The sequence below is a fragment of the Lytechinus pictus genome, chromosome 4 (genome assembly GCF_037042905.1).
Source record: "Lytechinus pictus isolate F3 Inbred chromosome 4, Lp3.0, whole genome shotgun sequence".
Taxonomy (NCBI): Eukaryota; Metazoa; Echinodermata; class Echinoidea; order Temnopleuroida; family Toxopneustidae; genus Lytechinus; species Lytechinus pictus.
The window spans coordinates 18,540,397-18,612,485 of NC_087248.1; the positions used below are offsets into that span (position 1 = coordinate 18,540,397).

General features: G+C 36.8%; 2 protein-coding genes across 3 annotated transcripts; both read right to left on the minus strand.

The window, feature by feature from the left end:
- Positions 1-24,624: 24,624 nt before the first annotated feature.
- Positions 24,625-30,703, minus strand: LOC129258355 (bis(5'-adenosyl)-triphosphatase enpp4-like). The gene is made up of 3 exons (XM_054896639.2): positions 29,666-30,703; positions 28,743-28,922; positions 24,625-27,367 (listed from the first exon to the last, which is right to left on the minus strand). Exons 1-3 carry the CDS (start codon positions 30,501-30,503, stop codon positions 27,042-27,044), a joined length of 1,344 nt encoding a protein of 447 aa, XP_054752614.2. The 5' UTR covers positions 30,504-30,703; the 3' UTR covers positions 24,625-27,041.
- A 5,329-nt stretch (positions 30,704-36,032) lies between these two features.
- On the minus strand, positions 36,033-59,094 carry LOC129258354 (organic cation transporter protein-like). 2 transcript variants are annotated; one of them, XR_010293391.1, is made up of 12 exons: positions 58,787-59,081; positions 50,055-50,324; positions 48,374-48,477; positions 47,203-47,357; positions 45,691-45,859; positions 44,719-44,857; positions 43,849-43,940; positions 42,662-42,870; positions 40,928-41,036; positions 39,784-39,993; positions 38,537-38,832; positions 36,033-36,795 (listed from the first exon to the last, which is right to left on the minus strand). XR_010293391.1 is itself a non-coding variant. In XM_064098546.1 (11 exons), exons 1-11 carry the CDS (start codon positions 58,934-58,936, stop codon positions 38,685-38,687), a joined length of 1,755 nt encoding a protein of 584 aa, XP_063954616.1. In that variant the 5' UTR covers positions 58,937-59,094; the 3' UTR covers positions 37,750-38,684. The 2 variants fall into 2 exon arrangements, 1 of the variants encoding a protein (XP_063954616.1); XM_064098546.1 differs by lacking the exon at positions 36,033-36,795 and having other exon boundaries at positions 37,750-38,832; positions 58,787-59,094.
- Positions 59,095-72,089: the final 12,995 nt, after the last annotated feature.

Consider the following 72,089-nt stretch of genomic DNA (forward strand, 5'->3'; position numbering starts at 1 on the left):
TCCTTTATCTTGTTTTGTTTACACTTTTGATGGTTGAATAAATAAATTAAATTGAAATTGAATTGAATTAAAGACACACACACACTCAACGCAAAGTTAAAGTCTACACGAAAAGTTGAAAAACCAACGCGCGAATGTAGAAAACAAATTTTAATATGAAAATGTGTGAACTTATGGGAATATGAACTCAATGCAATTGAACATCTATTAAAATATATGACGTAACAATGATATTTATACACAAACACAAATCCTCTGTCACACTCCATTACCTGTCCACCAATGACAAACATTACGCTACAACGAGCACACCCAGGGACGGCAGGGTATTTTGATATAGGGGTAGGACAGGGGGCGGCCATTTCTTTTCAATTGAAGTACAGGGGTAATAAAGAATTGCACGACCTAAAGTTATCTATTTTGGGTTCTTTCTTCCTTTCTCTCCCTCTCCCTTTTCCTTAATTATCCTTTTCCCCCATTTTGCTACTTGAAAAACATATAAAGGGGCGGTCACTCCCCCCCCCCCCCCCCATCCTGTAGCGCCGCCCCTGTGCATACCATGCACAATAATACTTCTTAATATACGCAAATTGAAATGCATGTGAAAAACAACATCAGAAACAACCATAATCCCTCACAGATGAGATTGCTATACACTTCGTTCGAGTCACGAAGCTACTGATATCCCAGCCACACGCTCACCGAGCGAGCACTGATCATTACCGTTTGGGATTTTCATTATGAACGTCTTCAAAGAAGTAAATCGTTCATAATGCTTGCGGATTTATGAAAAATCCATACCCTCACGGATGTTGGCTGTTTGAGTGACGGCTAAATTATATTTCAAGCCAACGAACCGTGCTCGCCAGTAGCTATAACACCTCCAGGCAACGGCATACCCGCAACATTACTCAACACAAAAATGAGCGTGGTACAATGTGCCCCAGAAAACAGGAACACCATCAGATATCAAATTATTTCGAGATTCGTTTAGAATTTAGAGTTTGAGACCAAACATGAATTATTGAATCGTTTATTATGATTATGGGTCGCAGATTCATGCACTTTAAGAAACTACTATTATGCAGAAATCAAATTTTTATATTTGAATTTGTATAGGCCTATTCATTTTTATTCAGAGATTGAGAAGAAACGAAACAAATAATATCAGATTAATGCGGATAAGCCGTTGATTTATCATAATTTTTCGTACTTCTTAAGTTTCTTTAACTTAGTCCTTTTTTTCTACCTTGTTGGGCTTTAGATGTTTCAATCTTGACCATCTATGCGTCAAATTTATAATTTCAACACAAATCAAATAAAAAAATATATCTTCATAATAATGTGAACACAACAGAAAACGTTAGTCTTTGCGGAAAAAGTTAGTTGAGAATCCCAGTATCTATTCATTTTTTTCTGGAACACACTGTATTTAATAGAATAGAATAAGTGAGAAAACAGGTGATCCATCAATGTATACCTCTCAAAGAGGCGATACCAATCACGTTTTAGCAGAAACCATATTGCAGAACCTGTAATTATGAAATTTTCATCATGTAAAATGGGAAAAACGTTGATCAAATTTTCTCGTCATGTTCCCTTGTCCATGAAACACCAGCGTTTAAAGCTCAGAAAAAAAAACTGTTTGCATTCCATCTGATAGTGGCCTATAGGCGTGCCGTTGTTTGTTTGTTCATCGAGCTGTAATAGCTCCATGGTTTTTTGTTTCTTTCTTTTTCTGGGACGCACTAACCAGTATAAAATAATATCTGACAAATTAACAGACAGACTATAACGCACACATTATTTTTTTGTAAAATGTGAAAACAAAAACTATATAATAAGGGCGTTTTTGCATCATTGATCCTATACTTAAAACATGGTTTCATATAAGAGTTACTCGTTTGGTCACTTTTTGGTAATAGGCACGTGGAGACCGTGGCTCTGATTGGCTGCTAATGCCTGTTACCATAGTTATCGACATGGTAAATCTTTATGAAAAGATATGATGTCCTACGAGAGATTGCACATAGAATATTGGAAACGACAGTCATAGAAATAACGATGAAAATGACATTATGCGGCTGACAAAGGAAACACAACAACCGCTAATGATTGACCGCTTCCCACAAGTGATTATAATGCGTTATTGTGGTTGTATGGATAGTAGAGTGGGGACAATGTAGATTTCGAAAAATATCCCAACTATACCGGAGCCCGTCATACATTGAGCTGTGATATCATTTTTGTTCATTATGCCATTCCTTATAGAGGGACTGTTATTCCAGGGTTCTGTATTACAAACAGTTGTGTAGATTGAAATAAAATTCAAACTGAGATTGATTGTATAGCATGGATATCTCAATTAATTTTTAGTTTGATTTCTCTCTCTCGCAAAATCTTTGGGAGACAAGGGCCCCGGAGAGACTAGGGAGTTATAGGCCTTTTACGAGGCAAAATGAGTAAAAATGTACAAAATTTTAAGATGCCAGCATGCATGAAATTTACGACCAAGCTGGAAAACATAACACCCCACCCACACACACACTCACCCACGCTCACACACACACACACACACACACACACACTCCCTCATACGCACACCCTCAATCTTGTACACACACTCGTAATAACACGGTATACAAAAACATCATCATTGAATAGAAAATGATCCATTATTTTTTTTATTGATCGGTGCCCCATAACACCAAGCCTAGCGACTGATCTTAGGTTTGTTGTTTTTTATGATTGATCATAAAACGCAAAAATCATTGCAATCGATCGTAGAAACCAGCCTCATGTCAATCACTAAACTCTATGTTACAGGCTCCTGTTTCCGATCAAGTCCGAAACAACGTTATTTTCGAATGTGAACAGGGTATCCAATACAATATTAATGAAGCGCGTCAAGCAGCCGGCATCCCCTGCCGTCGCTCGGAGGCGTTCATAAAATTGATTTTGTCCTTTTGTCCTTACCGGTTTAGCCTTTACCTGTATTAAGAGATCGACTTCTTTTACAATGTCTTTCGCTGTCTCTCTTTTTCGGCCTATGTTCACGTAGCATTTGGTTTAAACTTTAGTTGCATTTGCTTGTACAAAGAGATTTACTACTTTTAGTGTATTCCGTTGTCCCCCCCTCCCCTCTCCCTCTCTTCCCCTCTTTCTCCCCCCCCCCCCCCCACTCTCCATCTCTCTCTTCCCCTCCATGTTCACGTAGAATTCGATACAAAAGCAGACTGAGGATGTTTAATTATTAACCTTTCGGAAGTGTTTTGAGGATCGTTAAAATAAAGTCTGATGATTTAATTCCTTCGTCGTATTATTCATCATTCCCTGGACTCCAACATGTCGAAACAAAACATTGATGGTTGCTTAGTTTTTTTGCAGTGAGGTTTTGGCTTTGCGAATGTGACACATGAAAGCCAGTAGCGTGATGAGCAAAAACCCCTTGAGGGGCCAGACATGTCGTATGGGGGAGTATTTCTAGAAAGTTGCGAGCGAGCAAGAAAATGTTATACCTTTTGGGTGTTTTTTACCGTAATACAAAAAAAATGATATCGTTTTTCACCCTTTTACTTTCCCTTTCTTTCATTTCTCTTTTTTTTTCTTGGAGGTAAAATTTGGGTGACCATGGCCCCACCAAAAGCTCCCCATCTATACGCTAACGGGGGGGGGGGGGGGGTAATCAAGATAATTCAAAGATGACGTCATTTTTTATGATAATAGGGAAATATTTTACAGATACTCAGACCTCTCTTTTTTATAGTCATATTTCAATTTTCTTCACTTTCTCCTTCCTCTTTGCTTATTACCACTACTCGTGTGAATGTGGGGTACCATGCCTTTTTACTATCAATAAATTCCCTTTTTGCACTGATTTTTCACCTTAGATGTAATTTTTTTGCTACCATTTTTTTATTTTGCCTAATATATATAATAATCATGACAATTTATTAATCAATCTGTAGATACTATAGGAACTCCACTGCACTGAAATTCATTAGCCTATTTTACAAATATCTTCTGATTCAAAGGGTTTGTATATCATTGGCCTTACTTCGTTAAGCGGAGTAATGGTATATAGTTCAGTGGGACAGACCCGACTCGGACATGTTTGGGTCAGTCCGTCACGAGAGCAATCATTGATCCTTCCGCGCCAAATTTATCTTCATTTATTTCAGCATTTACTTCTCCGGTACGAGGTCATGTTGATATTCAAAATTGCAGGATATAGTCCATCAATTGCAGGGTATATAATCACATATCATGACAGATGAAGGTTTTTAGAAATATAAAATTGGGGGCACTTTTTAAAGGAGAATTTCGGACACTCTCCCCCCCCCCCCCTCCCTCCCTCCCTCCGAAAAAAAAGTTATAAATTATGTTTTGTCCAGTCTGTCTAAATTGTAACGATTATAAAAAAATTACGCGGGGAAGGCATGACACCCCCAGATTTCGATTTAATTTTTTTTTTTTTTTTAAATCTATTTATTTATTTATTTATTTTTTTTTTTTTGGGGGGGGGGGGCAAAAGTTTATGTGAAAGGGTGGTCTCGCCCCATCCTCTAAGTGGCAAATAATCTCAATATGTTGCACATTTTTGGTGACTTGTCTTTTTTAAGTTTCAATTTTAGATTATTTTTATTGGAGAAAAAAACAAAATTTCTTCACTAAACATTGCCTAGAATGTGTCCTCTGCCTTGTGGGAGTAGTCAGCAGTAGATCATTTCATGTAATTGTATTCTAAATAATTAATTCGGCCTTAGCGATGTCAACAATTAATATGGCGCCGAATAATTTAAGATGTATTTCATGGACAGCGTCAAACCTGGTTTTTCGTTAGGCGGGATTGGTGCCTCGATGCAATGTCTGCGCGCGCTTCTCTTGCTCGTCAAAATTGATATGTGAGCTCCACATACTTGTGCAGGTGACACGACATTTTCTCCTGCGACATTTGCTCTGGTCTTAATATCTCAGAAGGCATAGGGTTAGAGTTAGGATCATAATGGAGTTTTTGGTTCAGAATGATGTAAAGATAAGGATTAGGGTTTATTTAGTTTTGGAAGTTATGTTTTATGTTTGGCCTAACGTGCAGTTTTTCCATCGGAGCAATTGTTATGGAACTTGTCTAAAATCCCTAAACTCGTACTTCTACGTCATCGTAGTCACGGGAAATATGTAGTTTTTGCTTTTACTACGCGGAAACTCTCTACAACGCATCGAATCTTTTGAAAATGCATTTGAAATCACAATCATGCTATGTCGAAAGTTGGTGGACTGGGACAGCGGATAAACCGAAGATTTGCCGCGGAAGAACAATTGCAAATATGTCGTTTCGACAAAAGCCTCTCAGCTCTCCATTGTGATTTGATTTGCATTTTCAATGGAATTGGTGCGTTGTAGAGAGTTTCCTCCTAGAAAGGTCTGGAGTAGCAGATCCAGGGACACCGACCCTGTAATAATGATAATTTTATTGGCGTTTTACTGCATGATGTGCCCTTTAAATCAATTATTGTGGATTATTCTTTTTATGTTATATTTTAACCCCCCCAAAAAAAAAAAAAAAAAAAAAAAGACAGAAAATGAATAAATGAATGAATAAAAAAAATAAAAATAAATAAATACATAAATGAATAAATAAACAAATAAATAAAAAAAATGAAAAAAAATCTAGGTATACTTCTCAGAGATGCAATGCATGGGACAGGAAGACACTCTTAGTGTTCAAAAGAAAGACTGAAATTTAGGAAGATTCTGTCCTACGATTTATTAAACAACGTTCGAATCTACAAAGGTCAACATGTCAAGAAGTGTTGGGTTCATGAAATGTCATGAAAGGTCAGAAGTAATAATAATGATATTATGTTCGTATCTACTAAAGATATGAAAAAGAGGGATTTATAAAATGCTCTCCGAAAAGATAGACCAGCGAGTAGTCGAATTTAACTGCTCCCTTTAAGAATGAAAAGAGACACCCTAGCATCACCCATTCCCATGTTGCAATGTCAGGAAACGGTTTAATGGCCCTTAAGATGTGAGATATCACTCTCCACTTATCACTTAATCAAGTACTTGCGTAGCCACATAATGAGTAGGGATATAATGTGTTTGAGAGTTCGATATGGGTCCGGGTGGGATATAGTGGTTAGCATATATAGGACTCGTAATCGCAAGGTTGTGAAATCGAATCCCCGCTCTGCCATTGTCTCCACATTGATAAAAAGACCCGAGAATAATATTTCCTATGTAGTAAGTTATACACCAGCTTGACGTTTAACCAGCAAAAGCCTTTTCAACGTAGTTCCTACAATGCCTATGGGAGTTGCATAACCAGAAACAGAACAGGCCTATTAAATCAAGGGGGTGGGGGAGAATGGAAGGAGAGAAAGAGAAGGAAAGAGCGCACGAACTACATGAAGTAAATTGATTTAGTACATTTTCCTTCAGCTTTCACGAAAAGTATACATACAACTTTAATTTGTTAATATAACCATATTTATTTATTGATCCTATATTGTGCAAAACAAATTTCCAATGAAACATTTAGAGAGAAAGAGAGGGAAGGAAAAGAACATGAACTAGATGAAGTAAATAAACTTAGTACATTTTCATTCATCTTTCACAAAAAGCATACAATTTTAATTTGTCAATATATCCAGTTATATTTTTTATACATGGTCATAAGTGCACAAAAACAAAATAACGATGAAACATTTTGAAACAAAATAAAAATGACAAAAGGTCATATCCGCTTTGTTGTTGTTGTTTCTTCTTTCTTTTTTCAAGACGCGTTAAAGGCCATGAACCCTGCGTTGCCAAAGACACAAAGGGGATATTTTTAATGCTCTTTGCCCCGGAGCCTCTTGGGGAGAAAAGCAGCGGCAATTTATCTGTCAGATTTCATCAAGAGTCGCGGGACGGGGTAGAGTCCTCCAGGCGACACATCAGCTCAAGTCGACTCAGCGCAATGATGATAGGGGATGAAATGTTTTAAACGCCAATGATCGATCCATACCTGCTCTTATCCTGCCTAGTGCACGTATTGCGATGGATGGAAAGTGATGGGATGCTTTTTAGTCGAAAGGAATGGAAAGTAGGGGTAACAAAAACGCGTCAAGGGATATTTACCAAGAGGATTTTGGAGACTGCCCATTTAAAAGGGTCTCTTCGGCCCGGTGCACTTTTCCACTTCATTTTTCATTTTGGTTTTAACTTATTGTTTAACAAGTCCACGCCTGTAGTGATCCCACAAGTGCAGGGGAAAATGAGACAGAAGGTCTATTTTGTTTCTTGTTTATAGGGGGTAGAAAGCACAGTTAAGATGAGATAACAAAGAAGTGCTAAACGGAACTTGCATGGTTAATTCGGTTAGCTGATGCAAAGATGAATATTATTTGCATGGAATAACGAGGCAATAATTTGTAGTGTTTCAATGTGCAAAATAAAGAGATGGAAGAGGAGAGGAAAAGGAGATAAGATGAGGAAAGGGCAAAAGAAGAAGCAAGATGAAGATGTAGAAGAATAAAAAGGAGGAAGAGGTCATGAAGGAGGAGGAGAAAGAAGAAGAAGGAGTTATGGAAAGGGAGAGGAGGGGAAGAAGAAAGAAAAAGAAGAAGAAAAAGAAATAGAAAAAGAAGAAGAAGAAAGAAAAAAGTGAGGAAAAAACAGAAAAAGAAGAAGAGGAAGAAGAAGAAAGAATAAAGAAAAAAAAATGAAAAAAGAAGAAGAGGGAAAAAGATGAAGAAGAGGGTGGTGAAGGTATATAAGGAGAAGAGAGAGGAAGAGGAAAATGAGGGCGAGAAGATGGATAAGAGCACAAAAAACCCAAATAATAATCATCCCCTACTTCAACACCTCACCGCGCCAGCCCTCATCCAGTTGCAGATGACGCATTGCCGAGAATTCCCATTAATTAAATCAAATTGAAAATAGGTAGAAGAAAGTGAAAATGGAGGAAAAACTTGACAGAAATAAAATGAGGTATATCTGTAATGTATTTGCATGCAAGGATGTGTATTGAACGTGTACACAACTACTTTTACTGTAACCTTGTGGTTGCTATTTCTTATTTCTCCTCTTTCTCTCTCCTCCAAAGTCCAAATAGTGGACATTCCATTATTAAAATTCATTCAATATTCTTCTGAATTTCTGCTCTCTCCTCTCTGACTCATCGTTATTGTATAGTTGCTTGTAAAAGAGAAAGTACTCTGATTTTGTGGAATAAACACTTCTAGTTTAGACATCAACTAGTGAAGTCGCACCTCTTCTCTGTGTAGTCTGAAATTCTTCCAATATACAACCCCAACACTTAGCAATCACCATGACAACGGTAAACATCTTCGCTCTCAAATTCTCAAACATCAATTTACACTGAATAAAACAAGCAAGCACACACAAATATTCTTTTTCAAACGATTTTATTAATAAAACTTGTGCACAAGAGTTAAAACTGTGAACAAAATGAAACAATTCACGTTCTGTGTACACTCTTTCACAACTGGAAAGCACAAATTGACATAATATTGAAATAATTTAGAAATTTGATAAAAATGTGAAATAGTTTTCTAATACATGTAAAAACTCACAACATGATTCTACATTACGATTCTTGGAACACCGCTCGAGTTTCCACCCGTATAGCATTTTAAACTTTAGTTCCTCTCTAAAAACACAATCAATGTTTTCAAAACATATCGAGAATTCAAATTCGGATAGTCATTTTCCTTCTTTCTTTTTTTCTCCCAGACAGACACTAACATTCTGTATTGGCGCTCATATACGTACCCACTGACAAACACGAATGTATGTACAAATCACGCTAATTTTATACACGATCCTCTATCAACGAGAAAAATCTATAATTATTTCATTTATCTGATTCATTTGCGTACAGCGTGCATCGGGTTGGCAGATTAGACAACAAAACAATGCTAAATTAGGATAAAATTGTTTTGAATAACATTCGGTTACACACATTGCTTCACTTCAGAGTTTGCCATTCATTTTTGAATCACAAAGACAACAGCTATAAAGAACGCTTTATTTTGCCTTAATACGAGAGATAATTGCGTTTATTATGTGCCTAAAAAAACAATTTTATAGGTGAGTAAATGACTTGGCTTTTTCAGTGGAAGCATATCATGTGACCCCACAGTGCACTTTTCAGTGTAAGTACAGCTGAGAAAATATGAAAAATATTTATCATTGTACATTTATGGCAATATTCAAGATAATAGGTATGGGCCGGGGCTGCAATTGGGCGGGAGATAAGGGAGGAAGGGGGTAATATAGCAAAAAGCAAGAGTGAACAGTGAAGAGAAAGGGGATGGGTTCGAGCGTTGGGGTAAAAAAAAAACTGTCGAAAGATGAACACAAGATGCAAACTGTTATGTAATGAGGATTATACACCATATTATTCAAATATTATCTGTACATATCTATATATGGTTACATTTGATTAAATCATTTGTATTTAATATTTTTTTCAAACCTTGTTGTACCTTCTGTCACTTCCCTTGAAATATTCATCAAACTACCGGTATGTTTTTATTTCATGTAGCAAACTATTATGAGAGTTGTACACCTTATTTTTCAAATACCAGTATTATGATTTGTATATATCTATATTATGGTTACAATATTTTGATTAAATCACTTGTATTTAATATTTTTTCAAACCTTGTTGTTCCTTCTGTCATTTCCCACAAAAAGTTCCTCATATATTTTTGTGTTGCTTCACTCTGTGTTTTTGTTTTGAACAGAGTATTAGCAGAAGCCAACGATGTTCCAATAAATTCAATTCAATTCACCATTGAGAACAGGATACATGTTAATATAAATTGATGTTTTAAACTTGATATAATTGATTCTCATCTTAGGTACCTGGAAGAGATGTCAGACTAATTAATTCATCTCATTACTTCCCACAAAAGAGAATATTCCTGATTAAAACAGAGGTCTTGAAATGCCATCACGAATCTACCATCCTTTCTTTCAATTAGAATTGATCCGGCAAGCAGGTATTGCCAATTTGAAGATTAAAATGGATCTTTCCTGCGTCCTCATTAGCCTTCCCATCATGCTAATCATGATGACTTCCTGTTTTATGCCGATTAGTTGGGCTAATGAACGACGACATGTTCCAAGGATGGTGGTGTTTTCTTTTTTTTTCATCATGAATAGAATATGAGAATATACCCCTTGGGATATGTGCCATAATGGAACATACGTGCAACATCACATGGATGTTGTATTCTTAAACATTGCTATAATGCATATCCATGGAGATCATCATTATACTCTGGGTTGGCTGGAGACCCCTAGATTTAATAAAAAATACAGTATTCCATGAAAACATCGAACAACATAACACTGTTGCAATGCAAAGCCAGTTGGCTCAATGACTGTAGCTCACAATCCTTTTATAGAAAGTATTAAATGGGGACATTCAACATTACACAGGGGTGTGAGTGGTCACAAATAAAAAGATCTGAAAAAAGCTAAAAGTGTTGAAAAATTCTGAAATAGAAAGAGCTCCCATACTTTTTGTACAGAGGAAGGCCAAAAATAAGCTGAAATTAAGCTGAAAATCAAAACGAAAAAATCTGAACTCTCACACCCCTGATAACAACAACATCCAAAGTAAATTCTTTTAAACAACTGGCAAATTTTGGGGGGTGGCTTGAGCCCACTAAAATTGTTAGAAATATGGAATTTAATGAGAAACAATTGTCAGAGTAGTTTTATAAATATCTAAGTTTTGTCTTATTGTCACACTGAAAATTAAACTCAAAACCTAATTTTTCAATTCAAAATACCTACACTCTGGACAATATCTTTTTTTTTGTTTCGTAATATTCTGAAATCTTGTAAGAGAAGAATAATACAAACATTCAAATAGAAAATTATATAGATATTTAATAAAAAATATTTACACAATCCAATTCAGAGCTGAATTTGGTAAAAACAAAACTTTTAGGGCCTATTATACATAGCCATTGGTATTTAAGCACAATAACTACTGACACATAATTACAATCCAATTTTAGTTCCATATTTATTTTCTATTCAAACTCATAAACCACATCATATAAAAGAGAATGCAGCATAATTTCAATCAATCAAATTTTCATCAATTTTCAGTTGAAAGGTGAAGAATTGAGCCTCGTTCCGATTTGATGGACAAAGCCCGGCAACATTTCATGGTGTTATTACATCTACTGACATGTATATAGGCTAATAAAGGGGCATTCTATGCCTCAAATCTCTAAACTGTTCCATTTACTGAGCGGACAACACATGGCATTATGATTTTTTATGGCATTTTTATGTCATGAATTATTCTAATGATGATATACACTAGATTTTATGAGGAACCGATTATTAAGTTGCCTATTCAAAGGCACACTTTATATTTCCCAGGCAATAGCTCCAGCTGCAAATGGCGCTTGGTGCATTCAAGGAATTAACTTAACTTACGAACAGCGACTTTAAGAATGACTGGTGATCCTTTCTTACGCGCTTAACCATCGCCAATGAATATACCATTTGCCTAAGAAAGGATCACCAGTCGTTCTTAAAGTTGCTCTTAACTTATGAACAGCTTTATGAAACACCCACCTGGTACCCTCACCTGGGTTGAGCGCAGCACAATGTGGATCAATTTCTCGCTGATGATGTCATAATGATTTCATTTAAATACATGTAAGACTTGTGGAATATTGTGAGTTTACCAAGAAAAAAAAATTACCACAAAGACTATTTGTACCAACTTCTAAAAGAATTTGATTGTGCAGATATTTGTCACCTTGCAAGTAAAAGTTGCTCGCCACTGTAAAGTATTTTGTGATGTCTCATATCCCCATTGACACTGTACACAAAAATGTTGCCGGCTTTGTCGTGCCATATCTGAACAAGAGTTCAAAAGTATAGTGCAGAGAGCATAAATATATATGTATCTATATAGACAGATACACATAGTTATCAAGACAATTATTAGTACTAGTATTGTAAATAAATGAGTGGAAATTTCCATTTGTGTCACTACAGCCACTGGTAATTTGATAATAACAAGTGAGCTACATGTACTAATGAACTTCAATTGAAATGGCCCAATATTGGTAGTCTTTACAGAATAAGTGGGCCCATTTATTCCCATTTATACATAAGCCACAGATGTCAACTCTAAACCTTGACATTACCACTGTGTTGTAAAATAACACCACACTGTAACATAGTCTAATTTGGAATTTCTGCCACTATGCCGAACAGCTATGTTTACATACGTCTCTGCATGCATGCACCTCTTGTATAACATTGATATTTGAAAAAGAGTGTACAGTATCCTATTATCGCTTGCCTATGCATGTTGAGGGACAGCTGTGCAAATATTGCGAGACGTACCGTGCTGCATTTTTTTTCTTCACAGAAAGAATGGATGTTGGTATATTTCAGGCCTTTCTCCGTGAATTTCAGCTGATAAATATTTTTGAGGGATGAAATACGATGGTGCAATCTGGTGCATGCTCTGAATTACAATTATGGATGGATCGCGGCACACCACTAAATTGACAATATGGTGAATTAATTATTCATGAATTTCAATTATGATGAACCTTAATGCACCACTCTGGTTTTAGAATATGATGGAAGGGTCATACTTACACAACAAATTCGATCGGAGGGCTTACTTTGGTTTATACATTTACATTATCTCATTGAAAAATCTTCGAGAGATCAGCGTCCAACAAGCCAAGCTTCTCAGCTGGTCTCTCTTTTCATTTCACCCTTCTTTTTTTTTTTAACATACACAAGAATACTCATACTTTCAAGAATGTTTAGTTTTATAAAATGATGATATAAGTATCGTATTTTGTTAGTATAATTTTCATTACCCAATTTTTGCAAATGTAAGGTCCTTACTTTTGTTCATTTTTGTTTGTAATTGTATTTATGTATTTTTATTTATATGTGAAAAATGGAAAGAAAAGAAATGAAATAAATAAATAAATCTTAAATTTTGATAGTTTGTGCTGCAGTGTAAAGTTTTTTTACAACAAACATTGAAAGAAGTCACCAAATTTACCGTAAAATACAGATATATATATATAGACTCGTTTAGTTTGGTAGAAATAATGTAGTGAAAAAATACACTCTTTCAAAGAAAAAGGAAGAAAATGAAAGTGGTTTTATTAAAAGTTAAAATGTTACTGTTTTAAATAAATAACGGGATAAAGACTACAATAATGCCTTTTGGGGAGGAAACTATATACACTCAACAATTTACAACATTTCGTTTCACAAAGTTCCACCATATTCAGACACAAAAACATTCTTCTCTGTTGTGATACAAACCTCTTTTTTTTTTCAAAGTTAATGGGAATAAACTTGAAAAGCATCTTTATCAGATTTTTTTTGATGAACTGTAGTATCTACAAAGTTTCATGTTTACAGTTAAAAGGGTGATCTTAACTACATGAAATAAGCATGAATGTACATCCACAAATGTCTAAGAATTCTATTCAGTTCAAAATTTCAAAATGCAATCCTTGTCATGCACAAACTTAAAGGGTAATAGTCATAGAAAATAAAGTCTAATAGAGCAAGTTAATCGGACGGAGAAAGATAAGATAAATTTTTGATAAATAGATTTCATATACAAGACAGTCCACAATATGAGGAATTGATGTGATTTACAAATATATACAAGACAGATATGGAGAAAAGAAGGAAAATGAAGAAAAAACAAGTTTTCAGATATACATGTAGATCAACAATTCTATTGGACTAAAAAAATCATCAGTTTTACTTTAATATATAGACTCTTCAGAGATGTGTATAATACAGTGTTTTTTTAGTTGTTAAATTTAACACGATTATTTTCTCTTCAGAACTCATGAGACCGTATTCTGAATCTTGGTTTGATATAAAATGTGGCCTTGATTGATGTTTTAACTATGGAAAGCCAAATGTGACACAATCTTTAAGAGAAGATTGTCAATGTATCAATTTAAAATTATGAGAAGCCAAAAGATATAGAAACTTGGTTCTCATTGTATTTTTTCCTGTTTAATTTCTCATGTTAAACTAGCTCTTTTCCACAAGCTTTCATATTGGAGAAAATTTCACAATCACTATTTAAACTACCTGGAAATAAGAACCACATATACACAAATTTTCTTCAACATGAAAGCTTGAGGGACAGAGCTAGCTTAACATGAGAAATTAAACAGGAGAAAAAAATACAATAAGAACCAAGTTTCTGTATCTTTTGGCTTCTCATAATTTTAGCCAAGACTTGGACCATGGTGAAAGTCAAACCAGGATTCAAAATATTGGCCATTTTGCTGCAGTCAAAAAAGGCGAAACCGACTCCAGGGTTCTGTAACACAAAGGTTAATAGCGATAAATCGTACGCTTGATTTTCACGACTAACTGTACATTGTTGTCAATGCAATCAATCACAGAAAAATGTCTGATGATTGCTATAAAGCTGATGGTGCAATCTGATGTATGTTCTTAATTACAATTATGAATGACAAACACTATTAAGATGATCGGTCAGTTTGAGTACTGTATGGCCTGTACACGCACTCAATTACAATGGTTTTAAACTACAATTACATTTTTTTCATGAACACCATTATAAAAAGGAATGATCAGTCTAAGAATCAGTAGCCTACTTCTAAAAAGTTCCTTTTTAAATCGGTCCAAAATATAACATACTTGTGGTACTGCATGATTTCAAGTTCAGTGTTGATAAATGACCTTGGTATTGGTGCTAGGCAGATTTCTATACTAGCAACAGCAATGTCAAAGTACTGGTTTGAACAAACATACATATAGATGTACTGTACATATATGCAATGAAAATACAAGGTTCTTTTTTAAGGATCCACACTCCCTGTGGAGCATTTCACATAAAACAAACAAGACATTTTCACTGACTATTGCGATGTAAAAACTACTGAAATCCTTGCATCTGATTGGCTCATAGCATATTTGTCAATGAAAATCACCAACAAGTCACTTCATGAAAGACTCAACGATGAATAGAATCTGATTTCAATCAGGCTCTCTGTCCATCGTAAAAGCAAAAATGCATGAGCCTGCCTTCAGTCATTTCCTTGTTTACTGAAATCTTGAATAATTGAGCGCAAATCTACAAGGAAATCTATCACTTTCCTCCCTCGTTCTGACGTTTGAAGCATCAGAAGCCCTGATTACATCATCAAATATTTACGAACGGCGGCCAGAAAAATCAACAGATGGATCAGGTAGGGAAGCGAGTGCGATCAGTCAATGCAAATGATGGAGGGATCTGAGGACTTTGCGTTTGACGATGCCAGGTAGTTTGAACGATGGCCCGTTCAACACTTTCGATTAAAATATAGAAATAATAATCTGGGCCCCGTCTTACAAAGAGTTACGATTGATCCAATCAATCATATTTCGAAGGAAACCCATCAGCATCAAAAAATTTTCTACAGGAAATTTGCACAATGTCCTTTGTAAACAAAGGAGAACACACCAAATTGTCAAGAAAACGATGAATGCATGAATATACATCATAATTAGAAAATATTTTGAACAAACATGCATAATAGATGTTGACATTGCTGGCCGTCCATAGTTGCGATTGATCGGATCAATCGCAACTCTTTGTAAGATGGGGCCCTGGTTACTCAAAAGATGCTTGGCCTTATCATTTCAGCAAGTATATATTGTTATCAATGCTGTATTTTGAGGAATCAGTCACTCGGTAGGAATTTCAGTAGCTTTAAACTTTTGTCAGTAAAAATCACTAACTGCGTATTTCATGAAATATTCCCATCTCACCAGATTCCCTGGTTCGTAGCAGGAGCAGTTTGGGTCTTCAATGTAGACCTAGAAAAGCACTAACTCTTTCCCTCCAAACCCAAATGTACATTAAAGATTAGACCACTTGCCAGTAAATCTCTGCAGAAGCATTGTTGTCAAGAGTTTGGTAAGAATGGCTCTAATGTGTCCTTTTGCAGCAAATGCTCTATGGGGTGGTAGGGGCACCATTTCTTGCAGGAGGTTCGTTTTTCATGATCAGAATCGAGATTCTGGGAAAAAGGCTTGTCCTTTTCCAGCGAAGGTCCTAGCTATTGGGAGAGCAATAGGGGTAGAGCAATCAGGAATTCTCAAAATAGTCTCTTGCTTGTGACCAGAGTAAGAGTTTTGGAGGAATGGTTCTTGCATGTCCTTTTCCAGGGTAGTATCGGCTGTGGGGTGGTAGGTTATGTTTTTTTTTTATGAAGGACATGTACATGTACTTCTGACACCCATGATCAGAGTCGGGAGTTTGGTAGGAACGGCTCCTGCTGCGTGTCCTTTTCCAGTGAGGTATCGGCTATGGGGTGGTAGGCCACAAGTTCCTCTGATGCCTATTATCAGAGTCGGGAGTTTGGTAGGAACTGCTCCTGCTGCGTGTCCTTTTCCAGAGAGGTATCGGCTATGGGGTAGTTGGCTACAAGTTCCTCTGATGCCTATTATCAGAGTCGGGAGTTTGGTAGGAACGGCTCCTGCTGATTGTCCTTTTCCAGTGAGGTATCGGCGATGGGTTGGTAGGACATGGGTTTCTCGCAGTAGGTGCGTTGCTTGAGGCACATGGCTGACAGGAGAGTGACTACCAGGATTACCAACCCTGCGGCAAGACAGATGCCTAAAAGATAGGAGCAGGAAAGAGCAGAAAAGAGAGGGAAAGGAATTAAAAAAACTACACTGAGATTATAATTAAGCATAATCATTTTGCAAAAATTGTGTTCAAATGCGCTACCCGTGTGTAAGACATTGATTTCTTTCGATTCTTGAAAAATGTGGCAATAACAGATTCCTATGAGTGTACACCGACCCCATAAAAGAGAGTTAACAAAAGGACCAACAGCCAATTCAACAAATCCACCCAAATATTTAACAAGAGGAACTGTGGCTCGCATGAGGGACTGCACACAATTATAAAATCCTTGCCAATGGAATAATGTCCATAAAACAGTACATACAATTACTGTACTGGACTATTGACAAAGATAGTGAGTTATGTACATGTACATGTATATATGGACCCCATGGAAGAACAGTATTGTCATGTCGACTAAACTGTACATGAGCTATCCATCCGTTTTGCTTTTTTTCAGTTACACGGAAAATGAATACTATACTTTACTATATTATATGTGTTTGAAGAGCCAAGAAAGCATGACGGCTTTTGAAGAGGCAAATACTATGGTGGGAGCCCCAGGGTGATTTTACACATGATTTTAAACTCGTTCTCATGACATACTTTAAAGTTCCCTCAACTTAATAGAATAATCTGTCAACTTATAAGCTACAACTCATTCCCCCGACTTAACAATTTGCTCTGATTTGTTGCCCAAATTAAAAGTCAATAGAGCTACTAACATACATGTAATGGAAGCTGAGGGAACAAAATTATGAGAACAATTCATGTACATGTTAAAAGTATATGGGAATGATTAACAAATCGAGGTGATGAGCTGAAGTCTTGGGAATGACCGATTTATTTAAAAAAAAGTAATATGCTTTTCACACTACACTTTTTTTCCTTAGCCCCCGAAATAGGTGGGATCAAGGGGGGGTCTGAGCCCCACCAATTTCCCGGGGTTAAGCATAGCCCACTTCGGTTTCGCACTACATTTTAGCAGATAAATAGCCGGCTTATTGCCGTGCTAAGAGATGCAGTGTGAAACAAACCGGGCTAAGGAAAAGTGGGGCTAAGCATTAGCTTATCACAGAGTAAGAAATTGTATGTTAATCACGTGCTGTGTGGCAAATTCATCAATATTCATGAGCTGTGCGATAGTCCAGGACTCCAGGTTTAAGGCATTAACCCCAGTTAAGAAAATAGTATGGGATAAAGAAAATCAGTGTGAAACCAAAAAAAAAACAGATAGTACCGCTATTGGGTAAGGATAGTCCAGGGTTAAGGATAGTCCAGGGTTAAGGATAGTATGGGGTTACGGATATGCAGTTCGAAAAGCATATTAGAGAACCATTTAGTTGTGGGAACGACTAAAACAGGGGGGCTCCATAAGAAAAATTCAATAAAAATCTGTCAAATGGAAAACTGGCGAAACAAAACTGAACTGTTCCATTCTATATTTCTAATGAGTGGGTTTAATAATGTATTACTTTATGAAACAAAGAATAAGTTTGGACAAAATTATGATGAATAAAAGTGGTCATGACTCTTTGAGTCTTCCCAGAACACTTTCAACATTAAAATGGACAGATTCAAAGTAGCTTTACGAAGCCCCTGGAATCTAGAAATTGATATCTTGCTTGACCTTTTAAACACTACAATAGTCCCCTTCTGGCAATGGTCAATAACTCTACGGCACTTTGATATGGATATCGAAGGCAAATGTTTTATTTCCTTCAGATAAACAAAACAGATATGAGGTAATATTTTTTCTGGTGGATGCAGAATGTCAATGTCTGCATATACATGAACGTTCGAATAAAGTTTATTGCTGTTCAAACTTTAAATTTCCAAATTTGTAGGACGTGTTGAAGCTTTATCTCTTCCTGGAAGAAGTATCCCGTTGTGAATTTTAACCAGGTGGTCCCTATTCAAGAGCGACATGTATGGCATACCTGCCAAATTTTAAAAACAAAAAATCTTTTATACTGAAACATTTGAAGAAAATATCTTCTTCTCAGGCAATTATACATTTCCTTTTGCTATTATTTCAGTTCTGAATAAAACACAGAAATATTATTAAATCTGATGAATCTTAATGGATGTGAGATACGCTATGGAAACTACAAAATTAGGTAGTTCAACAGGTTGAAAGTCTATACTTAAACGGTTTAGAATTTATACAGGGCAGGGCAGGTGGGGGCACAGTTGATTTTATCTGTTGGATGTTGAGGCAAAGAGTCAATTAATGTGTCATCTAAATCTCCTATCTCAAAAAACGTGTAAGTGGTCTTTGAACCTTTTTTTTTCATCCATTGATTCTCTCTGAAAATTTCAATTTTTTTTTTTTGGGGGGGGGCATGTGCATAAGCATGCATCTTGTGGCCCTCTCTCGGTAATGTTTTCACTTTTTTGTTACAATGTGTCCCTTTGTGTAATTATCTTCAGAGTGATTGAATATCAGAAAGATAAAGATATATCTTGTATGAAATATTTATTTGCAAAGTGGTAATAACTATTAATGTACAGGCACTGTGTAAATGGTTCCATGACATTTGCTCCGCTCTAAATTCCACAAACAATCGAATGGCCAACTTCAACCCTGGGTTTAACACTATACCCTACCCTAAACCTACATGTAACTCTAATGCAACCCTAACCCTCTTCTTAGACGAAATTAAGCCCGGAGCAATTGTCGCAGGAGCAAATGTCGTGTCACAAAAAAAAATACCAAGATGTCATATATATTTTGATTAGGTGCAGTCCAATCAAAATGGATTTTCAAAATTTATCCAATAAAACACATTTTTATTTTATATCTATTAGTATCATATCATTAGTAATTCACTATCATAATGTGGATAGGCAAGTACAATTTGATATTGAAGAGGTACCAGTATGCTTTGATAACGTAAGCAGTTCGCTTTGATAACATAAGCAGTTCAAGTGCATCGGATTGTATCACGCAATGAACAAGCTTTATCCTCCATTTCTTAGACTAAACTGCATGTACATGTACGACCAATTAGCCAGCTGCCTGCGATGAAATACTGGTTACCAAGGCAACCGATTTTAACTGCCATCTTAGAACCAAGGCTCCGTCAGACTCACATAGAGTTCACTGCAGAATGCACGTACAGCCATACTCTACTTATTACATGTTTGTATAAATTTTCAACAACACTATACTGAGAAAAAAATTGTTAAACACGGATGTGCAATGATGCTCCAAAAGCATCATTCTTTCTATACATCCAGGCCTGATACAAAATTCAAATGAAAGTAAACATTTTAGAATGCACAAACATGACAAAGGTCTGCCTGTAAATTCATTTTCATCAACAACCATTAATACTGAGAATTGAAATTTATGTTAATGAAGAGTTGCATTGATACATCACTCTACTTCCTGAATCAATTTTCATATAGAAATATAAAACAGAGGCTATATAGTGAAAATTGAGATATATTGTATTGATACTGTACATGTACATGTAAGCATCATTCTTTCAATATATCCATGTAGGCCTGATTTAAAAATCAAATAAAAGTTCATATTTTAGAATGCACATACACAGTGTACATACGGTACATGTACATGTGAATGTATTGTAATGTCTGCTTGTGAATTCATGTTGATCAATAATACTGAGAATTGAGATTAATTGGATTGATACTGTGGGTATTATCAGCCTTTTCATATATCAAATAAAAGTGAAGTTCTCAATTTTCATCAGTAGGAATAGGAATAGGTACAAATGTAGGCCCACATGTTAAAAATAAGTACCAGTTGTGGTAACGATCTCAAAATGAGTTCGAAGTTTCTTTGAACAAAATCCAATGAAATTACCACCAGTGTTTGTATGTAAAATAAAAAAAAATATGTGCCAAATAGCACTGAAAGAAAATGTGTAATTGCTGAGAAATTAGCAAAATAAGCACGGAATTCCCTCAAATGGCGGGTATTTTTCGAAGCAATATTATTCACTGTCCCATATATGCTTTTGTGTGTTTGTGATCATCAGAATTATTGATTTAGTTAAGTTTACATTAATGTACCAGATCTAGATGTAAGATAATTAACCTTGATTTAAAAGGACTTTCTCAAGTAATAATTGGTTGCTGCAACTTCTGTCTTTCAGTACCTTTAATATCAATTGGCTCTTAAATTTGAATCTGTTTCAGTTTCAGTTTGGTTTATTTTCATATCTCATAAAATATCAAATACATTGTACAATTTAACGTCCATCGAAAGACAGTAAATCATTGATAATAACATAATACAATACATCACCATAATTCATAATAAATCAGACAAATGTTATACAATTGAACGTTTGGATTGGAGACAGATATATCAATAAGATGAGAATATGAAGGGCAAACTATTTTAAAAGCAGAGCTTGTAATTTATAGTTTCCCTAATAATTAAATATAAGTAATTGTCAACTTGTTTTAATATCAATATGTGAAAAAAAAATAATAATAAAAAAAAAAATCTCACATGACAACATAATACTGTTCGACTTCAGTGAAAAATCTTCTTTTTTTAAAGAAAGATAACCATGATGTATGCTTTTTCAATTTAATTCAAAAAATGTTTTATGCGGAGTAAACTGTGAATTGTATATACCGGTATATACACTTTGCAACCATTGCAGTTTGGTAATCTTAAAAGTGAATTGTGTGAATATTATGTTTCACACTTTCATTCTTGATTGATACCATGAACACAGCTCTCAATTACATGCCATTGAAAGAATCAACCTCTTGTTTTAAAGTGCTTCTTCTTGTCCTTTGGGTTGGTATAATTGAAACTAATTAGGGCTATTCTCTAGTATAATCACAAGACTATATCTTTATTCTTATCAAACCATCAGGTCATCAACATACATGTACATGTATGTATAGCTGTACTTAAACATGCAATGCAAGTCTCTAAAAGAAATCGCATATGTATGTCTACAGTATTAATGTACAGGCATGATACTATGATGATAGGTTGCAGAAAATGTTGCAGATTTGGGGTGATTTTGAAAAGAAAAATTGTGACCCCACAATGAAGTTTTGAGGAAAAGCAGGAAAAATTGTGATGATAATTTCCCACTGTGGACACCTCTATGAGTGTTGTACAGTGTGTTCACAGAGTGTGGACACCTTTATGAGTGTTCATATGTACAGAGTGTTCACAGAGTGTGGACACCTCTATGAGTGTTGTACAGTGTGTTCACAGAGTGTGGACACCTTTATGAGTGTTCATATATACAGAGTGTTCACAGAGTGTGGACACATCTATGAGTGATGTACAGTGTGTTCAGAGTGTGGACACCTCTATGAGTGTTGTACAGTGTGTTCACAGAGTGTGGACACCTTTATGAGTGTTCATATGTACAGAGTGTTCACAGAGTGTGGACACATCTATGAGTGATGTACAGTGTGTTCAGAGTGTGGACACCTGAGTGTTGTACAGGGTGTTAACAGAGTGTGGACACCTTTTATGAGTGTTTATATTCAGTGTGGACACCTCTACAAGTGTTGTACAGTGTGCTCACAGAGTGTGGACACCTTTATGAGTGTTTATATGAACAGAGTGTGGACACCTCTAAGAAAGTTTATGTGTGTTCACAATGTGAACTATGTGAATATGTGATTAACACTGTCAAAAAGCTTAAATTCAACAATCTGAAGATTATTTCACACTGTATTCTTACAAGGATAAAATAAGCCAAATGCCCCCTCCCCCATCATCTATGAAAATCAAATTCAATTATACTTTTTTTGATAGAGGTAAACATAATCATATTTTCTATCTTTCTGGTATGTACATTTCTCAGTGTAAATTTTCACTCCATATGAGCAATCAGATCAAATTCAAGTAAAATTATCAACAAGTTTTCAAAGGCATAATTTACATGTACATAATCAAGCCACGCATGTACGGACAAAGCAATTTAATTTTTTTTTTCCAAGGCCCTTTTAGAGCAAATTACTAACTAGTAATCTTGTACAGTATCTGGTGGGAATATATCAAATATCATATTAAAATTCAATTATGAAATCATTACATTCATCAAGAAAATCATATAACGTTGCCTTTCTGAATATATGCATATTTTTCAGTAGTAATAAGCAAGCAAGGTCTTGCAATGTAATGATCTATTTGATGATCCATCGCGCCGCCACCACGCTCTCTGTCAGCGAAACAGGGCCGCATTTTGTCCTTGCCAGCATGTTATCAATAAATGAAATCAATTCTACAGCCAAAGACAGCTCTGAAAAATAGTGATGAAATTAATATCCAGGCGCAGGCATCCAATTCCGATCCTTTTCTCTGATATTGCATTTTGGGTGGGGGTTTCACGCACAGGAAATGAGATAAAAGTGGCGTTGTTTTGGGGTTATGGTGCATGTTTATTGGATTTGAGAGTGGCAACCGGCAAGGGTGCCGGTGGCAGGATTCAAGATTTTAAAAAAAGTAATATAGCAATGTTCCTTCATGGGGACAACCAAATGAAATTATTGAAGTTAACATCAAGAAAGGTGGAGTACACGACTTAAATATCAAACCGTTTTTTACCAACCAAGGATAGTTATGGTTGATCATAGTCCCGACTCCCTTTTCATGAGATACAAGCACTTTGAGCTCCTGGTCAGCATTATGCAGTGCCAGTAGTAGCATGTAAATGTAGTAAATTAATATATTAGTCGTAGTAGCAGTTGTAGTAGACTAGTAGTATATGTAGTATCATCGGAAGAAGTAGTAGTAGTAGTAGTAGTACTTGTAGTAGTAGTAGTGTACTTAGTAGTAGTAGTAGAAGTAGTAGTAGTAGTAGTAGAAGTAGTAGTAATAGTAGTACATGCAGTAGTAGTAGTAGTAGTAGTAGTAGTAGTAGTAGTAGTACTTGTAGTAGTAGTAGTGTACTTAGTAGTAGTAGTAGAAGTAGTAGTAGTAGTAGTAGAAGTAGTAGTAATAGTAGTACATGCAGTAGTAGTAGTAGTAGTAGTAGTAGTAGTAGTAGTAGTACTTGTAGTAGTAGTAGTGTACTTAGTAGTAGTAGTAGAAGTAGTAGTAGTAGTAGTAGAAGTAGTAGTAATAGTAGTACATGCAGTAGTAGTAGTAGTAGTAGTAGTAGCAGTTGTAGTAGACTAGTAGTATATGTAGTATCATCGGAAGAAGTAGTAGTAGTAGTAGTAGTACTTGTAGTAGTAGTAGTGTACTTAGTAGTAGAAGTAGAAGTAGTAGTAGTAGTAGTAGTAGAAGTAGTAGTAATAGTAGTACATGCAGTAGTAGTAGTAGTAGTAGTAGTAGTAGTAGTACTAGTAGTAGTAGTAGTAAAGCTGTGCGCACCAAAATTGGTAGACTAGCTTTAATAGCCGGGGTAATATACACTTAGGAGCGCCTTGAGCACCTAGTAAGGTGGATACGAGCGCTATACAAATCCTATATTATTATTATTATAGTAGTAGTAGTAGCAGTAGTAGTACTTAGTAGAAGTACATGTAGTAGTAGTAGTAGTACATGTAGTAATAATAGTAGTACATGTAGTAGTAGTAGTAGTAGTAGTAGTAGTAGTAGCAGTGAGTACAGGCCTGCATACATGTATGCAGTCTAGATACTGATTGCTTGTCTTGATTATGTTAAAGTCATTCAAATCAACTTGTTGTGACTTGATATGAATTTGAAAAGGTGAGCAAAATGTCTAGACACAAAAGCTTTTGCTGTGTACAGTGTGATCTACATACATGTACATTATAAAATTATGAAGTACAGAGTCCTTCTTCATCAAAGAGGTCAGTCGGGCGTAAAAACAAATGGTGGCCTTGGCTTTTGAGTCAAGTTCCTTTGTCAACATTGTGGAAAATTAAAACATCCACAAATTATCATGCTGGTCATTTGTCTGAATTTGTGATAGACTTGTCTAGACCGAATAGATTTTTTTGTATTAAATGATAAAATCATCATTTAGGGCCTGACTCTGCAGACTAGAAGTATTGTCATGGAAACAGGCAATTAATTTAACTAGGTGGAGATAATGGTGATTGCTTTTAACATATCACGTTCTGCATACAATTTTTGAACCATGTTACATGTAGGTACATGTAGTATAACCATTAAAAAAATAATTAAAATCAATGGTATCATTTCAATAATTTTCTAGAATTTAGATAAGAAAACCCAATAGCATGAATAGCCATTAGAGAATAGATCAGCCAGCCAGGAATTTAAAAAGATATATCGGATTGTTTGCTTTGCATTATAAAGTACTTACTATAAATCGTCATTTTCCCAATATTTCGAGGGGCTGGAGATATAAGGTTTACGCATTGGCAGTGTACCATACATGTATAATGAGTCAAGACTTTGAGGGGGGGGGAGAGAATACATGTATACAAGGAGGGGTTCCAATAGCTGTGAGCGAGCAAAGCAAGGCAGCAAAAACTCAATACCTTTTGTAAACTCAACAAAATGTTGTGAGAGATTTTAAACAGGATACTGGATTCCTATCATGCCCCCCCCCCCATTCATGGAATTCCCATTTGTACACCAGTACATGCAGGAATGTTTGGGGGTAATTCAATTCCTAGCACCAGGAGCATCAATATAAAAATCTCAATTTTGATATTGATTTTACGACAATTCACCAAGTACTGTACAACACATTTTTCTATAGATCTGGCAATTATTAGAAATCATTCAGATTTTCATGGGTTTTGATGAATAATACCTAGGCATACGTGCATGACACTGAAATCTAAAATGAATCATCATATACATACTTGATGTTACTATGCAGACCTGTCTATTGCGGCCCCTTTATCCCTCTATACGATGCATAGTTCACCTGTGTGTACAATATTTTTCTTAAATTCTGTTTAATTGCAACTACATGTACATGTACCTGTATATACATATTTTAGTCTTGAGGGAAAATTAGTTTTTTCTTGTGACTCTTGTCTCTCTAGAGATAAAGATAAGACAATACTTTTACATGTGGCAACATTTAGCTATTAAAATATATAAATAACTTCAACAGTATTAAAAGCAATGTTTTCACAACTCCTGCATCAATTGCAAAGTGTCTAGCTTCAACCTCATCTTCACATGGAACAAATTTCCAAATTGCTACCAGTACCCTCTAATATCCTATTTAACAACAAAAGATATATGTCAAAATTATACTGTCCATGCACTCAGTATCACAGTTGCTGGAACATGTACAATCTAGTTTTAACTACACTATACTTTCACCCAGCACTCTAATTCGGTTTCATCCACAGAAACCACAGCTCATAAGATTATCATCTCAATAGCCCACACTTCCCCTGACGAGACAAGGAATTCAACGTAAATGGCTGGAGGGAAGTAAAAGCCTTCAATTTTTTTAAAACGAATGTGTAGTTCCTCAAAATGTGGGATGCACAAAGGCAAGAAAGCCTAGATGAAGAATGAATGACCATTTAAGACTTGGCCAAAACTCCATTCATTTTGTGTTTGTAGATTAATAGTGTAATTTGTACATTTTGGAGGTTTTTACTTGCATGTAAAATCAGTGTGTACATGTAGGCTACCAATTGTTTATTACATGGCATAAAGGAGAACATTAGTATTAAAATTACCATGTTTACATATCAAAAGTTGGAATGATTTTCAATTTCCTCATTTATCCCAAGGCCGAGTGTAAAAAAAACACAGATGGCATGAAAAAAATCAAATTTCAAAATGTAGGTCGAATTTAGTATTTATTTGATTTTGAATATAATTTTTTTTTTTTTAATACATGGTATGAATTGAACCTGTACAGATAAACACAGTATTGCAAATTCCTATTCCAAAGCTGCAAGTGATTGATCAATTTTAGCTTGAATCAAACACTGTAGGCTGGGTTCGACACAAACTGTTTAACTTTGGTAATCGAGCTGGTCCTCCAAATGTTGTTGATCCATATCATGTAATAAAATTTGGCCTTAACCGATATGAAATTTCATTGCCGACCCAATGCCTAAGTTTTTCCTCTCAAAGTTGAGGCAGAGATATGGTATCAAAAATAAAAATCATCCAGGTAGCTAGAAAAAAATAGCTACATGTACACCACAGTGTATCAAGAAGATGCATGATTTACATTTCTTCCTGGAGAAAAAGAGCTAGCTACCGGTAATTCCGGAAGGTTAAAATAAATTCTTTCACTAGTACTTGAGAATACTCTAATAAATCATTTTGCGATCAAATGTTCATTAATTTGTGATGTCGATGATTTTCATTCCATATTCTTTGTAAATCTGCAATCATCAGAACGATATGCGACTACTGCTTGTGCTTTAAAGTTGTTGATTTACAAGTACACGAATATATGAAAAATCACTTACCAAATATGGTAAACTTTGATATGCCCCCTCTTCCACCGCTGCTCCCGCCCCCTCCAGTATGCAAATCACCACCAGCTTCATGTGTGGAGACACCACTTGGAGTGGGCGTTGGCTTGGGCTCCAACAGCGATTGGACATTCTCCCAGCTGCCGTTGTTTGGTGAGGGGTTGATGCCCAGAAGATGACACATGAGGGTATAGACGTTGGTGCTGCTGAAAGGCTCAGCGACAAAGCCCTTCTTGAATGCGGGGCCATGGGCGATGAAAAACGGGTGCATCGACATGAGGTCGTTGTTGTAGCCGTGTGTCCCTAGATGCGCTGTAGTGGAGGATGAAATAAGATTTAAGTTAAAATATATTAAAATGTGTCATACTATTACCGGTACACATAATTTTTTTAAATAAATATGGAACTAAATTTGTATATACATATTAAGATTTAAAATAAAGTTTTTATTTTGTGTATCATTCTCTATTCTGTGCTTCAAACAAACCTGTGAGTCTAGACAAGGACACAATCTTGTACATTATTTAAAATAAATTAGTGCTGTAACATTCCAATTATAAAAAACTCTAACATGAACCTCCAAATCTAGTCAATTTTTGTTTAACTGCCATATAACTTTGACAAAATCTGCATGAATTGAATACCAAATTGATCATTTCTTTGGCTTTTGTACATGTACAAGGCTTTCAACAACTCATGTGTGACTCGTCAATATTTCTGCTTTGACTATCTTCAGCCAACACCAAAAAGTGGTTTCTGCCTAAAAGTGGTTTCAAATTGATTATGGGTGTACGGTAACCTTACACACACTATAATAGCCTGTTCCATTCAATAGACCAGTTCGTAGTTACTCATGGACAATTTTGGTCAAATTACCTTTCATTTATTTCATTACGATAGGCAGATTTCAAAGCAAGATATTACGTATGCATGCCTCACATAGCAGGATGAAGAAATTGAATAGACCAGTGACTAGAATAGCACACCCGTGAACACTCCATGAAGGTGTTTGTTGTATATCTACTTTGAATGCATATTATAGCATGCTGTACAATGTACTTGGCAAACTGTGAAATACCAGTCGTTCGTGGACGCATTGTTGTTCTTTGTGGATGTGAATGAAAAACACAATTCAAAAGAATATATCAAGACATCAAAGCTGGTGCTTATATCATTGAAGTTTAAACCACCATGTCACTTTAGTACCAATGACCTTCCTCTGATCATGCGCAGAATGGAACTACGAACTGGCTTATTAAATAACCTTTTCATTATAACACCACATGTAGACTATAATCTTTCAATCAACATTTTCATTATATGATTATAACACTACATGTACAATAACCATCCTTCATGCAGGGCTCGACATCAGCAGTGGCCCGGGGCAACCTCACTTGAGAGTCGGGCCACCAAAATTCTGTAAAAGACCACACTTGGTGGCCCGGTCAGGCGACCAAAGTTTTGGTTTAAAAAATTTAATATTTTCTAAATTGTTTCAGGAACACCAATTTTGCTTTGCGGGCCATCAAAATTGTGAAATTGAGATGGACCGATTGGGCCACAAAGAAAAAAGGTTGGTGTTGAGCCTTGCTACATGTATAAACTATACTAGTTTTGTGTTCCATATTTTGTGTCCTTTATTTCACTCTCTCGAGCATGCCATGTAATTGTGACAAGAACTTACTTGATATGTACCCTGTTCTGTTGCTCATGATCTGCCAGCCCTCTTTGGCAACCAACAGAATGGGTGAGATGCGACGATTGTCGCTGTAATGATACCTTGAAGGGATGTCTTCTTTCAGGTAGGCTGTCATGTGTTGGCTCTTGCCATGGAATCCATCATAGATCGCTTCAGTATCTTCATCTTTTGAGGAGGGATTTGAGGGAAGATTGAAATGTTTGAGGCATTACTTCACAAATATTATGAAATGCACAAATCTTGGGAAATATAAAGGTTGATTATTGAGGTACACAAGTAGTCGGCCAAATGATCAAATCATGTACCTTTTAACAAGCTTCAAGGAAAAGCCAGTTTTCCCCAGGTTTTATAATAAAATGCCCTTCATTTATGATTCTACTTCCAGATACTATTTCTTTCATCATATAAATTTCAGTTTGTACATATGTACATGTAGGCCTACACTAAACAGAAATGAACAATGTTTGACGTGTTTACTCATTTTCACCCTTATTTACATTTTTTTTCTTCTGCATCCTAAAACATCCATGTAAAAATACGGACATACATGTACTGTACAAGTTATAATAGATTAAATACTGTACTATGTTTTGTAAAGTTATATTTGATGTTGTTGTTGTTCATTTTTTGGGTCCTGTTTCACGCCCTACATGTAGTAGCTAGTAGCCTGCTCAGTAGACACTTGGTGTTGAGAACTCAAAGGTAGAAAAACTGCTAGGTAAAGTTCTAGTGATTCTATTTTTAAGCTTTTACAAAAATTTTACAGTCAGAAATTTTGAGATATTCTTTAAAGATTCAATTACGTGTAGAGTTCTACATTGTGAAGCATTTATGGTTATGAAATGATAACAGAGTTGCTCTATAAGCTCTAATATTTGATTGACAAGGCAACTGAATCTGTATCTCACCATTTTCTGGCCAAATACTCATGATTGGATTGTTATTGGTGGTGAAATACGGTAGGATATTAGGGTCCACAAAGCTTTCGACCACAAGAACTCTGTCCGGACTTATCGTTGTCATCCCATGGTCCGAAGTTATGATGACATGGATCCGATCATACAAACCGCTCTCTTTCAGTCGACGAACAAGATAACCTGCCGTCTCATCACACATCTTGAGTATGGGCAAAATCTCTTGAGAATCAGGCCCAAACAGGTGGCCAGAATGATCAGGTTCATGGAAATACAGAGCTCCAAAATTCACTTGGTCGTTCACAAAGTTGTCCACCATCACGTCAATGCGTTTGCGGAATGGAATGCTAACGTTGTACACTGGGAAATAAAAATCGGGTAAAATCCCACTGAAGTTGACGTTCCCGCTGGGCCATAACACAACGGAACTTTTGCCTCCTTGTTTTTGGTTTGCGATCCAAACTGGCTCGCCTCCGTTCCACCACTTGGGGTCCGTGCTTGTCATTTCAAATGACTGGTTGAAAGCTGGATCAAACATTCTATTTCCAGTCACTCCGTGGGACTCTTCATATAGTCCCGTTACCAAGGTAAAATGATTTGGAAACGTCTTGGTAATAAACACATCTTTGATATATTTTGCTTTCACCCCTGAAGCAACAAGTTCGTCAAAGTTTGGAGTGTCCACTTTGGTGAGATAATCCCAGCGGAAGCCGTCGAAAGACACGATCAATACAAGGGGCTTTGAGGCACTGGCTGCGGTCGGCGCCCCGGTGGTCTCCCACCAAAAGGCGGCCAGGACTGCGGAAAGAACGGCTGCTTTTAAAGTTGTCATCTTTTCTTTGAATGACCACGAGCAAAGGCAAAGAAAGTCTTGGGAGAAAAAGCAATCACACTCAGCATTCGTAGGACTGTGCTTGTACTGCGATGGCGGTCAAATGTGGTTTAGGCCAAGTTGTGGTTTTCTGTTTACTTTTTGTGTAGGCCCTAAGCCTTCCCTCTCGACATGACGACAGACATTTCGATTTCGCAATCGAAAGTTAGCTTAGTTCTGCTATCCGCGCGTTGTGTGCGTGCGTGGCGCGCGGCGCGGCGCCAACAAAATTTTTTAGAAGCAGAGTCCCCCCCCCCCCCGCCCCTTTTCTCTCTGCTTTCTTTCTTTTCTCCCACCCTCCACGACCTTAATCATGACCAGTTTTCAGAAGCGTCGATCCTGGGGGGTGGGGGCGATCGCCCCACCAAAAAAATATTGCTGGGGGGCAAGCATAGCGTTTTGCCCCCCCCCCCATAATTCCGTAAGTGCAAAAAGAAAATAAAACTATAAAATTACAGAGAAATTGGCAAATTAACCACATACAGTATAAAATTTGGTTTTTACATTTATAGTACAATAGGCCGCGAGCTCCGCGCGGGAAATGATTCCATCTACCATTGGACTGTTGGAACGTTTGTTAAGCTACATTTGGAATTTCAATATATAGGCATTCTTTTTGCCAATGAATAAACAAGAAAATGGCAAACGTTTTTTTTATAGTTGGATCCAGGTGAGTTAAAATTCCCCTTTTCATGACAGTTTTATCATAAATTTCGGCTCGTAATTTGCGCTTGTATTGTTGAAAAAAATATGAACCCATGTATCCAGTTCATAATTAAAATAGTGCTTAAATATTGTCCACTTTTCAGGTCTTAATATCAACAAATTTCACACTCTCATAAGGCTTATTAGATACATGAATAAGATAATAACATATCCATTAATTCCTAATAATTACATTGTCCATTTTTTCAGAATGGAGTTCATCTTGAGTTTAGGAAGAGGAATAGGAAGCTAGTCATCATTTTTTATATTATGACAAACTGTTCATCATAAAAGGTCCCCATTCTACTAGGTCAAAAATGATAATTAAAAAAATTCAGCTCGCGCTTCGCGCTTGCAACGTTTATTAAATGTTAACAGTAACCAATTCACAATTTACCTACACAGTGCTTGAAATAATGCTTAAATTGACCCTTCAGATCGGAATATCACTTTTTTTTCAGCTCGCGCTCGCATTGATTTTCATAATAAAAGAAATGTATTTAGAATACCCAGATTCTAGGTCTAAATCTAAAACACGTGCACGCATGTTTATTGAGATACACAGCTTGTTCTTTATTCAAAACGCGCTTGAATTATCCACTTTCACCCTTCCATTATTAATGTTGGAAAATACCAAATTATCCACCCTTTTCATGATTTACAAAACATAAATAAGTGTAAATTTTTAGGTCTAAATCTCATTTTTCCCGCACGCTGTTCGCGATCGCATCATTGTTTAGTTATACAAAAAGTGGCTAAGAATGTCCAGGGGAGCGTTTCATGAAAGGACTTGTCGGACGGTTTATCCGACAAGTCCTATTTTATCCGACAGTTACTATAGTAACAGTGCTTCTCAACCAATCAGAATCCAGGAAAGTTGTCAGATCTGACAACTTGTCGGACGAAAATATTGATGAAACGCCCCCCAGTTCATAGGTCGGGGTGGCAAAATACGCATCTTGTTCAGGATCACAAACTTTGCTCAAAATGTTCAGTATATAATTTTACATATATATATATATAATTATATATATATATATATATATATATATATATATACATAAACACGATGAAATAACGAAGTATGTCCCCCGTCACGGAAAGAAAATAATAATCAAACTAAATGAAGAATAGTCAAAGAATGCTCAAATATTCCACTTTAACTAGTTTCGTCTTTAACTTCTGAAGAATTAAAGACGAAACTAGTTAAAGTGGAATATTTGAGCATTCTTTATTCCACTTTAACTAGTTTCGTCTTTAACTTCTGAAGAATTAAAGACGAAACTAGTTAAAGTGGAATATTTGAGCATTCTTTGACTATTCTTCATTTAGTTTGATTATTATAAATTCAAAAAGAAATAAATACTCCGTAATGAAAAGTATTTCATTGATTCAATGAAATACTTTTCATTACGGAGTTTTTATTTCTTTTTGAATTGTTTATTGGACCAACTCCGAGCAGAACATTTCCACTTTGTATATATATATATATATATATATATATATTTATATATACATAAATATATATATATATATATATATATATATATATATATATATATATATATATATATATATATATATATATACATAGATCATGTATATATATATATATATATAGATCATGAATTTGTGCTTGCCCATGCCTATGTATATGTATAGAAGAAAAAAATATGATGATGGCCAGCAGATATCTATTATTTGTTTCACCCCCCCCCCTCCGAAAAAACTATTTATTTTTTTTAGGGGGATCAGTTCTTCAACTTCTTTTATGAAAATAACCTATACCTTATGACACGTATGAGGGCGTTATTCAAAAACTTGAATAGTTTGCATGGTGCAGAGCGTGCAAGATCTACCTATACCGATTGTCGACAAGAATTACTCGAATTTCACGACTTAGTAGGGAACAATAGTTTTAAAGGAACTGAATAAATCCTTTTGTTCGTCTTTTTTTTTTACACTGCATCTTTTTTTTGCGTTTGTTAATGTTAATCTAACCTTTTGCAATATTTTGTCAATCATTGTGAAAGTCTACCCCAACAATATATTTAATTTGAATGAAGCGGGAACAATCTAATAGGCATAACTCTGATCGAAGTCGGATATCCGAAGATTGATTTTAATCATTTCTTTATTTCAAAGAAAAGCAGTATACAAATGAACAAAGTAACAAAGTCAAACAATGAAAAAAGTAACAAGCAAAACCAGGGGCCCGTTTCATAAAGGACTTGCAACTGTTGTGACTTTGCCATAATGGCAACTACCATGGTAACAAGGATCAGCAGCCAATCAAAATAAAGGTTACCATGGTAGTTGCCATTATGGCAAAGTCACAGTTGCAAGTCCTTTTATGAAACGGGTCCCTGGTCCATGAACCTAAACAAGGTTGCAATGTACATAAAAAGTGAAATTACAAAGACATTAAAAACATTGATTGCAAACAAAAAGCAATCATACGATAACACTGGGTAGGTAAATTTGCATTAACATTTCGGACTTTAAACGGGGACTTGCTTACATGAGGAAATGTACAGCAAACATGACATCGACAATGGAGCATTCAGTATATCTGTTATGATAAAAAAATTGTATGGCAGTGTATCCTATTGCCGGACACCTTTATTTCAGTGCTTTAAAAATGACAACTAGAGGAAATACAATCAAGAAAAATTCGCACTTGCTATTCCAAATATTATGAAAATCATGAATATGATAAAATAATTTTGTATTTACCGACCATTTTCTTTGCATCGCACTTGCCGCATACCCCTCCACGCAAAACAATAATTTTCGTGCGCGACAAATTACATCTTGATTCCGGACGCGCGCCGGACGGGCCCGCGGACAGGTAAAGATATCCTTGATTATAATGATGTAAGAACAAATTTGTGTGCTTTTTCATCTTATATCATATCATGAGTATATTCTAAGTTTTTGTTTGCTTTTTTTATATCGAATCTGAGCAGATGTTGGTAATAAATTCGTGTTTAATAACTTTTTTTTTTTTTTTTGTTAGCTGCATGTTCCATGGCACTTTCCAATACAACTATGCTCGTTCGTATCGTGACGCTCATCAAGTTGCGCTGCCGATCGTCGACGGCTCTACTAAAAAAACCTCGGGCACGGGTACCTTGAGAACTAGCCGACGACGATCACCCGCAATACACCTCACCTCAACATTCGATCGAAGGAGCGGACGAGATTGAAATTCGGCAAATTAGGCCCATATTTCCGTTAGAAAATATATCAATTGTTAATGCAAAACTATGTTATATGATATTTTAAGCATTTTCTGTCATTTTAGAGATATATAAGGTAAAAGTTGGATTTTTTCGCCTTGTTTTTGCAATCTTGTTCTATGTATTGCTCTGTGAAATTGAATTGCGGAAGTCTTACGATACGAAATTGTTTTCGAACGCAGTAATATGCGCGTCCGGAATCATAATAGTGTCCGGTAATACAATACGTGACTATACATAGTGTTATACATGAAAGGAATGCAGGAAAGAGAACAAAAAGAGATTCGATAATTCAGTTAATAATGTGAAACATAGTGTGGATATGGGCTTTAAAAGCAAAATACCATATGAGCTGAATATTGTACACATATTAATATATATATATAATAAACACAAGTTCACAAGGTTGACTGGAGGTTCATCAAATTTAATTGCAACTCTGAGTTTCACGCAACCTGCGTGAGGTGCGATCTTCAGGCAACTGATAAAACTTTTCAATACCATTGAACAATGCATGTCGCGATCGCGCAAAGCGCGTTACATTAAACACGCACATAGTAATGTAACGCGCTTTTAACGCGTTGCAATTAAATTTGATGAACCTCCAGTCAACCTTGTGAACTTGTGTTTATTATTCAAAGCTCTTCCTGTGAAGGACATCGAGCACTCGATACAAGGATAGAATTCCCGAAGTATATATATGCCTGAAGATCGCACCTCACGTAGGTTGCGTGAAACTCAGAGTTGCAATTAAATTTGATGAACCTCCAGTCAACCTTGTGAACTTGTGTTTATTATTCAAAGCTCTTCCTGTGAAGGACATCGAGCACTCTATACAAGGATAGAATTCCCGAAGTATATATATATATATATATATATGTATAACTTTATACCTGTAATATCTACAAAAGAGTAATAGCCACTTTATTATTTGATAGTTCCCTTTTTAGCGTTCTACCGTATGGAATATGCCTCCGTCGTGAACCTTTAAAAAAATATTCTTTCTTATTATTTTTTCAGGACTGCTGCATTATGTACACTCTGAAAAATATTGGGTAAAAGTACTTTATGAGGGTAATTATGTGTCCAACCAACATTGGGCATTTCGTTTGGGCATTTTTGTGTATCTAGTGCGATGAAAATTTTGCCCATTTCTAAAGTAATTTCTGTTTATTTATATTTTAATCTTACTGGACAAAATGCTTCCCGCATTGGGTAAAATACTGCCCCAAATTAGTTGGACACATAATTACCCTCGTGCTGGTTCTGAACAAGAAAAAGCTGTGAAAATTTACACGTAACAACGTAATTTTGATTTGGATTTGTTAAAGAAAGAATTAATAGTATATTAGGAGTTGTAAAATATATATTTTCAGAATATACACATTAACCTCTCAAAGCTTTACGAATGATCCCCGAGGTTACTGGAAAACAAATAAAATTCACTCTTTAATCTAACTTTACAATGATTTTATTCCCTTTTCAAATCATTGTAAAAAAAAAAAGTGCGAACAATTTTTTAATTTCTTTTTTTGTTGTTGTTGATAGATTATCAATACCTGTACTTGTAAATTAAAATTCGCCATCTTCTAATACAGAAGTGTCAAACTCACATGAAGAAACAAAATGAGAGTATGATACTGGTACAATTCAGTTTCAATTCATTGAATTTGAATTTACCAAAAAGGGATAAAAATAACCACACTTCATAGATATAATGCATGGTCATGGTGATAGTGGATATAAATCAGGCGCGAATCCAGAGTCGTACTTTTACGTGGTGCGATTATATCGGGGAAAAAATAACCAAATAAAAAAAAATCTGCTTTGCTGCAAGCCTTGCATTCGGAGTAGTAAAGTCCAAATCTGGTTCAAAGTCGAAGCCGATATAATGACGTCACGATTTCGAATTGAATTTGCATTTTATTCCTGATAAACTTGAAATTCTATTTTAATATCCATACCACTCTTCGGAACTTTGATTGCTAAGAATTCTTAGGCTGGATTGTCCATATTAAATCCTACAATTTTCTAGACAAATCGACTCGCAACGACGGATAGTAAAGTGAGCGGAGGGCTAAATACAACGCTCTCGCGTCATTCACAAGGCAGCAATCTGCAGTTTTCCATTCTTGTCATAATGGGGTACTCGACGTGTAAAACTATAGTTTGCACCCAATGATGCAGCTTCATGACCTCCCATATGCATGATATGACTTTTTAAGAATACTTTACTCGTTATCTTTATTCACACTATTTTTTGAAAAGTTTCATACGATTTCGGTTTAATTTCAACCTTTATTATGCTGGGGCCGCGGAAGCGGGGGGCTGGGGGGGGGGGTCTTCATCACCCCCACACTTTATTCCAAAACCGTGTACAAAAACGTTGTGATTGTGATTTTTTTGCATGGTCAGCCCCCCCCCCCCCCCACTTTGAAAACCGTTCCGCGGCCCCTGTTATGTCTTCATAAGTCATGATTGCACATGTTTCTTTCTAAAAAAAATAAAAATAAACAGATTATAAATCAACATTGAACAAATTAAAAAATGCGAATTTTCAAATTGCTCTTTGAAGCAATGTTGACCAAGCACGGTTAACAATCATTTATACTTATAATCTATGCGAGTCAATTAATCACGTAAATAATTATAATGAACAGAAGAGGGTCTATGAGATACCACTGAGGAACCCCTATCGTGACGAACATCTATACTGACCGTCATCATAGTCTATTCTTGAACTGTTTGATTCATATCCTTCAACATTAAGTGGAACGCCTGACTTTAATTTTGATGACGTTTAAAACAATATACTAAGATGAAAAATAACCCATTCATTATTTTGTTAATGAAATATATTGTTATATATAAAAATAATTGTAAGAGCAATTACATTCATTTATTTAGTTATTTCCTCATTAAGGATATTCATAGCATAGAATGATTAAGAATATTCCAGAATGCCTACACCTATTTAAAGGCTGAGGAATGTTGTTATTTCTGAATAGAGTAAGGCAGACAATAGAGCTTCTCCTAGTAGCAGTGAAAAGAACAATAGGCTTAGCTATGTTGTTTACATTTGTTAATTTCACTGAGGGCATTCAAGAGGCTTCTAAATTTAGACTGCTCTAGATATGGGCAGAATGTTCTTTTTGTAGACAATACTAGAAGCCTCTAGAATAGTGAATAATTTGTATATAAGCTGGCAGTTTCATCACATCACATCAGATCAGAACTCAGAGTTTCATGCCGGACTTTATGTCAGAGCATATTTTATTTCCACCTGGAATACAACATTTATCTTCTGTGGAATTATTTGCACGCCATCAATAAACTGTTTGCAGTTACTTTGAGAGAGGAATTCTCAGTTCTCATCGAGATCAACAACCTGTTATAATGAACGCTTTTCAACCCATGGATTGCTGAAATTGACTGTTAATCATCATAAACATCGTCTTCACGGACATTTCAACTCGTTACATTGACTCTTGTTATTCATCGTGCTTCAACATCAGTTTCATCATCGCCATCATTGTGAACTTTAATTTACGGAATCTTCGCCAACCAACTGGGATTTTTATTAGGATATAGGATTTCACTTTGGATTGCACATCTGTCACTTCAAGAGATGTACATGTAAGATCAATATTTATTTATGTTTTGTTAGTTTATGATTGTTATATTTCCTGTAATAAAAAAGAAGGAAATCAAATTTAAATCTATTTTTTTATATTTGTTGCAGTGTATCGTAACAATATTAAATGTCGTATACCTCAAATGACCTCCAGCCCCCCCCCCCCATTTTTCAGTATATAGTACAAAACTAATAATACAGTCATCTTATCTTTTTTCGTGGTCAGCCCCCCCTCCCCCCCCCCCCCCACACACACATACACTTTCAAAACCGATCCACGACGACTGCCTAGCCTCTTTCATTAATGAAATAACGAAATATAAAATTTAAGCATATTATTATTGAAAAAGTTTCAATATGAATAGTTTGTGCGCATTGCATTAAAAAGAGAAAGATCGACAGAAATAAAAGACCGGAAATTTAGGCCGATACATAATTTTTCTATATATTAGTGAGAAAATACAAGCAGACACATTCTTGGCCATTTTTTTTTCATTAAAAAATGCTATTCCCGACTGCCGAGTCGCATGCAAACGTGTCCAAGAAAGCCATTGGGTTACATTATGCTATGTAAGATGGATTTTCATTGGCCGTGTCATTGCCCTTTTCGTGTGACGTGTTCACCTCGTCGAGTCCGATACCCTTGCTTACGACGTCATCGAGCAAACCGTTTCGCTTATCGTCCACGCCATCATCAGCAGACAGATTCCTGCAGAGAGAGAGAGGGAGAATTATTTCAATGTGTTAAGCTAGCTGCTAGGAGCAAATTACCTGACTGGTGTGTCGTGGACTTGTGGTTACGACACTCGTCTTTCAATCGGAGGGACATGTCATTGAGTTCAAATCCCAGCCATGGCGTGTTTTTCTTCAGAAAGAAATTTACCCACATTGTGCTGCACTCAACCCAGGTGAGTTGAATAGGTATATTGAAACGCTGAGCGCGTATATATGCTGTATTTATGTACAGAGCGTTTTGTGACTTCTGATGATAGGCCGAAGTGTTAAGCGCTATATAGGCAAGTATTTTATAAAGGGGATAGTTTCTTGCCAATAAGATGGGAACGGTTAGCTTCGTGAAGTTTTTTTCCTTCTATATTCTAGTAAATGGACAGTTTAAAAAACAAATATACGAGAGTCCGACTAGAAAGAGATAATAAAACAAACCTCATCATAACCACATAATGAAACAATATTATATTGACACCTCTACATACTAAATTTAGGGCCTATTAATGGCCGGTAAGACAGGCCCTTTCTTTATATGAAAAAAATCAAGATATTCACCTTATCATTTTGCGTATTGAGGCAAACAATTCAAAGTGGCAAGAGTTTTGGATACGATGCACTATAATATTGGAAAACAGCAAACTAGCGAAGCGAGCTAGTCGAAGATTTTAATTATAAATTCATATTAAGGATAATATAGGCTTATGAATAATGAATTTGTAATAGATTATGCATTCTAAAAGTCAAGTAGGTCAAATATGCCTATCAGATGGAAATTCTGATTTTTAAAATGTCAAAATACGATTATTGAATAAAATTATTCGATTGTAATTGTTTTTTGGGGGAGCGCTCCAGTCTCCACTGCCCCCCCCCCCCCGATATAATATATTTCATTTTTCATCATCAGTTTGAAAGAAAACCATGCTTCTCTTACTTTCCGAAGTTTTCCCCTTCCGCCCTGGTCTCTGGTAGCATCTGACCCCGGGTCTCTGGGAGGAAGAGGGTCAGGAGCCCTGTCAGGACGGCCATGGAGCCGTAGATCACAAGCGGCATGGGTGTCCAGAACTTGTCAAGGGTGAGTATCAGAGGAGCCAGCATGTTGGCCACCCGAGAGAACATGGAACATCCTCCAACCGCCACAGTCCTGCAACAACAATAGAAAATAGATCTGTCTCTAGGTGGGGGTGGGGTGTGGAGGGGGGGGGGTAGTTGAATTCGGTTTCGATGAGGGTTCCTGCAAGAGTTTGGTGTGCGCGGACGAGGCCACCTAACAGGCAGATTTTTTTCGTTTTGTGGTTTTATTATTTTCCTTTTTTCAAAAAGGGTATTATTCAGAAGCGGATCCAGGGTTAACCGGGGGGGGGGGGTCAGTCTCGAGGGAATAAAAGCGGTCAAAAAACATTACCATCGATGATACATTCGAGTCGAAAGATCTGATGATGCGCAAGCATAAAGAGGTCAAAATCAAGGTTATCAATCAAAATTTTATGGGGGAACACGAAGATTTTAGGAGGGGTCCACGTACCACCCCCACCTCAAATTATTGGGGGGACAGGTCCCCCCCCCCCCCCGTCCCCCTCCAGGATTCGCACCTGATTTTATTTGACTTATTCGAAAATTGAAATGCCAATTTTTTCACTGTTGGGATAAAAGGTGCAAAATATCAGATCAAACTAAATCTGGTCAAATTTGATCACACCTCATTATTGAGTGTCCTCGAAATGCATTTGAGTTTGCAGATTGGGGATCTGGGGCAAAAGAACACTCCATTGGCGTGGCGTTCCATACCTTATGAAATAAATTATAGTTCGTCTCTGTTAGTAAAAAGCATAACTCTGAATATAGATTTAAATCGTGATTTTTTTGCATTTCAATCTTTTATGAGTGAATTGTAGATCTTCAAGATTTGAATCTATGTGCATATTCGGCTGACCACATCCGTTCATTTTATATTTGCAAAGAGCAGAACTTTATTGTGCAATTATCCACCCCTCAAATCATCTTTAAGTTTTAACTCCTTTTTTTTTACTTCGCAAATAAAAAAATATTTGTTGAACTAAGTCTGTTTTGAACCTTACCTAATACTTGTTGGATAGAGTTCAGCCGTGTATAGATAGAGGACCCCAAAGGATCCCGAGATGCCGAATTTGCCTATCATAGCAACCGTTGTTAGCCATACACCTTCAGCTAAATGAAAGCAGAAAAATCTTGATAAAGGCATAATGGCACATTCACAATCATTTCCCCTACGGCGGCCGTATGGCGAGTCGAAAACAGCCGGGTTTTTTTTTTTCATTTTTGCACTAGCTACATCAATGTGGTTTGAATGAAAATGAATAAGACGGCTGTTTTGGACTCGCCTTACGGCCGCCGGAGGGAAAATGAGACTGCAGCATATGTCTAGGCAATATTGATATTTATATCGAATGCCAGTAGAGAGGAGGCGCAGGGGGTTGGGACATTCCGTATGGTTTTTTTCGATTATAGTATAAAGAAATGCATGATAATCTCATTTCATTTCATTTGTTTCATTTTCAACAAAATATAAATCAAATAAATACAATCATAACAAGTCAACATAAAAAAATATATACCATGGTCATTAAATCAACTTGAAAAAGACATGTTATAAGAAAGTTACATACAAAATAATCATGTGTAAAGGATTTGTGATTTATGATTTGAGAAAATGGAGGATCCCACTAAAAAGCAAAGCTTGTATATTGTGGGCTCCTCAAAATATGACAAACGATAAATAAATTGTATATATACATGATGAATAGATAAATAAATAATAAATAAGGACAATTTTAAAAAGATGAAATAAACATGGAGAAAGGAAAAAATTGAATCAAACATGAGAGGCTTGAGTCATGTAATTCTATTACACCTGCGCCCCGTTGCATCAAAGTAACCATTATGGTAATTTTGCCATCCAATGGTAACTTGCATGGAATCATTTGATCAGCGTTACCGTGGTAGTTACCATTGGATGGCAAAGTTACCATAGGAGTAACTTTTATGCAACGGGGCCCTGTTATTGAATTTGATCCATCCCTCTCCTCCTGCATGCCCTCTGTTTCCAAATAGACGTACATAAATTATTTTCAGAATAGGAAACAACTTACACTTCAATGTTCACATTTTAGAAAACCCACCTCTGTAAACATGCATATACATAGGCACGCTTTCTATATCAACGAAAACAAAACAAAGCAACATCCATTTCCTACATAGCTTTTTTGGCAGTTACTATTCACTCGGGTCGCATGCGCGTTCGTAAAATAGTATAGGCCGATTTTTTTTCGCATAATCGAGCCTCATCGAAATGACACGACGGATCAGATGGATCTCTTTTTCTATCCCCTGCCCCTCCACCTTCTCCCCCCCCCCTCCCTCTCTCTCTCCCTCCACCCCCCTCTCTCTCTCTAAATATCTTGCTGTCTCTCGTTTCACAGATCTTATGGCAGGCGAGGTGTTTTAAAATACCTCACTAGCCTTTCCCTATAGCATTTTGCAACACCTCGCTTTCCATAGCAAAAGAGGGGGGCATTTTTGTACAGGAAAAGTTTGACCAGCCAAAGAAAAAAAGTTCCACTACAAAATCGAGGTCATTTTGTTCCAGGAAAACTTCGACAAGCAAAAAAAGCTGTGACTACATAATCGAGGTCCTCACTTGCGTGTTACATATATTTCCATTAAAAAAAATATTTGTTGTACCTCTGAAGGGGGGGGGGGACACGGGCTGGATGTGGATCCACCACTTGCCATGCTAATTAGGATATATCTCTATGACAAAGGCATATACTTACGAATTGCAGCAGTTGTCAGACATGCCACGCCCCCTATCATCACCAAGGCAACGATACTCGGTTTTCTCCCGAAGTACTCGACGGTGAAGATCGTGAGGAGGTACGCGGGGATCTCGACTGCACCGGAAACGGTGAAGGCTACAAAGTCATTGACACCAAGACTCGAAGTGCTTAGAGACAGACCGTAATACACCGTCGTATGCACCATCCTGAAAACATGGCACATGACAAATATTAGTGACCACATTGGCGCATATTCCAAAGTCAGGGGGCCGTTTCATAAAGCTGTTCGTAAGTTAAGAGCGGCTTTAAGAACGTCTGGTGAACATTTCTTATGCGCTAAATTACCGCCAATGAACATTTTGGTGTATACAATTTACAACTTGAAAGGATCACAAGTCGCTCTTAATAACGGACAGCTTTATGAAACACCCACAAGGTTTCATTTAAACTCTGGCCTTAACTTGTGGTTTAACTATGGATAACCAATTGTGACATAAATCTTTTACAGTAGAGGTTCGTTTTATCAAATCATTTGACAATCAAATCATTCTTAACTACCTGGGAAGGATGAATAAGATAGTTGTCTTCATAAGTACTTGATTGGGAACTAGCAGAGTAACATAACAAAATATACAATGTAAACTTAATTTTGACCCTTTCGGTTTTCCATAATTTTGTACAAAGTTAGACGAGATCTAACTTATTTAAACTAGACTTAAGAATACGGAACATTTATTTCTTAAGGATAAGAATTCAGATTTGGGATGGGCATGTATGGAGTTCCTACAAAATGGCATTAAAAAGGAAAAGTTTACCCTCCAAAATCGGTTACTTTTCGTCTCCAAAAATGATTTGACATTTTGAAATGGAGAGAAAGGGCCTGTAGTTGGTAATATGCACTCAAATAATTAACTGTATTGTTTTCATCCGTACATTCCTCTGTGTGGTTATCCATCAACATGTGTATTTCGACTTATCTTGTTGCATGGGTATACACGGGAGAGTCATAATTTTATCATGCCTCTTCATGCAATTATCTATTTTACTCTTCAAGATGACTGCAAAGTGTGCAGGTATAGAGCTTTCATAGTCAAATTTATTATTGGCTAACCTTTTCCCTCATTCAGTTCAATACCGTGAATAAAAATCAAGGTTTCAGTATATATGTAACTATGGTTACTCACCAACTGAAAATAAGATTAAGAGTTCGGAGACAGACTGATCGAGAACGAAAGAGATCAAAGATATTGGCTCTGTTTTGATCCCGATTTATCGCCTGCAAACAAGCATAAAATATTCGCTTTCAGATACACCGAGTGAAAACAAATTCAATGATTCCAATTCCATGATATTTCGTACAGACAACAGGCGTGCCTATCACATTCCTTCTTCCTTTATCTATAGCTGTCTTTTTTTGTTCTTTTCTGCTAACTTATAATATTACCATGACTACCAGACTTTGTTAAAAGTTGAAATATAATTGTATAATGACATTGCATAACAGAACTATAATAGTAGAATTCCATAGGCATTTGGCAAAGGCAGTGGTGCTAAAACTGATGGTATCCGTGTTTACAGAGGACCACAAAACCTTTCACGCCAGTATTTAATTTAGTGGTGTTCGATCAACACCCGACCAAATTATTGATATCATCATTACTAGTATAAACACGTTCTGTGATTTTTACATCGTTCGGTGTTATGTTCGAACCCCATGGTGTATTTACAACACCTGGGTCCCGTTGCATAAAAGTTTCTTTTACGGCAACTCTGCCATTCATTTGTAACTACCATGGCAACGATGCTCAACAGCCAATCAAATTCAAGCATTCCATGAAAGATGCCATTGGATGACAAAGTTACCATAAAATAGTAACTTTTAAGCAACGGGGCCCTGAGGATGCGGACACCAGTCGGTGTTCTGATAGCACCGCACAAGTGTTTTACTACAGTTTGTATATATCTCAGTTTTGAGTAACCATCAGCGCGTGCACATATCCACACCCACACAACCACCCTCGCGTGCGCACGCGTACACACACGCCCATACACACCTCTTCCTTCTTAAAGTCTTCAGTAAAGACTGGATCCGGTGCAGTTGTTTTGTTGACCTCAGCTATCTTTTTGATGATTTTCTCTGCCTGTTCATACCGCCCGGCTGATATCAGCCATCTTGCTGATTCGGGTACATATCTTCATGATGCAAAACAAAATGGAAGAAAATTAGAAAAACATATTTTGATAATAGTAATAAATACTAATGGAATGCGATGTAATATTTCCAAAGTAAAGTATAAGAGTAGTGACTGTCCAGACCTGGTGGGTGTTTCATAAAGCTGTTCGTGAGCTAAGAGCGACTTTAAGAACGACTGGTAAACCTTTCTTACGCGCGTAATCATCGCCAATGAATATACCATTTATTTCCACAATAAAGGATCACCAGTCGTGCTTAAAGTCGCTCTTAACTTACGAACAGCTTTATGAAACGGCCCCCTGCTCTCCTATAATCAATCATGATTATATCAATCCCTCTTTTTCATCTGTTTTTCTTCTCGATTTTACTGAAAATCAATAGGGCGGTGATCCCTGCCCCCCCCCCCCCTCTTCTTTAGGAGAAGGCATAACTCTTGGGTGTGTCGTAACAATGTTAAGTGTCATTTTGGAAGAAATAAGTATAGTTTGGAAAACATCTCAACTTTTTCGTCTTTTTTATCACTTGTAAAAACAAGAGGGACAGTCGCCCACACTGTTAAAAAAAAACCTGATTTTGCAGAAAAAACTGAATTTCGCAGAAAGCAATAACAGAATCATTCTGTAAATTCATAAAACAGGAATTTTTTGCAATTTAACAGAACAGGTCTGTTTAAAAAGGGGAAAATTGTGTTTTATCTAAGGATATTTGTAAGGTTCCATACACCAAATACCAATTTCCTATAATTTTACATGATATAATGTAAGATTACGCAATCTCGTAAGATTTCTAACAGTGCATTCCATTGCGCCTCAGACCTTGCGTGTTGCCTTACATCATTAAGAAGAAGAAGGTCACAACTGGCGCCATGGTGGCAAGCTGAAGAGTTCTCCAATAGGGAAGGTAGAAGGCCACCAAAGCCAATGCCATGTACCCCAAAGAATACGGGACGCAGTACAGGATGCCAGCAATATTCCGTTTGGATGTCCCAACGTATTCCGTTCCTGTAAGGAAGACATATTTAAAAAACAAAAACAAGATGACTGTAGGTTTAGTTTCAACATGTTCAACAGGAAAGTCCTTTTGATGTTAGTGAAATCTTGTATGGACCTATTTACACTGCTGCCTAGTTATAATGGGTAATGCTGATGTTATAGTATGCATCAAATTTTGCTGAGCTTAACCATCACAGACACGGTTGACATATTTGAAGCTTGCTCTAATTGGAAGGCTGCATGGTGTAAATCGAGAGATCTTTAGCATCCTTCAACACCATTCTTATCCCTCCCCCTTTGTCCCCCCTCTCTCTCTCTCTCTTTCTCTGTGCGTGTGCGGGGAAGTGGTGTAGGTGTGGGTGTGTGAATGTTTGTGTATTCAAACACTACTTAGACTTATTCATAACCGCTAGGGACCCGTACATAGAGATCACGTGACATTTTACCAATTTTAGATAAATGAAAAGTGAGTTCATATCTCAAGAAGATAGCAACTTGCCCTCTAACATTAAGGAATGCAATGGATATCCAACGAGAAAGAACGACGGTGATTGGTTCCTTGTCATCGTTTTGAACAAGAAATGCACATGTAACAATGATCTCCATTGGCCATTGCTATCTGGCGATTTTTCGCCATCCTTTTTATCACGGAGACAGGATATGGATTTTTTTGTTTGTACGACAGATTGCCCGTGCTCCGTGGCCAGTGCGGATCGGAGGCGCTGCTAAAGTATCATCGTCGTCGACATCATAATCATCATCATATTTTGTATTTTATTTGGTCATTGTCATAATTTTTTACAACTCTATGGGCCTATATACCCTAGCAAGTCCATTTCCTGCTCTCCCAACCGTAATTATTTCTAATATATCATAAGTAAAACATTATTCGTACGATAAACCGTAAGCCCGAAAATTTTCACATTGTACCACAATGAACATCTTCGTTATCACAAACTCATAGCCTATTTTGATTGCTGTTAATTTGAGGTTCCAAAATTTTGACAACTTGATACAAATTCTTATCATTTGCCTAAGGCAAAGTCATTATAATTTCGAGTCCACGTCCCACAATTGTCGGGTTCCAGCTATATCCAAATAAAACTTCTTTTGACTTCTTTTCACATTCAAAATGTGTATGTCCAAATTCCAGTTCAAAAGCTAGTTTCGAGTCTAGTCTGAATAAAAAAATTAGGGTCGTTGGCTACCCAAGCGATACCAAGTTCTTGGGAAGTAAAGTTTGACCAAGTCCAAGTGCTTGAGTGTTGAGTCCGGGTTAGGTAGTCAAGGTCCTCGGTTAACGGATTTCAAGTCGAGTCGAGTTCAACCGAAACCCGGAGTCGAAAACTTACCCAAGACGAAGAGAATGATGTAATGGCCCATTCCCGCCATCCCAAGAAAGAATCTTAGAAAGGAATAGGCCCACCACTGTTTGGTGAAGGCAATGAGGATACCCGTGACCAGTCTGACCACAGTGCACATCTGAAGAGTCCACCAACGTCCGATTCTGTAGAGCATACAGGAAATTTGTTATATATAGGTCGGCATGAAAAAGACGGTATCTCATAGAACAATACGAACCCTTGCAAATAGTCCCTTTTGCAAATGGTGGAGCATATATTGCCTTGGTTTCGGCCTATCAAACACATTCCATATTTATGCTTTCGTGACATTAATCAGACAAAATGGCGTCTTTTCTTGGGAAAGGGACACTGTTGCATTTTGTAACCAGGACGATGACTATCTGTGATTTTCAGAATGCCTTGGGTAAAAGATAATGATTTTGGGTGATTTTTTTTCTTTGTTTGGTGCTTTATTGTTACGTCTTGTTACCATTTCTGTTAAACATAGTATATAATTCTCTTGTTTACTGCATGTCCAACATAGCAGTATTTGTCAATTCCGCTTAATATAGATAATGACCAAATATAATTCCTGTGTAACAATAAAAATGAGCCCAATGTTTTTGTTTTTAGTCAATGCCTATGCTGCTCATAGATATTTAAAAATTCGACTGTTTTGGATGTTTGAATCATGCACAAAGATGTCGAATAGGGTCTTGATTTGGGGGATTCGTGCATGCGATTTTAATTGAGCGTCTATGCAATGGGTTGAATCCTATCTGCGATATGGAAAATTCTTTTTTTTTCCTCCGAAATTCCAAGTAAATTATTATTTTTCCATTTAAAAAATGTTTTCCCTCCATAGGTTCCGGTTTCGGGTGCATGGCAGTTTGTGAAGGAAATTATGACCATTTTGCCCTGTTAGAGAGACGATCGCTCTTTTTAAAATCATTATTCATAATTATTTTACGGGTTTTTTTTTCCTCATTTCTTTTTTGATGACATTAAAATCCTCCTTGGCAACCGACCCGCAACTTTTTTTGTCTTTTTACTGGAGGGCTTTTTAACACTCGGGAGTCAAATAGCCCCTCCCTCCAAAATTATTACACAGGCATGCCCTCGTCAACCACTCGGGCGATTGGGATTCACTTTTGTACATTAAGAGAGAACATAAACTTACATATCAGACGATAATCCGAAGACGAGAGATCCTACCAGAAATCCAGCGTAGTAAATTGTCTGTGAGATCTCATTGAGATTCTCCTTCCCACAAACCAGCTCAAACTGAATAGTAATGAAATTGATTAAAAAAACAGCGAAAGATCTTGAATGATAATTTGATTTAAAATGAAAATAAAATGATGTTGTATAGTATTTTATTTTCAATGTATAGGGTTAATCTGGAGAGATAAATCAATCGTAAGAAAAAGAGTATAAAAAATTATATATACTCTCTTAAAAATTATTGAAAATTTCACTCGTGCTTCACTCCCCTTGGTAATGGACCTCAAGGACCACTCACTCAAGTTATTGGAGTGAATTTAGAGTGAACACTTTATATTTCATTTTACTTTATAAAAACGGTAAAATTACCTATAAAAAAAACAAGTGAAAGTCACTCTTAATCTAGCGAAAATCCATTGACTCCATTCGAGGAATGTATTTTGGAGTATTAGATTATCATAAGCAAATTTTTCAACCACTACGCAGACACCTTCTGGAACGTTGAGAATCTAGGTCTATTGAATTGGCGCGTAAAATCACAATGAAGAGCTTAGAGGTCATTGTCGAAAGTTGGTGAACCGGGACCGTAGATCGTCGGAGCTGACGAAAAATTGCAAATGTGTCTTTCGGTCCAGAGTCCAGGACGACACTGCTGTTTTCATTCACCAATTTTCGACAAAGCCTGCTTTGTCATACTTTGCTTTACTTTCCTTTGATCCAACGATGCTTGTAGGACTATGCCTGTTCATCGGTCCAAAGGAATACATTGTACACTGCAAAAACTCGGGTGTTGATTTAACACCAGCCCGCTATTGAAACATCACCAGTTTGGAATCAAACCGATGCTGTTCTAATACTAATTGGTGTTGTATAAACATCTATCTGATGTTAGACCAAAACGAAACTGGTGTTGTTTAACACTTGTCTGGTGTGGACATATATCGATTCCGGGCCGGTGTTAAATCAACACCAGAGTTTTTGCAGTGTATGCTCCACACTATCAGTTTCAATCAGTTGCACGTGACAAGTCATGAAGGCCTTTTGACAATAGATTCTCAACGTTCCAGAAAGCGTCTGCACAGCAAAAACTGTAGTGCTAACCGGTGTACATAGAGGACCACATTAGTTATTTGTGGAGCGTTGTGGCCCAGTGGATTAGTCTTCGGACTTTGAAACAGAGGGTCGTGGGTTCGAATCCCAGCCATTGCGTAATTTCCTTCAGCAAGAAACTGATCCACAGTGTGCTGCACTCAACCCAGGTGAGGTAAATGGGTACCGGTAGGAAGTAATTCCTTAAAAAGCTGTGTGCGCTATGAACGCCTAGCTTAGCCGGGTAATATAGGAGCGCCTTGAGCACCTAACAAGGTGGATATGTGCGCAATATAAATACCCTATATTATTATTATTATTATTATTTTACACCGGTGTTAAGTTGACAGTGTTAGTTAAACACCAATAGGTGTTATTGCAACACCTTTGGTTGTTACACTTACACTCTTCGGTGTTATGTTCAATCTCTAGGGTTTACTTTTAACACCTCAGGGTGTGGTTCTCTATTAACACCAACTGGTGTCAGTTTAAACACCACAGTTTTTACAGTGTGCGTATAGTGGTTGCGAAAACTTCCTATTACTCACATCTTCGACGATGGTTGACTTATACTGACTATCATCGTACATCCATCCGTCATCACACGGGATAGTCCCGGTGTTCCCGTCCGTGTAGTTCGAAGGTGTTACCCCGGGCCAGAATCCCACTCCTGACACATTATATCTCTCACATTGGGCATAGACCAGCTCCCCACTCGATATATAATTGGACGGGATGCTTCCTTCTTTCTTGAATATTTCGCATTCGGATTCGCTAAGGCCATATTCAGTGCAATCTTCCGAATTCCACTCTGGAACCTATAATGTACAGAAAATATTTTCTCCGAGTAGTTGGTATTGGTTTTGGTATTTATTTTCCATATCAAAATGAAACAAAAAACAACATGTGAGCCTACACAGTAAAAACTTTACTTAACACGCTTCACGCGCGCAGTGTCCAAACAGTACATGCCAACATTTGTGAAAGTAATTTGTTTGAAAACTTGGCCTTGGGAGATTCATCAGATTTGTTTATAACTTTAGTTCTATTCAAAATGGTAAAATGGACCCTAATCAAATATTTTACTGAAATCTATCACGTGACTAATAATCTATTTTTAGAAAATGTGCTAATGGTTGGTACTAATGACCGGTTCTAACGAATGAGAAAGGGATGATTTATCAAATAAAAAGGATCAACATCACTATCTTAAAATAATTTTGCTTGGATATCAAAATTAAAAAAGGAACAAGTGTTACCTTTGGAAACGTATATTAGAACTATTCAAAGGTGCCTCAGGCACAGAGGCGGATCCAAGGGGGTGCGAGCCGGACCAGCCCCCCCCCCCCCCTTTCGGGAAACCCTGCAGAAAAAGTGTCCTTTTTAACTTGACACATGTAAAAACATGTAAAAAACAGAAAGAAAAGTAAGAAGGAAGTATAATACCCATGTTTAATTTACGGCCTCGTAACGGCCGACCCGACCCCCATAGACCTATCCGCAGTGGCACCGCATAACCACGCAACCGTACGGAGCCCGCCAGGTGACATGAAGGAGAAAAAATTCTCCGTACATTATTTCGTTCCCACGAAATACTATTACGTGGCCACGCAATATTATTCGTTCCCTCGAAATACTATTTCGTGGCCACGAAATAATATTTCGTGGGAACGAAATAATATTGCGTGGGAACGAAATAATATTTCGTGGGAACGAAATAATATTGCGTGGGAACGAAATAATATATTGCGTGGGAACGAAATAATATTGCGTGGGAACGAAATAGTATTTCGTGGGAATGAAATAATATTGCGTGGCCACGAAATAATATTGCGTGGGAACGAAATAGTATTTCGAGGGAACGAAATAATATTTCGTGGGAACGAAATAATGTACGGATAATTTTTTCTCCTTCACGTCACCTGGCGGGCTCCGTACCACCGCACCTGCGCTCACATCAAAGACATCCTCCTGCACATGGGTATCCCGCACGCCATCAACGGCCGAGTAGGTCTGCATAGGAGGATTATCATATGCGCTCAAGTAGGCCTTAAGACAAAGAATAGACCGATAAATATGTCTATTTCTGTCAGGAATTATGTTCCGCTGCATGAGACTTCGTCTGGCTCCGCGGTATCCCCTCCGTCAATCCGGACTTTTCGCATTTACTACAGAGACACTCTCCACAACGCACCAATTCCTTTGAAAATACAAGTCAAATCACATTGGAGAGCGGAGAGGCTTTTGTCGAAAGTTGGTGGACCGGGACAGCATCGGAATCTCTTGACTCTGGACGACGAAATATTGGCAATTGTTCGTCCGGAGCAAAGCTTCGGATGATCTGTTGTCTTGTCCCAGTCCTCCAACTTTCGACAAAAGCCTCTCAGCTCTCCAATGTGATTTTAATTGCATTTTCAAAGGAATCGATGCGTTGTTAAGAGTGTCTCCGTAGTAAATGGGAAAACTCCCTAAAAGAAGGAGGAGGAAGAAAATCAGAAAATGTTAAATCCTCCGAAACAGCGGATCAGTCTAGACAAAATCCTCGTCATCGGCGGCATTAGTAATAATGTCCCAACTGCACCACGTGACACTCATGCCTATTTGAAGAATCAATGAGACAAGCGGGGTGTTGCCATCTATAGTCTGCTGCTGGCGAAGAATGTTGAAAAGGAATACATTTGCTCACGATGATAAAAGCAGATTGAGCAAGGGCAGAATGATCAAAGGAGTGTGAAAATGAAATGACGTCGAGTTCATCTCTTATGAATGCAGCGACCAGAAACTATAAAAAAAAAATCACGTCGTGAAGTTGCAACGATGATGAACTGTTCCTGTAAAATGTCCAATTCAGTCATTATCAATCTAAACTGTATATACTGTGAAAGATGACACCAATTTCTTTTAGCAATACTGAAGTCCAAGAAAGTTCCAACACCGATCACGTCCTCAGGTTACGTGGTTATGATGGTCACTGTTGAAGAATGCCCATTTTACTCATTGCTCGGTATTTCCAAATCTAATTAGCTGAGATTTTCATAATCAAAATGGGGAATGTATAGGCCTTTTTGCTTATACGTAAATAGGTTTTAAATTTTTTACATCTTAACGCAACAGAGCGTTCAAAGAAAACCCATTATTGAGTACCGAAGTGTGACGTCAGTTGCCATTGTGTCTTGGTCATGGCGGGCTGGTTATAAACAGATCTGAATGGTCATCTGGGCAGCCAATAACACTGACGTATTGATGGAAAGGCTTGGGGTCATGCCCCACCCCTCCCCTCCCCCCCCCAAAAAAAAAGGAAATGGGTTAATGATATCACCTTTCTGATTATAAGCAATTATTGTCACAAAATTAGTTTGTTTTGATAATTAAATCAACAATTTTTCTTGCAACTTTTGTGAGGGAGAGGCAAGGTGTTCCCCGTACACCATATTTTGCCCTCTTTTTTTTTGGGGGGGGGGCTCATTAGGCCACTGCCCAACTATGTTATGATGGAATATAGTTGTATTTTTTGTTTGTTTGAGAATAAGTATAACTATAACCATATTGCGCCTGTCTTTATATACTTCGTAATATTAGAGGAAAATGATATCCCCACTCATGGATGTCATTGCCACCGGACAATACAAAAGCAGAATTTCATTCTTTTCTGTAAGTTTGTGCGGTCGCTCGATCGGTTTATATTCGCTATTGAAATGAATTATTCATCATGTGGATCATATGCCTATACATACGCATCCGTGACCTAGTAATACAGCAATTAATTATCAAAGAAAATGTTTTTCATACATATTATGAGTAATTTACGTCCTATCCACTTTTACCATGTTACAATTATCAGGGGCGGATCAGACGCTTTACCAACTGAGCTTACACACCGGTAGCCCTGATTAAAAAATGCGAGCGCGAAGTGCGAGCTATATAAATTTCATGCATTTTGTCCGGAAAATGAGCATTCTGAGCAATGTATGTGATCATGAACAAAATGCGAATGTAACTAAATAATTACTGCGAGCGCGAAGCGCCAGCTGAAATGTTTGATAAAATCCCACTGGCTTGATCGAATGTTTGATGTACTGACCTGGGGCCCGTTGCATAACAATTTTGCCATAAAAAACTCAGACAAATTTTTGCCAGAGTTTTTTATGGCAAAAGATTTATGCAACGGGCCCCTGATCGAAAAGGGACTTGTTAAAGGGGAATCCAACCCAAATAAAAACTTGATTTTATAAGGAAAAGAAAAATCAGACAAGTTGATCGGTGAAAGTTTGAACAATATTGGATAACAACAAGAAAGAGATGAATTTTTAAAAGTTGTAAATATTGGTAATCACTATACCCATGGAGACTTCAAATTGGCCGCATATGGGATGTCATAGTAATGTAAGGCAAGGACTACTCTTCCATGTACTCCAATACATATAATGGCTAAAATGTCATTTTTCCCAAAAGTTTTATTTCAAATTATATATTTTTTTTATGAGGACATAAAACAATATACTACCTGGGTTATATTTAGATTACTGCCCCAGGGGAATGGGTACTTAGGAGAAAACCACAAATCCCTGATAATAAAATACATGGCCTAAGGGAAAGTTGTCCTTGCCCCTTGTCATAATTTACTTACCCAGTTGCCAATTTGAAATCTACATAGTATTAGTGATCTCAATTTTAAAGCAGCTATAACTCTCTTATTGCTTGTCCGATTTCTTTCAAACTTTCACCATTCTGTTTAATTCATTTTTCTCCTTCCCAACACAACATTAAATGGCCAGGGCTGGATTCCCCTTTAATTAAGGACTGTTTGCAGTTACCAAGGAAAACGATACGTATGCCAACAATCAAATAGTGCGAGCTGAACATTTTTGAATTCCGACCTAAAACCTCGACATTCCAAGCACTTTTTACAATCATGAACAAGATAGGTATATAACTAAACAATTTATGTGAGCGCGAAGGGCGAACAGAAAATTTATTATATTCTGATCGGAAAATGGATAGCTGGATCGAATGCTTTAAACTATTTAAACTACTGTGCGATTCACATAGTAAACAGCGTTGTTTAAATAATTTTAACAGTGTAAGCACTTTTGGTAATCATGAACAGGATAGGTATATAACTATACAATTGATGAAAGCGCGAAGCGCGAGCGGAAACAAAACTGAAATATTAGACCTAAAAACGGGACATTCCTAGCACTTTTCTAATCATGAACAGAATAGGTATATAAAATACAATTTATTGATGCGAGTGTGAAGCGTGAGCGGAAACAAATTTGATATTTCAGACCTAAAAACGGGACACTCTATTCATGTTTTGTAAATCAGGAAAAGGATTGGTAATTGGTATCTTCCTACATTAATAGAAAATTTGTGATATTCTGATCTGTTACTTTATGATTTAAGCACGTTTTAAATAAATTTAAAAAAACAAGCTGCGTATCTGAATAAAGCGTGTTTAGATTTAGACCATAAATTTAGGCATTCTACACTGCAAAAACTCTGGTGTTGATTTAACACCAGCCCGGAATCTATATGTGTCCACACCAGTGAAGTGTTAAACAACACCAGTTTCCTTTTGGTCTTACACCAGATAGGTGTTTATACAACACCAATTAGTATTAAAACAGCATCCGTTTGATTCCAAACTGGTGTTGTTTCAATACTTCTCAGATGTGGACATATATAGATTCCGGGCTGGTATTAAATCAACACCGGAGTTTTTGCAGTGTAAATATTTTTTTTTTATCATGAAAATAAATAATGCAAGCGCGAAGCGCGAGCTGAAAATAGCTTATATTCCGATCTGAAAAGGAATTAATTTAAGCACTATTTCAAGCACTGTGTATGAATATTCTGAAGTGGGGCAGGGGTCCTACGAAACGTCGTTCATTTTCATTACATTCCTGTCATTTATCTTACTGACCAGATTTCCAGGGGGTGCTGCCTATGGAAATTAACACACGCAGCACCCCCTTGGAAAATTTTGGGGGTGCTTCAAGCACCCCACCCCAGCACCCCGCTACTCAGGGTCATGGCGCAGCGCAAGCTGAAATTTAGATATTCAGACCATAAAAGAAATCATTTTTAAGATCACTTTTTAAAAAATCAAACAAAATAAGGAAAGGTCGTTGTCCGATCTGAAATATGATTTGTATATTGACTTTAAAACTGGATATTTTAAGCTCTACTACAGCCTGTTAAGCAAGATCTGTTTCTCATCGAACATGCAATGCGAGCGAAAATTTTATAGTGACATGAAATATTTTTTTTATTTTCCAAGTCTTCCCCTGTCCTTTTTATTAACTCATTTTCCTCCTCTTTTTTTTCATTTTCTGTCCCCCTCCCTCCTTTCCCTTCTTTTTCTTTTTTTTTTCTTTCTTTCCCCCTCTTTTTTTTTGCGCCGCCAATAAGGGGCCCCAGTGGCCCCTAGCGCCCCACTCCTCGATCCACCTATGTTAATTCACCTAGCGGTCGAATTTCATGCCTTTCCATTTGATTTGTATATTAGCTTTTTTTTTACTGTGTAAACTTTATCATGTTTACGGTGGTGTTATATCATACATATAAACGTTGTAAATACAATCGTTCCAACTGCGACTGTATATCTTTATGTCTTGTTTGAACAGCAAACAACATTTTAATGGGATTGAATTGAATACAACGTCCTTTGGGCACTGTTCAGTACTCATTTTATTAAAATTTAAGCAAACGCATTGCACCAAATTTTTTCAGCTCTATTTTATACATAAAACTGTAAATTTATTGCTAGGTGTTTTGAGATATATGGTAAAAGAAACTTTCTTTATGTGTTAAATGATTTGCGAGTGTATTCTACATAAAAAAACAATAATCGTTAAATGGACGTTTTACTATTATCCATCGGTCAGACATTTCTGTATCAAGTTCATAGTTACGACCAGTGGTGGATCCAGGGTGGCACATCCGGCCCGTGCCCCCCCCCCCCCTTGAGAGCCATAATCGATTTTTTAATGTAAATATGCCGTTCTTACACAAGTGTGCCCCCTTTAAAAGTCACAGCATATAATTTTAATGGGAGTATTTCGTTCATACACAAGTGAGGGCATTTTTTCCTTCATTTTTTTTGCTTGTCGAAATTACCATACATTTTTGTTGAAGACCTTCTTATAGCCCCAACCCCCTTGGAAAATCTTGGATCCGCGACATTTAGCCTGTCTTATCTCTTGAACCTGTACAATAACCTTGTTCATTTATTTCATATGCAACCAGGCACTTTATATCCAGGTAGCAAGGTAGAAAAATCCAGGGTTTTTCTGAAGGGGGTGACTTTTGTCCCAAATATTTGAAAAGCCCCAAAAAAAGTAAATAGAGAACAAGATCATCATTTAAAGAATGAAGGGCGTTTTGCCCCAGAAAAAAAGGGCAAGCAAAACAAAACAAACGAACAAAAACATAGATCAACACTCCCAAATGAAGACATTCTGCATGAGTTTTATTCTTTTTTCTTCTCTCTCTCTCTCTTTTGGAAATTTTACATGTCATGCCCCCCCCCCCCTGCATCCGCGCCTGGGACCACTTCATGTACCATCATGTACCATCCTCTGTGTACAAATTCTTACAACTGTAACTCTAAAGTTCGCACTATGAGGAAATCAGTTTGGCACGCCCATATGCAGTCCGTATAAAAGAAAATAGTAAAACGAAAGATCGTGGTAGGTCATGTTGTCACCAAAGGTACTGGTATCTTAATCAAATTTTGAGAGGATATAATATGGCATGTTAAAGGGGAAGGTCACCCTCTTTGTAAAGAATAGCAGAAAAAATAAAACATTTGTGAATTCACATGACGGATACAGGAGGGGGGACACAGCCGGCCCGTGCCCCCCCCCCCCCCCCCCTTTGAGGCACAATTAAAATTTGTAATGTAAAAATGCTGTTAAAACATAAGTGTGCCCGCTTTTTTAAAATAAAGACCGCTTTTTTTTTCCTTGTTGCTTGTCAAATTTTTTCGTGGACGAAATACCGTTAGATTTTGGTTGAAATCCTTACTTTTTTCTTTTGGCTTGTCAATTTTTCCTCGGGAAAATGTGTTTACTCCCTTTCGAAAAAAAATCCTGGATCCGCCCCTGGGTGAAGGTTTGGATGAAAATCCATCAAAGGTTTTTTTTATTTTTTACGTCATATGCGATCAACTTTCCCATTAAAGTGTAGTAACAAATAAAATGAAATGCCATTTTCTCAAAATAGTGTAAATGGTTTAATTGTACCTTCAAGTATATCATCGGATATATTTTTTCACAATCGCTACCGGAAGAAAAAATAGTAAACACGAACCTTTGAAAAATATGCATTTTATATACCATAACATCATGGCCCTTTGAGCCGGGGTGCTTCAGCACCCCTCAAGATATGCCAGGGATGCTGCGTGTGTTATTTGCCATAATAGGAAGCACCTCCTGGAAATCAGCAGGTATGCTAAAAATATAAATTTAATCAAAAGTACCTTCATTTTGAAGTGAAAACCTTTTTTTTGGGGGGAGGGATTGTTCGTTTTTTTGTGAGTTGTCAAATTTTTCCTAACCCAAACTATACGTACCTTCTTTTGGTATTGGTATTGAAATCTTGTTGTCGTTGTTGTTGTTTTTTGTGGGTTTCTTGCTTGTCAAAATTCTCCTTCCCAAAATGACCGTCATTTTGTATTGAGACCCATTTTTGTCAAATTAGAGACCCCCCTTAAAAAAAATGTTCCCAGGGCCCTGCATAACATATTATGGGCAACCGCTCGTATATGACGTCACAAATAAAAACCTTAAAACTCTAATAACTAAATCTTTTATGGATTATCTTAACCTTCACCAGTATTTATTTTTTTCTGGCATTATTACAAGAAACTTTTCTTCAGGTTAAACCTCCCCTTTAAAGTAAACTCTGTGCTTAATGCAATAATACGGGGCCAATTCGGGGATTTCGGAGAAGGGCTACACCATTTTTTCAGGATATCCGACATATTTCACAATAATATTTGCAGTAATGTATGGCAGGATCGATTATTTTCAAACTGAAATTACTAGCTCATTTTTTTTTCAATTTTTGTTTTCCTTATTCTGTAAACCACACTACATTGTGCTGGAATAAACTCAAGTTATCTTACTTCAGAATAATATTCCATGCTTTTAAAACGCAATCTGAATACTGTAACAATGTAGATGGGGCGTGAAATCGAAATTGTGCCTCCTAATTTTGGTGACGTACATCGATCCTGTATTGGCACGATTAAAAAAGAAAATATTCTACTTACTGCACACCAGTGATCAACAGACGCCCCTATGAACACGGTAAGTAGTGCTTCCCATGACGAGAAGAAGATCATTAGACATACCAAGCTATAAACCTTGATTTGATACGGCCCAAACTCCCCAACAACTTTCAAAATATCGTCAAACTTCATGTTTCTCTCACGAAGATCCTTTTCAAGCAAAATATATAGCCGTATCTTGAGAATCCCGTGTAGGTATAAGGTTGTAGTTGTTGACGATGTTTATTCATGGTTCAGTATGTAGAGTTATAAAGCTTATATGGTTTTTATAGTCTGTAATATTTGCCAGTGCCTCATTATCCGTTTTGGCATGAACCCGGGGGGGGGGGGGCACTCGACCAAAAAAGTAGTAGGTATGTGCCGCTGGCGAGACAAAAAACGGGGGCCTTGGAGCGGGCTTATCGTAAAAAGGAGCGTCCTCGGAACGGGCTTCGGAACTACAAATGTTTGTGAAAACGGGGGTCTTTGGAACGGTTCGCCTGCAATGATGTGAGTGCGTATGCATCACGGTTAGCTCATGATCAACTTTTCTCAAATGACCTTTGTGATTTTTCATTAGGATAAGCACTCATTTTCAAATGTAGATGTTGCGTAAGCTTTACCGGTAGAGTATTCAAATTCTAAGAACAAAAGGCATTGTATAGACCAGGTGACTAGAATAGTACATCACGGATTAAGTTTGGAAATCTGTTTTATTGTCTGCCTTTGGCACATTTGACTATTGTTTAGGCTACTGTCAAATACCAGTGATTATGAAGGCTCTATTTATTACTCTCAACTGCTTGGATGTGATAAATATTTTGAAAGGAATACATGAATAATCATCAAATCACAAATGCCTATGTCAGTGAATTTGAAAGCCACCTTCATGGTTGTCTCCAATGCCCGGGGGGGGGGGCACTCGACCAAAAAAGTAGTGGGTATGTGCCGCAGGCGAGACAAAAAACGGGGGCCTTGGAGCGGGCTTATTGTAAAAAGGAGGGTCCTCGGAACGGGCTTCGGAACGACAAATGTTTGTGAAAACGGGGGTCCTTGGAACGGGTCGCTTGCGTGTGCATCCCTATGGAACGGGCATACGTGTATATGCAGCTAGCCCAGCGGCACGGGCGCCGGGTGCGCTCGCGCAGAGGCGATGATCGGAGAGCGCTCAGCGGCCGCTTTTCACCAAAATTGCAGCTCATTGTGGCGGATCGGCGGATCAATGCGACCGGAACGGCGTAACGAGAAATATGCGAAGCTTTGGAGCGGATTTCTTTCTTCTTTTCTCTCGATAAGAAGAAAATGCTATGCTTCGGAGCGGCTTTCTTAGTTCTTTTTCTTAATAAGATGAAAATGCTATGCTCTGGAACGGAAATTTGAGTGTAAAAATGGGGGTCCCCTCCGCGGCACATACCCACTATGCATTATATACTGAGTGCCCCCCCCCGGGCTCCAATGACCCTTTTCTGCTCGTGCGCAGGTTACAACCGTGAACAGGCTTATTGGACGTGCATGCAGCTAGCCCGGCGGCACGGGCGTCGGGTGCGCTAGCGCAGAGGCCGATGGTCGGACACCCGGGGTCGGACAGAGCTCTGCGGCCGCTTTTCACCAAAATTGCGGCTCATTCAATGCGACCGGAACGGCGTAAAGGAAAATATGCGAAGCTTTGGAGCGGATTTCTTTCTTCTTTTTTATCGATAAAAAGAAAATGCCATGCTTTGGAGCGGCTTTCTTTGTTCTTTTTCTCAATAAGACAAAAATGCTATGCCTTGGAACGGAAATTTGAGTGTAAAAATGGGGGTCCCCTCTGCGGCACATACCCACTATGCATTATATACTGAGTGCCCCCCCCCCCGGGGCATGAAGGTCAAAAAGGCTATACTATATACAGGCGCGGTTCTAGACTACGATAAGTTTCTTGGGGGGGGGGGGCTTCTGGGAGCTGCTAAATTTTCGACGTTGGTTTATTCTAATACAATGAAAATGGCCTAGTGTGGGTAGCTGTACACTGACCAAGCAGCTACCCCCTCCCCCTGTATAAAAATATTTCTAATAACATGCGAGGGAGCGTAGCGACCGAGCGAAAAAAAATCACATTTCAAAATGCTTGAGAATTTTTGTTTATCTATAATATGCTTCGGGGTCTGATGGGTGTATGTAGATGAAGGTATTGAGGGAGTAGGACTTATTATCAGGAAATGGGTTTGTGTCGTTACTCTCCGATCCAGTTGTTTATTCTCAAAATTTAGAAACTTTGAACGTAAAAATGTAAACTAGAACATGGCAAGAGATGTGGTTTTAATGCCAATGACACCCTTCTATTTTTTTTACGAGGAAATGTGTTGACCAGGGAGAAAATGTTTGAAGGGAAACCTTGCATGTGGAGCATTTAATGAATTTTGTGTTTGAAAAATATCTGAAGGCGCGATAAAACCCTCAAACCTGACATGAAAATACCATTAAAGAAATAAAAATTGATTTTTTTCGGTGTGCTTCACGTGCAAAATTCTGCATGAATATTTGGGTCATTGTCTTTACCCCCCCCCCCCTCGCCACCCAAAACATTGAGAGACATTCCTGACTCTAAACTATATGTTTTATTAGATTAGCCTCTATCGGGGAGTATAATAGCGACAGAGCCATCCCCCCCCCCCCCCACACAAAATATATATATATCCTAAAGAATTACACAAATTCGGAGCGCTTTTGACAAAACACAGACACGTTTTGAGTTAAAACTTCAATTTTATGGCATTAGTATTGTTATATTCGTGGAGGGTAAAGTATATAGGGAGGTTAATCTGAAAGAAAAAAATGCAAGGCCGTCTATTATGTTGCAGGAGATCCTAGACTTCTTATACTCGCACTTTAAGAGAGCATTCAATTCAATTCATTTATTTCACTCGATAAAAATAACATATACATACAGGTAAATAAGAAATACATCATGACAAGAACAAAACAAAGTAACAAAAATGATAATACAGTAAATAGTGTACAAAACAGGCTTCGAGTGTGGACTGGCATTAAAGATCTGTTGGATCTTAGAAGTTCCAGCCCAATAAAGAAAGAAAAAAGGATACAAAATAGAACATACAAAGACAAAAGAATACAAGGGAAAAACAAGCATTAATAAAGTTAAAATGAAGTGTTTGCCTTTCTAGGAAAATGATAGAAAAAGGGTAAAGGACTAGCGTATGTGGAGGGTCACAGAAAATCGACAGGTGAAATTAGTGAGAATAAGTGCAGGAGAAGGGCAAACACAGAAATTAAAGTCATGTTACGCAATATACTTAGTTGTTATTGGACGCGAAAGTTGTTAACAGAATTTCTTTGTACGGACGTTGAAAACTATTAAGGGATAAACTATTTTTAAGTTTAGGGGGAAGAGAGTTCCATAATTTGGGACCTGAATACATTATAGTTTTTTTAGTAAAAGAAGTACGGACGGAGGGCATGTGAAAATCAAATTGTATACGAGTTTGGTGAGAATGGGTAGTAGTATTGAGACAAAAATATCTGCTTAGTGATTCAGGAATTATCTTTTTGTGACAAGAATACATAAATGATCCAAGGGATAGTTTATAAAGGTCAAATACACTCAGGACTTTTAATCTTTTAAAAAGGACACTAGTGTGGGCATTAAATGAAGTTTTACATATTATTCTTACTGCTCTTTTCTGTAATTTAAATAATCTTAACATATTTAGGTTATTAATTGAAAATTTATCATGTTTGCCAAGGCAATATATCAGTGTTTTAACGATACAAAAAATATTTCTATTGCCACCCATATTGTATAAATTATATGACCTTAAACTTTGTATCCTCAAGCCTATACTTGCACCGAAAGATGCATGGCATATACACTGTTGGTCATAATGGTGGAATAATTATTTTTACCCCAGTTTAGGGAAGGATTTATAAAAATTATTTATTTCTAATAGATCTAGATAATGGCATACATTCTCAGATTTTATTGAATATTGATTTGCGAGTGTTTCTTTTGCGTGACTGCTAAATCATATGTGTGCTACTATGCTAATCAGCTAGGGAACCTACGTCCTTAAATCATAATTGACAGTAATGAGGATTAATGCCTCACAAAAGGGCACTTATATAGCTAATCGACACGATTTTTATCCTGGGGCCTCACAGTAACGAGGCCATTACTTAGCCCCTGAATCATGACTGTACGCAGTGTTTGCTAGGGTACGCGGCCGCCCCCACAAATCCCCCAAAACGAAGAAAATGCAATAAATTGTCAAAAATTCATTGCAATTTCCCCCCGCCCCCAACAGGAAAAATTTATCTGTGTGGCCATGCCTTGAACCATAATGCATGGCCCTACAGAGGAATTTTTCCTGTTGGGGGCCGGGGGAAAATGCAATAAATTTTTGACAATTTATTGCATTTTCTTCGTTTTGGGGGATTTGTGGAAGGGGCCGCGTACCCTAGCAAACACTGCGTACAGTCATGATTCAGGGGCTAAGCAATGGCCTCGTTACTGTGAGGCCCCAGGATAAAAATCGTGTCGATCAGCTATATATCAGTGCCCTTTTGTGAGGCATTAATCCTCATTACTGTCAATCATGACTTAAGGACGTAGGTCCCTTAGCTGATTAGCATAGTAACACACATATGATGAAGCAGTCACGCAAAACAAATACTCGCAAATTAGTATTCAATAAAATCTGAGAATGTATGCCATTATCTAGATCTATTAGAAATAAATAATTTTTAAAAATCCTTCCCTAAACTGGGGTAAAAATAAATATTCCACCTTTATGACCAACAGTGTATATCACAAATCAACCGTATTGAATTATATTATATTATAAAATCTTCATCTAGTAAAATCATTTGTTAAATCCTATTACCAATATCCATTTATTCAGATCAGAGTTTAGTTACTTATATCTTATTTCAATATCTTATTTTTAACAACTATTGTGTGTGTATTGTTTGTATTAATCATTTTTGTAAATTGTACGCAATTCAGCCGTAAGGCTGCTATGTGCTATGTTTTTTATACCGAAATAAATATTTAAAAAAAATTGTTGGCTGCGGTGGCCCATACAACATTACAATAAGTTAAATGGATAAACCATTGTATAATAAAGGTTGATTAATATGTTTTGGGGAAGGAAATTTAATTATTTCATTACACCTATATTTCTTGAAATAATCGAACATAAGTAATTAAAGTGATTGGACCAGGAGAGTTTATCGTCAAGTTGGATGCCAAGAAATTTTGTATAAGATGTGTGTTGAATTTCCTTACTGCTGAGATATATCCTAACATCGTTGGGATTGAAGTGGCGATTTGTAAATATCATTGATGTAGTTTTAGAAATATTTATTATGAGTTTATTCTTGACTAACCATTCTTCTACATAAACTAATTTTTGATTGAGATTTTCACATAATTTATTTACATTATCATTTGTATTAGTGCATTTAGATGCTATTTTGCGAGGGGGCGTTTAGCGACTGAGCGAGCATTTTTTCGAATTTGAGTTAAAGAGATGGTTCAGGCCAAAAATATTTAATCTAAATAAGTAGAGTAAAATTCAAAAAGCAAAATGCTGAAAATTTGATCAAAAACGGATAACAAATAACAAAGTTATTGAATTTTAAAGATTTGCATTATTCCGGTGAAACAGTTCTAGGCATGTCATCATGAATATTCATTAGGTGGGCTGATGATGTCATATCCCCACTTTCCCTTTTCTTATGTTATTACATTTTTTCACACATGTGTAAATGATATGTCTCCATTATGATACATGTGTAAATGATATGTCTCCATTATGATGAAATAAAGTCAGCCACTATATGACAGATTAACCAAGGCGTAAATGTTTCCTAGGTAATTGGTATATACCAGCTTGGCGTTTACAGCAAAAAAATGATATCCTGCCGAGTTCCTACGGGAGTTACCAAAAACAGAAACAATAACAGAAAATAAGTTGCGGCAATAAATAACTCATGCACTTAATTACTTGTCAATCCAATTGTTTTAGTTCTTGGTAGAAAATTTTTCAATAAACCTAATTTTATATGATAAGATGCAAAAGAACAAGTGGGGATATGACATCATCAACCACCTACTGAATATTCATGATGACATGCCTAGAACTGTTTCACCGGAATAATGCAAATCTTTAAAATTCAATAACTTTGTTATTTGTTATCCGTTTTTTTAAACAAATTTTCAGCATTTTGCTCTGTGAATTTTTTTCTATTTATTGAGATATAAATATCTCCAGCCTGGACCATCCCTTTAATTTTGATTTAAGAGCATGTCAGATTGTTGGCTGGCGCCACTTACGGGGTTTACCTACGGAAATAAATTTATGTGGGTGAACCCAAGGGCGTAAAAGTGAGCCAAGGCGCAAAATTAGAAGGGGAAAAGGAAAAAAATGAAAAAAAATATATCGCAACTGACAGCCAAAGAATTAAACCATAGGCGGATCCAGGGGGCCCGCCCCCCCCCCCCCTTATTGGCGGAGCAAAAAAAGAAAAAAAGGGGAAAGAAAGAAAAAAAATAAAAAGAAGGGAAAAGAGAGGAGAAAAGGAGAAACATAAGAGGAGGAAGACGAGTGAATAAATAAGATGAGAGGAAGACTTGGAAAATAATCTTTAAAAATCTTTCATGTCGGGATATAAAATTTTCGCTCGCGCTTCGCGCTCGCATTGCCTTTTAGGTGATTTACATATGAATAAATCTAAAAAAAATCTATCTTGCTCAATATGGAGCTTAAAATATTAAATTTTGAAGTCAATATACATAACATATTTGAGCTCGAAAATTTAACTTTCATTATTTTGTTTGATTTACAAATTGATTTTCAAAAAGTGCTCTGTAAAATTTTTTGTTTTATGGTCTGAATATTATCATTTTCTGCTTGAGCTGCGCGCTCGCAAAATTTGATTTGTCAGTATACCTATCATTTTTCTGTATTCCATAAAGTTATCAAAATATCCCTATTCGGGTCAGATTGTCAAAACGTATCAGCTAGCGCTGCACGCTCGCATTTTGATGAGTGAGTTATGTATATTAAAATCCCAATTTTGATAACAGTTTATCAAAAATATCGGCTCGAGATTTCAGCTCGCATTGATTGTTGAAAGATATTTAACTCATGCATCTTATTCATAATTACAAAAGTGCTTTAAACGTCCAGTTTTCAGGCCATAATATTAACAGATTTCGCGCTATCATGCTTAAGAAGAGAATTAGGAAGATAGTCATCATATTCATATGATGACATAATGTCCCTATAGAGGTAACTCGACACATGCTCCGGCGACGATTGCTCCGGTGACAAATGCTCCCCAAAATGTGACATTTGCTCCGCGACATTTGCTCCTCGACATTTGCTCCGCCGACATTTGCTCCGCCGGCATTTGCTCCACCGACAGTTGCTCCGCCGACAGTTACTCCGCCGACATTTGTTCGTCGACTATTGCTCCGCCGACATTTGCTCCGCCGACTATTGCTCCGTCGACAGTTGCTCCGCCGACAGTTACTCCGCCGACAGTTGCTCCACCGACAATTGCTCCACATTTAGCGACAAATACTCCGGCGACAAATGCTACCCGAACGACACATGCTCCGGCGACAATTGCTCCATCGACAATTGCTCCGCCGACAGTTGCTCCACCGACATTTGCTCTGCATGTAGGGACAAATGCTCCGCCGACAATTGCTCCACATGTAGTGACAAATGCTCCGCCGATAATTGCTCCGTCCACAATTGCTCTATCGACAGTTTCTCGGCATGTTGCTTTAAAAAAATTAATATAAGACCTAAATAAAATACCTGCGACAAATGCTCCTCGAATAGCAATTGCTCTGCTCACGATTGCTCTACCGACAGTTACTAGGCCTAAAGGAAGACAAGATACTTGCTCTGACCATAGGTCCATGCTCTGACGAAAACATTTGTTACATCCTTTTGTGTTACATACTTTTTTGTATTGTTCTGTTTTACCATTCATGTTGTTGTGCCACTTTATACCCTATATAGGCCTATATATCGGCTGACAATGTTAATTTTAATATAAAAAATATCCAAACATCTAGCTCGGTTCTTACGGCTCGGCTCTTCGATCCGGGTCTTCGATATAATAAAATAGCTTGTCTCTAAGTGCTCGTAAGGTGCATTCATAAATTGGTATATACCCTACGAAAGTAGTCTAATGTTTATGGAGTTATACTAATTGAATCAGCTGGTATCGTAGACCAATGTAAGAAACGGAGAAACGAGCTTTTTGCTTCTTGGCCCTAGTCCTCTAGGCAAACTCTTATGAGCTAAAAATCCATTTAGGAGGATGATGTTAAAACTGGCGTACCGATTGCTAATTTACACCAATCTACCCCTCTATGGTCTTGAAAAGAAACCATAACCTCTGCATGGCATATTTTGAGCGAAGTTTGCAAGTACATGTATAGGCCTACTATGAATTCGATTTAAGCCTTAACTGTCATGGCGAAATTCATCTAAATAATCATCGCTTCCGAGGCGATTTGGATATACTAGATTTGCTTATTATTTTTCGTTCGTTTTTAATAGCTGGAAAGCCTTGAATTTCCTCTGTGTTATTCCCTTTCTTCTGTGCTATATTCACAGGGGCCGCGGAAGCGGGGGCTTCGGCCACCCTTCCCCCACTTTTTCCCAAAACCGTGTACAAAAACGTAAAAATGACCATATGATTGTGATTTTTTGCATGGTCAGCCCCCACCCCCTTATGGCTCTGCCCCCTCCCCCCTCCCTTTGAAAACCGTTCCGCGCTCCCTGATTCATCATCAGTCACCCCCCACCCACAATAGAAATCAACACTCATGTTTCAAGTTTCTAGTTTATTTTATTGATTCCATATCCGAACATAGAGGATTGATAAAGAAATATTTTTTTTCACAAATGATAAAACAGAGAGTTACATTGAGAAAGGAAAACCCTTTTTGTAAACGAACAAAGTACCCAATGAAAAAAAAAACATAATGGAAAAAATAACTATATGCTGTCAAAACCGGTTACTATTGGCCACCCATTATTGTACTGCTCACTGATTACTCCCAATCCCCCCCCCCCCCCGCAAGAATTCTGAGCTGTGGGGTAGCAAATTCGGACATGCATCGCGTCATAAAATGAGGCATAACATTTAAACATCTTGGTCAAAATTGAATGAAAATTGACGATCTTGGTGTATGATTAGTGAAAATGAAATCTCTTTGGATGAATTTTCACTTGATCTGCAACGACTCTTTGCTACTGCTATAATTTTACACTGTCTAATTCAAGTTCGTCAACAGTCAATTCGTCTAATGACCATTTCGTCTATAATTGCCAGTCAGGCTAAACCAATTCCGTCTAATATCCACTTGGTCTAATATTACTTGGTCAATATGATCAGATGATTAAATGATTTACTCATCAACCTTTTTTTGCCATTTGATAAAATGAGAAATAAGACTGACCGGCAGTTATAAAATTGATAGTAGACCGAGAGGGTTAGCACATGTGGTAACTGTGAGGTTAACAAAATGCTTGTATATCAATTGATAATAAGCCCATTTTTATTCAGCGTTAGCTATTGCAAGAACTGTCATCAACGTGGCATAGTTTGCGATGCAAGCATTCTGTTTAAATGCTGGTGATATTAATTTCTAACTCCAAAAGTAATTCATGCATGACCAAACCAAACAAGAATTTTAACCAAAACAAATTCTCCCAGGCTAACACCAGGCAGATTTTAAACGTCATCAGTCATTGTTAGATGAACTTAATTTTGCAATGAAAGGTGAAAGTTAAAACAGATTAAACAATGAAATACCTAGGTCTTATAATATAGATGACAAGTCGAAATAGAATATACACTCTAATAAAAATAGCAACTTAGCACCTTTCAGAAGAAGGGTTCAAAACTAAACATCTGAAGGTGCAAAGTAGGTACAAAAATGCACCTTTAAAGATGCTCTTAGTGTGACATTGGTCTGCACCTTTTATATTAATGAAAATAATGATATTAAAGGTGTAAAGTTGAACCTATTTTACTTGGCGTGTATATACAAATAATACGTGCAGATCTATACCCTGGTAGCACATAATGTTTTAATAACATTTCGAAAAGGTCTCACTTGTTTTTACCAAATAATGTTTTGTAAGATTGTTTTTATAACATTAATACAACATTTTAATCCTCGCGTTTAACATTTTAATAATTTTCTGACCAAAATAGTTGGACCAAGCTAGGAAAAGAAGCAGGGTTAGAAGGTATTGATTTGTTAAACTTTGTAAAAGTTATGCTGAAAGAAAATAATGTTTTTGAAACATCATTATAACTTTTAAAAAAAAAATGAAAAAAAAAGTTTTAATAACATTTTAAAAATATTATTGCTAAACGTTATATAAAAATGTTTCCCTAACCATACATATAACCATATATTTTTTTTTATGTTTTCGTAACCTTTACCTAACACTATTATAATATTTTTTAGAATGTTTTTGTGCTAGCTGGGTAGCTTTCAATAGCTATTTTGAATACATCGTACAAATATTACAAATCTATCATTCACCCTTGCTATGTGCAGTACGGGGAAATTGCCTTAGATGTTTCTAAAAGAAAATTTTAGAGATTGCAAATAAAAAAGATCTGCACGAATTGTCACTGGTATTTTTTTATTATGAGACAAGAAGAGGAAGAAACCTACTGCAGATTTGTTTTCCTTGGCCAAGTATCAGTTAAAGACTATATTATTTGTAACCACCCTAATGTTTTAATGTATTGACTGTCTTACACATATACATCAATGTCACGAAAGAGGATTTTTTTTCCGTCACATTTTTAATACTAGAAAGGCAAATTCCCTCAATGTAGTTTTACCAAATCCGGGTTTAGAATTTTTTAAATAGTTGTTCAGACATGCCCTCCATTATGACTGAAACAGACATCCCTATGATCTTCAAAATCCTAATTAAAAACAACTTAACGATTCCTTAACCTATCTTAAGCTATACTTATTTTTACCTATATATCTTGATATTTGAATGATTTCATATCCCCCGGTTCCATAGATGCAAAATTATGTATACCATAATGATATTTTTGCAATCTATTCTTTTATTTCATTTTTTAAAGATATAAGCCTCATACATGCAATGTATTTACTCATCTTAGTTTATTTCACGTATATGTTGTTAACAGTGATAAAAACCCAGCTTATATTTTGTTAAGATTATTCACTTGTTTTAAACGTTGTATACATGTTATATGCGAAATTTAATTTTGGTAGTTTTATACCCATGTACTTACACTTCATATTTTTGGTTTTTACAAGAATTTTGACAAGCATTTGGCATAGCGTGATGAGTTCCTGTTTTAGCTGTATATGCTTTCTATTTCTTTTTTTTACTTTGTCATATTGTAAATGATTTTCGACCTTTTTTTCAATTTTTTTTTTATACTGTGTTGGCTAGGTTTTGACATAATGTCGGGAAAATAACTTTGTAAAAGAAACTGATTTTTTGTTTTCTTTTAAAAAGTCGTTCATTGTCATTTGTTATTGTATGTAGATCTCAACCTTTATGCATGATCATATTTTAACAGATCATTTTGTTGAAGTTTGAGGTTAGTTTAGCGTGATCAAACAATGCCTATTCTTTGAATGGCTCCAAGGCACGTCCTCGACCTCAGCAAGTCTGTAAAAACTAATTTTTAAGAGGAGAGTTTTTTTCACACTGCACGTAATTGAAGGGAAAACATAATAAAAGAAAATGGAGTGAAAGTGACAGGAAACACCTTTCTAACAAGATTGTAAAACTTTTAGAGGGGCTAGGAAAAAGTTAGAAGAATAAACAGTGAAAACAGACCAAAATAGCATTAGAGCGAGAAGAAAGAGAAGAAGGGAGAGGGTGTAAAAGGAAAAGGAACAGAAGTTACTGGGAATGCAGAGAGAGGGGGAGAGAGAAATTTTAAAACAGGAGGAGAGAGGGACGGGGGAGAAGGTGATTTTCAAGGAAAGAAAGGGAGAAATAATCGAGATAAAAGCGCTGATGGGAAATTTAATTTGAGTAAAACTATTTCTTTCCGCTGAGCAATTCAATTAGTAATATTAAAAATATATAAAATAATAATAATGACCATACAGCTTTGGAGAAGAAGCGTTGTTATTTTTACAAAAAGAACAATAATTCTTCGGTGGATGGCATTTTCGACGGAGCTATTATCAGAGGAGCATTTGTCCCTACATTCGGAGCAATTGTCGGCGGAGCAAATGTCGGTGGAGCAAATATTGGCGGAGCAATTGTCGGCGGAGCAATTGTCGACGGAGCAAATATTGGCGGAGCAATTGTCGCCGGAGCATGTGTCGTTCGGGTAGCATTTGTCGCCGGAGCATTTATCGCTAAATGTGGAGCAAATATCGGGGGAGCAAATGTCGCGGAGCAAATGTAGCATTTTGGGGAGCATTTGTCACTGGAGCAATCGTCGCCGGAGCATGTGTCATGGATTCCCCTATAGAATGTCCCGGTCCTACCTAAAAACTCAAAGTAATATTAATGAAACATATCAGTTCTTTTTTAACTGTGATCCATATCCACCTCACAATTTTCCCACAAAGTGCTTGAAATACAGAGCCTAAATTGACCCTTTTTCAGATGGGAATATCATATATTTTTAGCTCGCCCTTGGCACTCGCTTTATTGATTTTCATGATTTATTTATTTATTCAGTCTTAAAAAACAGGGTGATCTTTTCAGAGCCAAGAGGCCTGCTTTTCAAAAGAGCCCTGTTACATAAATATTTCATACAAATGAGAACTTATAATGTACAAAACCATAGAGATAGAACTACACAAAATAACACAACACATATGCAATTAAACTAAATTGAACAAAAATAAACTGAACTAAACTAAAAAACTTAGCTAAAAGCATAACAAAACAAGACATGAAAAAGGAAAAGGAAACTGGTAACCAGCACGACATAAAAAGTTTGGCTTCTATCAGTACGATTATAACAGAAATGAACCAGGAATTTCCTGCATTATTTTAACAATGACAGGTTGATTGTGCGTATTTGGGTCTTAAAAGAATTGAGTGTAGTTGCCGTACAAATATAGGTTGGTAGTTTGTTGTAGATACTTGGGGCTACGAATGAAAATAACCGGTTTTTTTTTTATTTACTAATCAGTACTGGGTTTTGGTATGAACAGTGGATTTAATGTAGAATGGCGGGTGACATAATAGATAGGACGTTTTGTAGCGAGACCATTCAAGTAATAGGGTGCTATATAGTT

Bases quoted from the DNA above. Each gene is read 5' to 3' on its own strand.
- LOC129258354 (XM_064098546.1), bottom strand. From the start codon at position 58,936: ATGAAGTTTGACGATATTTTGAAAGTTGTTGGGGAGTTTGGGCCGTAT. The intron at 45,860-47,202 runs GTAAGTTTTCGA...TCTTCCTTACAG, and splicing joins CATCATTCTCTTCGTCTTGG to GAACGGAATACGTTGGGACA. The intron at 41,037-42,661 runs GTAAGTATATGC...GCTTTCATTTAG, and splicing joins TCTGACAACTGCTGCAATTC to CTGAAGGTGTATGGCTAACA.
- LOC129258355 (XM_054896639.2), bottom strand. From the start codon at position 30,503: ATGACAACTTTAAAAGCAGCCGTTCTTTCCGCAGTCCTGGCCGCCTTT. The intron at 28,923-29,665 runs GTGAGATACAGA...CCTCCTCAAAAG, and splicing joins GAGTATTTGGCCAGAAAATG to ATGAAGATACTGAAGCGATC. The intron at 27,368-28,742 runs GTAAGTTCTTGT...CCTCCACTACAG, and splicing joins CAGAACAGGGTACATATCAA to CGCATCTAGGGACACACGGC.